Source organism: Gouania willdenowi, chromosome 20, assembly GCF_900634775.1.
Source record: "Gouania willdenowi chromosome 20, fGouWil2.1, whole genome shotgun sequence".
NCBI classification, from domain to species: Eukaryota; Metazoa; Chordata; class Actinopteri; order Blenniiformes; family Gobiesocidae; genus Gouania; species Gouania willdenowi.
Window position 1 is genome coordinate 17,500,769 of NC_041063.1, and position 72,089 is coordinate 17,572,857.

General features: G+C 38.2%; 5 protein-coding genes across 6 annotated transcripts in view; 1 reads left to right on the forward strand and 4 right to left on the reverse strand.

Moving 5' to 3' along the window:
- Nucleotides 1-6,765, reverse strand: part of spata13 (spermatogenesis associated 13) — a 22,411-nt gene extending 15,646 nt beyond the window's left edge. Inside the window, exon 1 of the mRNA XM_028434189.1 lies at nt 6,322-6,765. Within this exon, the coding sequence (XP_028289990.1) occupies nt 6,322-6,330 (9 nt within the window). The 5' untranslated portion in view covers nt 6,331-6,765. The remainder of the gene's footprint in view (nt 1-6,321) is intronic.
- Nucleotides 6,766-12,353: 5,588 nt separating this feature from the next.
- Nucleotides 12,354-14,255, reverse strand: c1qtnf9 (C1q and TNF related 9). Its single transcript, XM_028434507.1, has 3 exons — nt 13,940-14,255; nt 13,773-13,835; nt 12,354-13,671 (listed from the first exon to the last, which is right to left on the reverse strand). Exons 1-3 carry the CDS (start codon nt 14,124-14,126, stop codon nt 12,902-12,904), a joined length of 1,020 nt encoding a protein of 339 aa, XP_028290308.1. The 5' UTR covers nt 14,127-14,255; the 3' UTR covers nt 12,354-12,901.
- Nucleotides 14,256-15,568: 1,313 nt separating this feature from the next.
- On the reverse strand, nt 15,569-19,282 carry tagln3b (transgelin 3b). Its single transcript, XM_028434467.1, has 5 exons — nt 19,106-19,282; nt 17,009-17,240; nt 16,688-16,862; nt 16,505-16,607; nt 15,569-16,406 (listed from the first exon to the last, which is right to left on the reverse strand). Exons 1-5 carry the CDS (start codon nt 19,153-19,155, stop codon nt 16,265-16,267), a joined length of 702 nt encoding a protein of 233 aa, XP_028290268.1. The 5' UTR covers nt 19,156-19,282; the 3' UTR covers nt 15,569-16,264.
- Nucleotides 19,283-22,323: 3,041 nt separating this feature from the next.
- abhd10b (abhydrolase domain containing 10, depalmitoylase b) lies at nt 22,324-28,183 on the reverse strand. Of its 2 annotated transcripts, none has more exons than XM_028434555.1 (5): nt 28,046-28,183; nt 27,538-27,721; nt 24,725-24,836; nt 23,170-23,307; nt 22,324-23,062 (listed from the first exon to the last, which is right to left on the reverse strand). In XM_028434555.1, the coding sequence occupies exons 1-5, from the start codon at nt 28,137-28,139 to the stop codon at nt 22,721-22,723; spliced, it is 870 nt and encodes a 289-aa protein (XP_028290356.1). In that variant the 5' UTR covers nt 28,140-28,183; the 3' UTR covers nt 22,324-22,720. The 2 variants fall into 2 exon arrangements, with proteins under 2 accessions (XP_028290356.1, XP_028290355.1); XM_028434554.1 differs by having other exon boundaries at nt 27,538-27,724.
- A 1,606-nt stretch (nt 28,184-29,789) lies between these two features.
- Nucleotides 29,790-41,466, forward strand: ythdf3 (YTH N6-methyladenosine RNA binding protein F3). The gene is made up of 5 exons (XM_028434441.1): nt 29,790-30,202; nt 30,532-30,556; nt 32,696-32,775; nt 33,996-35,633; nt 40,450-41,466. Exons 1-5 carry the CDS (start codon nt 30,179-30,181, stop codon nt 40,471-40,473), a joined length of 1,791 nt encoding a protein of 596 aa, XP_028290242.1. The 5' UTR covers nt 29,790-30,178; the 3' UTR covers nt 40,474-41,466.
- The last annotated feature ends 30,623 nt before the right edge of the window (nt 41,467-72,089 follow it).

Sequence of the window (72,089 nt, forward strand, 5' to 3'; positions counted from 1 at the left end):
TTAATACAAAGCAATAAGAGACCCTCTGCCCAGACGTGACCTCTGCAGATGAATATCCTTCCCAAGGCAGAGATAAAACTAATTAGGACAAAGTGAACGCAGTAATAAAGTAAAAACATGACGAAGATCACTATAAAGGAAAGTTAATTTTCTACAGTCACCTACCCTGGAGCAACTTAACATCATCATCCCACTGTGAGCTGCTTTTTCTGTTTGTGAGACAAAGCTACAAGGAACCCGATCCTCTCTCCTGCAAGAACTAAAACAACAGCCCCACTCGTTGTTTCAAAAAGCAAGTTTAGCTGATTAGCTAAATCAGTGTGTGCAACTAGAGTTAGTGAAACCTTAGATAAACGTATGTTGACGACAGGAGAACACATTCATAGCATTCATGTATGCTTGTGTAAGCTTTCATCTGGTTTAGGCAATACTTGACAATCGCAATATACGAGTGCTGACGTAAGCATTCACGCAAAAATGCTTGGAGTTGTAAGAATTGTCGGCTGACCTTCTGACCTGCCTCTACGTGGAGACCTGAAGTGTCAGCAAGCAGCAGCTGAAGGAAATTGATTGGCTAAAGCAGTGATGTGTGGATAATATAAGCGCTATTAGGGCCTCCTTCAGTAAATGGTAAATGGACTTGATTTTATATAGCGCTTTATCACCACACTGAAGCAGTCTCAAAGCGCTTTACATATCAGCTCATTCACCCATTCACTCTCACATTCACACACCAGTGGGACAGGACTGCCATGCGCTAGTCGACCACTGGGAGCAACTTAAGGTTCAGTGTCTTGCCCAAGGACACTTCGACACATAGTCAGGTACTGGGATCGAACCCCCAACCTCTCGATCAGAAGACGACCCACTACCACCTGAGCCACGGTCGCCCTCAGTCAATAATCTAGGTAGTGGGGCCCTTTCAGTTCATTTTCAGAATTGCCCCTTCCCTAAACATGATAGGCTTGACTGCAGGGAAAATCATTAAACTGTTTCTCACTTTATTGTGGTCATCCTAAAACTTTAGGTTATTTACATAACCCCAGTTCTATGATGTAATATGAGTGAGATGTCTCACTATGGGATATACGCCCCCTGCGTCATATCCAGAAGACCTTTCTCATTCTGCCAATCTGATTGGCTGATGAAAGACATATTCATCCGCCGCTGCTAGTCCCACCTACTATAAGTAGGGCGAGCGGAGGATAAATCTGCATTCTGTAAGCACCTCTTCTCGCTCTGCCAGCAACAAGGGTTGTCTTTGTGAGATATCTCACTCATATTACATCATAGAACCGGGGTTATTTAAATATTTCATAATAGTAATTTTGATGTCTCACTATGGGATGTGGTAGCTGCAAACAGGCTTGCACAGCCCACCCACCGAGAGGAAACAGCGGGTGTCGACATCATGCTGCCTATGGTGACATAATCTGCTTTCTTTATTGTGTTTCACCTGCAGCACCCTCAGCCTTCGGCTTGGGTGCGACAGAGGGCACACTTTATTTATGGTGAACTATGTGTGTGTGTCCGTGTGTATACGCGCTTTTGGACACTTTTTAGAGGGGCAACAGCCAAACCTCCATTGAAAACGATTGTTCTTCCTGGTAGCCTTTGGACCGAGCCGTGGTAGCGGGGAGGCGGGGGGACCCTCAGGTGCATGCTTGAAAGCAGAACAAGCAGAGCTGGAGAACATCAGAACATCCAGCTGCGTCGCCAGAATAGCGCGTCAGGCGGTTCTCTTCTTTTTTTTGGCCTGGGTGCGCTTTGCGGGCCATGCCAGCGGAGCTGGAGCCAAGGCCGAAGGCTTCCTGGACCAGCCGAACAGCCGTGCTGAGACGACGGGACGAGGCAGGTTGAGCCGGAGAGCGCGGAACTCCCAGCTGCGATACGAGCGAAGAGAGGAGCAATCCAGTTGGTCTCTTTTCCTCCCTGACCTGGGTGTGGTGCACTCGGAGGACACAGAGCTACAACTGGGGTCGAAGGATTCCTGGACCAGCCGGACCGGCCTTGTTAAGAGGGACGGGCCGGAGCACAGATAGTTTATGCAACTTTAATCCCTGGAAAGCAACCTGCGCGAACGCTTTTCTCCTGGCGCCGCGCAGGTGGGGATGGAGCTGGGACTTTACGAGGGAGACAGAGGCAAAGAGCCTCGTCATCCTTCTTTTTAGCCCCCATTGCTCTCCTTGTAGCCTGGACCGCGCAGCGTTGACACGGAGGCACAAGTCGGTGACAACAGACATCTCAAACCACGTGGCCGGGTCTTGAGTCGGCCCAAAAACACTCAAAGCACAGCCTAATAGGCTGGGTACCCCCCTTGTCTTCATCCCGAGAGGCAACGGACGACGTCAGCTATGCAGCCCGGGCCGAAGTGATGAAGGTGTCGTCTTCCTCTTCCTCCTCAGATGTGAGGAGTTCAGGGCAGCATCATCATCTTCCCCACCGTGTCAGCCATCCACTGGATGGAGGCAGGAGCCCGCTGGGCGTGTTCCAGCCCGAGGCACCCTGAGCAGACATGGCTGTGCTCCAACCCCCTTGGTGTGTGGGGCCTTTCCCTCCATTCTCCTCTCTGTGCCGGTGTGCAGGCAGGAGGGAGAAGCAAGTTAGCACTGACAAGTTGGCTGCTAGTTGCTAAGCTAACGGAAGGGCAACAACACACCAACTGGTGTGTTGGTTCCGGCGCTCCACAGCCGTTGGGGGTGTTGAGTGTTAGTGGTGAGCCAAGATGAAGACGGGTGTCAGCCTTCGGCTTTCGATGGCAGTGGAAGGCGTCAAAGTAGTGTAATTCTGAGCGTGAAAGCCGGGAAAAACACTGATTGACCTGAAGTCTTCTGACGGAAAAGATACAGCAACAGCGCCCGGCGGTAGAATCCAAGTAGGGTTCACCTCTGGACAGTTGAGCTGCTGCGATGAAAGCTTCCAGAGCGGGAAGAGGTGTAAGAATGCCGATGTAGCCTCCGCCCGCTCTACTTATAGTGAGTGGGACTAGCAGCGGCAGATGAATACATCTTTCATCAGCCAATCAGATTAGCGGAATGAGAAAGGTCTTCTGGATATGACGCAGGGTGCATATATCCCAAAGTGAGACATCGAAACGAATATTACGAAATAGAACCACATAATTACAGTAACAGGATATACTGAATACTACAATATCTCTGTCGGGATCAAATTAGCACACAAAGCTATCATTTTTATTCATGCCCCAGTTTTTCACTTTTGATCTGCTAGTAGGAAGGAGAATTGGAGACACCATGCCTATTTCTATAGAGCGTGGGAAGCACAGGTTGGGGCCAAACCAGGGAGTGACACCACTAACAACTCAGCAGCCACTTATACTTACCCGAACTAGAAATTGAATCCACCACTGCTTGCAGAGACAAAACATTGTTAAGCTTCGCTGTCAATAGCCCTAATGTGTCATCTGACAGCAAAGGCCACGCCAACCGAAGGGCTGCTGCATCAAAATGCAAACATTACAAGCACAAATTCTCAGGAACACAGTTGTAAACTAAAGATAAGCTGTGTGTCATCAATTCTCCATTTCCTAGCAATGAATTACTATTGTGCCTCAGCTTGTAAGTATTCAAGAGTACAATTATATTGAAGCTCTTTAGCTTTACTGTTGAAATGATAGTTTTGGTTTAAAAATCTAAAGAGTCCGGCCCAAGGAGAATGTTAACAACAGTGAATGAGTATGAAACTAGATCTTGCCACATTTGCCTTTACATGCATATAAACTTTAATAACATTGTAGGGTCTATTATGAAGAAGGGTTTATTAAAATTTACAAATACTTGTCCGGATTGCCAGACAAACGTTATACCTAACTCCAGCAAACACATCAAAATTGATGCTGTACAACAACCTTTTTCTCTCACCCCTTCTTGCTGCAAAATAAAACCCTGTAAAAAAAAGTATAATAAAAGAATTCTTGCAGCCATGCAGGTGATCACTAAAAACAGACTGAAATCCAGGAACTCACTTCCTGAAATGGAAAATGGTATAATTTACATTATATTTTTAAATTTGTATTTAAATAAAATCATGTTGAAATGGATATGACAAGGAAAATACCCGAATGTGTCTATTTTGGGACAATATCACGCATTGATACGCTATTCTATCTCTATGCAAATCCCGTCCAGAATCTTGAGATACTCCGCAGAATTCCTGGAACCTAACTCCTGAAATGGAAATAGCTATAAATGCTTTACAACAATATTACACATTTTCACAATATTTTTCCCCATGGCTGAATGTCAAGAAAGTGAAGCAAACGGACATGCTAAATCTAGCACAAAATGTTATGCTACCTAATCTTGCGTAGTTTCAGCATGAAATTCCTTTGAACTTCTGAAGCATAGAAATATGAAATTGATTCCAATAAGTAACTCCATTAAACCCATTAAGCGTATTTGACATAATTTCGAGAAGTTTAACAGTTAGTACTGACATCAAATTATGGTAAGCCGATGAAACAGAAACAGAATGGAATTGAGTAAATCATTGGAAAAATCAGAAGCTATACATATATTTAGGATGTCTGTAGCTTCTGATTCCTCAGCATGTTTTCATACGGCTGTGACAAAAGTAATAATTTTGTTTTTAAACTGCTGTTTCATTTAATTACCACAGTGAAATGTCATTTTCCATATACTTATTACATATGTACCAAAATTGGCATGGCAAAATTTCAATGAAATTAATGATGTCACAATTTAGAGCAATCTATTATTTTACACAGTCTACATGGACTCATTTTCGACACTTGTGGCAATGGAGGTCACTGGAATCAAGTTGTCGTTCTACATGCATGGGCTTTGCTCACGAAGGTTTCGTTCTTCTCTTTGTGTGTGTCAGATGTCTAGTCAGATAATCAAATGCAGTCACAAACCAGTCAAAATAAAACAACAAACATATCTGAAATTTGTTGAATCAAAACCCTTGACTGGACTAGTTTTTCTGATGAAGGTAAACACTGCAGAATGCACTTTGTTACACTTTTTTTAAAAACAAAAAACAAAAACAAAAAAACAAAAGCTGTTGTATTATATATTATAAAGTGTCTGGAGGTACGTTAAACATAGCCATAGCCACCGGGACTATAGATACATTTCGGGAGCTTTTCTACATAAGCGCAATGTTCCTGTGTTACCACGATGTCAGGATAGTTGAGTGGTCTAAGGCGCCGCACTCACCGCTAATGTGGGTTTGAAGCTCACATTTGACTTTTTTTCTTTTCATTTTAACACAGCAAATTCAACCTTTAAAAATACATTTCTGACAAAAATAAAACATTTTAGGGTTAGAGATAGAGTTAGGGTTAGAGATAGAGTTACAGTTAGGGTTCGGGCTAAAATAAAATGGTTAGGAGGGTAGCTAAAAATAAATATGAGCTAAAATACAAATGACGGAACTTAAAGTCACGTGGTGCACCTATCACGTGACCTAAACTGACCAATGAGGGGCTCTGCGTAGCCACTCCTGCCCTAGCCACGGCCTATATATTATTATGTATTAAATGATTTTATTTTTGTTAATCAGCTGAAATAAAAGTATACAACTACTATACTACTTCAAAAATAAAACAGCTCATAAGAACAGTTAGAAGCTTGTTGTGTTACATCAATAATAAACCTGGTGGTTGTATTAGAGACCCTTAAAAATGGGAATTAAAACTGATAAATTCAAGCACCTTACAATTGCATGTTGCCAATGGCCTGACTGACAGTTTATGCACCTTTGCCTTTGTTTACATGATCTTTTGCCTTTAACATACATGCCTATGTGCACTGACGACCCTGAACATTCTCATGTATTTATTTGGAGGTTTCTCCCAGTCCTTCTGTTAGCATAGTTCAGTCAGTTAAAACCGGCATTAACTAAAGCAGAACACCCAAAACAAGAGGATTACACTCATGTTGGCAAGTTTACTTAAGAACAGGAAGATCAGACTCCTTATTTACATACGCATTAATTAACTTTATCTGGCTATAAAGCTCATCGTGGTCTCACACTCACTCACTCACACACACACACACACACACACACACACACACACACACACACACACACACACACACACACACACACACACACACACACACACACACACACACACACACACACCTCCCCCTGCACAACCCGGCATCTCCACCATCACTATAACAACGAGGACTGAAATGCATTACAATAACCCCCCATGGTCAAACTTGAGGCATGGGAAATCACCGCAACAGTAATCCGACCCACCATTTACATTAATCATTTAACCCAAAGTGTTTTATAAGTTGTATAAGAGCTCATAAGAATACGTACCCTGTTCATTGTGGCTGATGTTTCCTCACATCGACAGCTGTTTATTTATCTATCCATGGTGGCGACACAGGCGTATTCCCAGTGACTTCCATTCGTTCAGTGTCTCACATTGCTTTTTTTCTAAATAAATTAAAAAAATAAATATCTCGATCCTACAGTGCTTAACACTCACCCGCAGTATGCGGAGACAAATGGCTGGCTGACTCACTTCTTCGCACACACTCGGTTAGCAACTTCAGCTAGCTCACTCATTAACTTTCAAATTTCACAAGCTCTGCGGTGTCTAATTTCCTTTTCGGCAGCCGAGAAAACACAAAATTAGTCGAGCAAGCACAAAATAATCGCGGAGTGATGCCATATTCTCAAGGTGACTCAGTGTAGGCGGTTATTTTCGTCAGTAACTCCAGCTAGAAGACACTTCTTAGACCCGACGAGCATCATTAATGCACTTGTTGCAGTGTTCAAAGGGGGCGGGGTTTCTAGGAGCTCGTGTTGTGGTAACTGGGTGACCGCAGCGTGACCACAAGACGAACAGCCAATCACGTGTCAGTGTCTGAGCCTCATGACACAAAACCACGCCCCCACTACAAGTGCTGTTCATTGAAGAAGATAAGCTACAAAACATGTTGTTACACGCCAGAAAAATATGAAATCATTTAAGAATTTCGTGTAAAAAATATTTATATAATAATCCAAAAAATATATACTGCCAAAGGCTATGGAAGCTGTTATAACATTTAATCAGTGGGGCTTACTGGTATCAATTTTAGTTATCAATAATGGGAATGACATTTTGACCTGTCTAAATAACATTTTGATACGTAAAAATGATAATTTTAGGTAAAAAAAATGTGGACATGTTTCAAATACATTTTTCAATATACATCTTTAATTTAATCAGATATCAGTAATTATATTTTTTCATTTTTAAGAAAAAATATTTCATGTAAATATTGAATTAAATTTACACATGTAAAAAAAAACAAGACAATTGTGACTAGTGGAAATGTATTTTCCAATTTCATGTATCAACAATTGCATTCCGTATGTCTGTTTCTAGTGGAAAGTACTTTTATGAGATCTATTATTAAATCCTGACTATTGATAAAAGGAAATACCAGTGAGAATCTAATTTTCACTAGTTACAATCCTATGGTGACATATGAGTAATTTAATTTTGACTATTCAGAATACAATTTTAGATATCTACAATTGAATTTATGATATCTGTATGTAACAATAATTGTAGATTTATATAGACATATAGAAAAGCAAAGGGCATTCAGACCTTAACTTTCCAAATGATAAACTGCTTAAAAATCTGTCAAAATCTGATTATAACCAACATCAAACCTCAATGAAAACCTACTGAGAATAATTTAATGGGTTATTGATAAAGTTATCTTGGCTTAGTCCAAATATTTTTCACAACCTGCTTGGTGCATCATCCACGTCCACACTTCCTTTGTATGAGAGAGGACTAAACCAGACTGGGCCTTCCAGTTGTTGTCACCCTGTCTTCCTCCTGCCAAGTCACTGAAGGAAGCAGAGACAATAAATAGCATAGGTATGTGTGTTACAGGCCAAACCCTAAATACCAGGTGAACAAAGCCTCAGTGAATGTTACTAACCACTAATGTCAGACAACAAAATACTCAATGTAAAAAACCACTTACAGATGTAAACACACAATGAACTACCATGGTTGTTCTTAAGTGTTTTTTAGATAATAAAATTGTGGCTTTCCTTAAGGCAACGCAAACTTTTGCATCATATTGCATAGCAGACTACAGTAACTCATTTGATAATTGCATGACAGTGGTCAGACAAAAAAGCAAATGCTTCTTCTTTTTTTCCCTCCACTAGCGTTAGGCGATATTATCAGCCCATCGACATTAGCCATGAAATGTAATATCGGTCAACATCGGGAACAGATTTTCCAAAGATATTGAAAAATTGATGTGTGCAGTTGTTTGAGACGACATAATAAAAACCAATATGGCAATTTTTCCTTTTCTAAAGTTGAATAAGTATTTTTATTTTGCAGTGGGAATACATCCGGTGGGGCATTGCATTAAAAGTAGCCTTAACTTAACTAGGTGTATCGCAGTCTTTTTCAACTTTGGGGTTGTGACCCCATGTGGGGTCGCCTCAAATTAAAATGCAGTCGCCTGAAATGTCTAGTCATTAATACAAAAAATTACAGATTAAGATTACATATATATATGTTTTTAAATTATAATTCAACATTTTTATTTTTATTATTATCCATTCATCCATTTTCTGACCCACTTGCTCCTTTTTTCATGGTCACAGGGTATTATTATTCAATTATTATTTTTATTATGAAATAATAAACAAACAATATTATTCTATACTTTCACTTTCTCAAATATGACTAATCATGTGCACTAGGCCTGGTTACTCTGTATTTGTAAAAAAAAAAACAATTCTAGAGAAAAAATGTATCTCGGGTTGCCAGAAATTTGTGATATAAAAATGGGGTCAAGACCCGAAAAAATGTTGGGAACAACTGGTTTATCGGATATTGGCAAAAAGCTGATATGGAATATTTGATCCTTATTATCAACAAATTTGCCAGAACATATATGCTGGTCCCGAAATTAGTTTTCAAAAATTAACTACCATAACCACACTAAAAAACAACTACAAATTGCTAATTTGCTGCACTAAAATAGTATTCTCAAATGTCTACATATCATGTGGGTTTGGCTCAGGCAGCAAGCGCTCTCACAACTGTTGTTGCACTTGTGGAATTTTCACTTTCGGTGTTTACTCAATTCATACCTTTGATCCGCACTTTGGTCAACAATGGACATGAACATTTGGAGGTGATGGACATAAATTAGCTGTTTTTCATGGTTATGAAATTGAGTCAAAACATTGATCCATGAAAGTACAACCAGTAAACCAGCAATTAGGTCATGGGAATCAAACTTAGGTTATATGATATACATGACAAAATGAAAGCTGGCCTGTAAGTCCTGATCCAGCAGCCAACACACTTAAAGTTAAATTTAAGACATCACTGGCAAAAATGGGCACCTGAGATCATGACCTAAGGAAGGTTTGCTAAAGAAAACAAGCTCTACCTGGACTTGTTGGACACTGCCAACCAGTTTGTATTATAAGACGTAAGTGGAATTACCTGCTTGGACCTCATCCAGCAGATAATTACAGAATACCGTATGTGAAAGAAAGCGTGCTGTAAGTGATGCCTCATGTCAATGAATGAACTCCAACAAGTTTTACTTAATTATACAGTGATAAAGAAACCAAAACACATTCACTATAAAGAAAGAAGGTTTGAATTGATTAAAACAGAGTTGTAATTTTGAAAAACAATTGAAGGTTGAATGGATATAGTACAAATTATTGATACATTACACACCTTTTTCTTTTGGGCATTTTTTTAATGCAAATTTTAGAAGTGACAGGACAGAACAAGATTTCCTTCTTTGATTGATTATTAGTGTTAAAATACTGAATACTAACCTTGTGCCCTGTCTATCCACTTTGACAGTACATCCTGTAATGGTAGGCCATGCCCTCCACAGCCCCTCCACTCGGTACACAATCCTGGAGTTTATCGGAGAAGGTAGCTTTGGGAAAGTTGCCAAGTGTCGTGCTCACAACAGCAGCAAATTGGTCGCAGTAAAAAATCCTAAAGAAGGAGTATTTTCAAAATGTGGAGGACGAAGTAAGTGTTTGGTGCCTTCAACAGAACTTTAACAATACATTTTTGGGGTAAAGTGATATAAAGATGATCTATTTGTCCTTTTTTCCCCTCTAGCTGTCGGTGTTGAAGACCATCAGCTCTCTGAATGCTGATCACTTCAATCTGGTGACATTTTATGAGCAGTTTGAATACCTGGGCTATAAGTGCCTCGCCTTTGAGCTGTTGGACATGGATTTGCTCCACGTGGTCCGTTCAATAAACGTCAACTTTATCCGTCCTATTGCAAAGCAGGTATGAATCTTTGTATTACGTGCTGATCAATTAAGAAAGCCATGAGTTCAAACCTGAGCTTAAACAGCTCCATAAGAGGAACTCCATTCTCATCCTTTTCTCATTGTGTCCCTGCAGCTGATGCAGCTGTAAAAATAATGCACACTGACATCAAGCCAGACAACATCATGATGGTCAACATTGATGAAAGTCCATTTAGCATAAAGCTAATTGATTTTCGAATAGCTTCTCTCATCTCTGCCGCCATGCCCGGGCTCAGACTTCAATCATGAAGGTGTCACCCTGAATGACTTCTGGGTTTTTGTAACAAATCTGTGTTATTATAATGTTGGTACTTAATGCTAAGATATAGAGTTCTAAATTGTATTTCATTCTTTTTGCTTCACAGGGCCCCAGAGGTTTGTCCTGGCCTTCCTTCCTCGGGGGTCATTGACATGTGGGGAGTGGGCTGCACGCTGGCGTTCCTCTTCCTTAATGACAACCTTTTTTCTGTCCACTGCGAATACCTCATGGTAGGTCGTCTTTTTTATACATCATCCCTCCAATCATTTAAATATACAATAGGTAACTCTTATAAAAGTGACTTTGTGTCATATTTGCTAAACCTGTCACTAGGTAAAGACAGCATCGAGCAAAAAGAACCAATCAGAGCTAAAATTGTGTTTGATGGACTTTCTGACTGTGAACGATCACAGCTCCCACCCCCTTCCTCCTCAGCTAGCATTAGCATGTATTGAAAAGTTCCAATTTTTCAACTTTGAGCGACGAGGTCGCGCTTGACCTAGTTGCTCAAATCACGCAAGTCACATCACTTGAGGGGAGATAACTTGAGGTTGCGTTATTTACATTGATTTGAATTTAATCGAGTGCCTTCAGTCACTTCAATCGCGTTCGGTGTGAATGCACCTTTATCGGTTTTGTAGTGTGGTTTACTGGCCATATAGCAATATTCACGCCAGCCTCCTCTGGGGGAGGGACTTTGGAGACAGGGCAGGAGAGCAGCAGAGAGGTAGGGGGAGGGATCTGCAAGATGTACTTGTTCAAATTTAATGCTAAGTCCTCTCCCTTCCAAATTACTGACTACACCTTTAAATACCTACGTGCTCTTTTCTTTCAGGTATAGAAAGTCTTAAAGAACTGCCCCTAATGTATGTAATTATGTGTTCTTTTTGCAGATGAAGAGCATGATGGAGATGCAAGAGGTTCTTTTGTTATGAGGTGGATGAATAAGGCACAAGATGGAGGCTGCTGGTAAAACATAGTTTTTATTGTTGTTGAAACCTTGATTGTTGCCCTAAACTTATCTTAAACCCCTTTTATTGTCATTGTGTTTTGTCAGACACCAGAAGAGTACACCTCTAGGAACAGAACAAAAGCTGAGGGGTGGCTTGAATATCGTCCACGTTTGTCATCGTTAAATGACATGCTCTATGTTTGTGTTCTCTATGATATTTGAGTTCAAATACTTAGAGATTTCTTCTTTAAAATGTAACCTACTTTAGACATGGGTTTATAAGCTGAATTTACTCACGGTTTCTTTTTTGTTAACGTATATGTAATGAGCAAGAAAGGTAGGAATTATCATATTATTAAACGATTGTCACGTCCCTGGCGCGATGAAGTGATGAAGCGACCAAAAAGCACGACTAATCACAGGTGATTTAAGCGACGATTGTCACTGAATTGGCGTTGTGTGTGAACGCACCTTTAGAACATGCTCATATTCCACAAACGCTGGCTTATTTCACCCCGGGGTGAAAAAAAATCGCTCTCTTCCAGGTGGTTTCCATGGCAGCTTGTGTAATCTTTGCTCCATTGATGATGGTTTTTTATCACGCATGTGTACGTAAGTAACCCAAGGTTTACATACTCAGGGTTGATTGACCCACTTCATATCTGCTGTAATGAATCAGATACCCAGAGTTTCCCATCACTGCTTATGTTGACCCAGAGTTTATGGATAGACTCAGAGTTAGTTAACTCTCCTTTCTGGAATCTAGAAGAAACATGTTCACCACAAACAATCAAATAAGTACTTAGATCAATTTTTCACAATTAAGCTTTATTGAAGGCCAGCACATGGTGCAAAACCTTCTCAATCCCACTCCCCACAGCAACTGAACTGAAAGTGAAAATCCTCCTTATGTACTCCAGTCCAGCTGATTGCCAACAACTCACAGCAGTGCTCAACTCTACAGGTGCAGCAGATCTCCCCGATAGACTTATCGCATGCATTATATGTGCGCATATATTTAAACACATACAATGACATAATATACACAGTCACAACACCACATTTACACTTTCCAAGACATGCTCAATGGGAGGGAAAAAGTACAACCTTATTTAATCCCCTCCATTCTCACTTAGAACTCTCCAAACAATGAAAAATACAAAAAGACTTCCATTTTATCTAACACAATCACTTCTGACAATTAACAAAATCATAAAATTTAAGTAGTCTTGACTTGTTTGGTCTCTATACCCTGCTTTATGAACTAATCTTATTGCTTTTTTTTGTAATATGCATATAGGATGTAATACAACAATGACTATACTCAATGCATTTATTTTGAATAGAGTTATTAATCATGTTCCAAATATTATGAACCCAGAAAAGGTGGTGTCATCATCTTCATCAGCAAAAAGTCCATTAAACAGCTCTCCACCGACCACCTGCAGCCACACCTTGTCCCCCACCTCCAGGTGCAGCACAGCGCCCCCTGCTGCCTGGTCCTCGCTGCTCTGGTAGTTGTCCATAGTGTGGATGATTTTGGCCCCGTTTTTGATCAGGGCCACTTTCACATTTCTTGAGAAGACAGTAATGTGATAGGTGAAGTAGTATGCACCTGCTGCGGCACACGTAAACCTTCCTGTCTGGGGATCGTAGTGATTCATTTCGTTGTAGATTATCTTGTCAAACCGGATTGGTGCATTCGCTGCTGGCAGTTTAGTTTGTCCTGTCAGACCAACAGAGAATGCACTTTTAGCAATAATTGGTGTATCGCCCTTTTCACCCATATCACCCTTATCTCCTCTAGCCCCTCTATCACCACGATAACCAATATTTCCTTTGTGACCTGGAACACCGATCTCCCCCTTCGGGCCCTGTCTACCAGGGGGTCCAATCGGCCCCTGGATGCCTCTGTCCCCTCGGAACCCAATTTCTCCTTTTAGACCCTCTGGGCCACGAGACCCAACTGCTCCTTTGGATCCTTGAGGCCCAGGAAGCCCCAACTCTCCCTTATTTCCTTTCAAACCAATGGGCCCCATCACCCCTTGGGGCCCCAGTTTTCCAGGAGGCCCCCGTTCTCCATTATCTCCTCTTTTTCCTTTAAGTCCTGCTGGACCAGTTGCACCTGTGAATGACATTTCACAAATGTATTCCATTTAGTGTAAAAACATTACACGTATATATTTAAATGTGTAAAAACATTTCAAACACTTGATTTCCACATACCAGGTTCTCCATTTTCTCCTTTAAGGCCATTATTACCAGTTAAACCAACGGAACCAACTTCACCTTTTGATAAAAAAAATATTCAGATGTAGAATAAAAAATGACTAACCACCAAAAAAAATCTGAAACCTCAACTTAATACTGTAGGTTTTCTCACTTAAACTTACCTCGATCACCCTTTTCACCCCTGAGCCCATCTCTGCCATCTCTGCCAGGCATGCCATTATGTCCAGGGTCTCCTGGTATTCCAGGGTATCCACAAATACAGCCTTTACTTGGGATTTCTTGCTCTGAAACACATCTGACAACCAATAGAAGGAGCAGCAATGTGAGCCTGATTTGTACCTGCACCATTGTAATTAATTTCCCACACTGTAAAAATATTTAAAATCCCAATAGTTCATGCTGCTGTGTATTTATCCCTGCATGGTTTGCAGCGTGGCGTGGCAGCAGGGATCTGAAGATTGATAAGACTCAAACCTAAGACACACGTTGGATATGTACACTAGACTGGAGTGACCTCAGAACTCTCAAAGGCGTTTCATTGGTCAGAGTGTTTTTGGATTACTTATTGAGTTTTCCACTCAGTTAAACATAACCTGTGGCTCTCTGATGCATCTCCACACAGTCTGAGGGTAATGATAAACTTAGACCTAATGGACGTGAGCTCTGAGGACATGTACTTTCACACCAGCAGCCTGACAATCTGTTTATTTGTTCACTACAATGGTTTTGTGGTGAGTGTTATTTGGCCTCATAGCACTGTAGTGTACCAAGCTTTCAAAGATTACGGCACTAAAAATTGATGCTCGACTTACATTTCACGTCTTGACACTGTAATAGAAGGCCAATCCATACACATTTTTTATGCGAGCCATTTTAAATGCCAGTAGTTAGAAAGAATTGACCCCATAAAATAAAATCATTGGAGTTAAACAAAGAGACTTACAGTCTCTGTGGGAGGAGCAGACACTAAAGAAGGCTAAATGTATCTTGGGTCAGCCTCCCAATGCTCTGTCCTCAAGAGTTTTCCCTCATGCCTTCTGGACGTCGTTTTTTGTTACTTTTCGGAAAACGAATCATTTCACCAACTCTTTTGTCTTCTCTGTCACTGAACTGTTGAATTCTGAAGGGAATGTGTTTATAGACCGTTTGAAATACGATCTACTTCTATTGTTATGGGCTACTGTTTTCTTAAGCTTCTACTCTTGTCTGAATTGTTGGGAGTGACACACAGTGACTGTTTGTGATGTCTTTGTGTAAATGTCCTGAAGTTTACTACAAATGAATTGGCCTTTGGTATCAATAAAGGTTTCTGAATCTGCATCTGAATCCATAAACTGCATCCGTTACTAGAAATATGATCTCATTACTCAAAGGCCAACTGAAGAGAGGCCCAAAATGCCTCTGCTTATCTCAAAAACAACACCCCCTCAGATATGATCCAGCGTCTAGAGTGAACTACAGCCGGAGAGGATGTTTTTCACTGAGTATTTAAAACAGTGCATGCACAAGGTCTCACAAACCTCCAAATTGAAAACTACAAAAGGCACAGAAGATTTCCATGTCATACTTGAGCAAAGCAAAGCTTGATGAGTACACAATTTTAATCTGGAACCAATATCTTAATCATTATGCTTTATTAGATTATGTACAGGGACAGGGATAGGGAGGAGGTGGAACATAAAACCAAGATAAAGGAGGTCGCCCCCAACCCTCTTAGCACACTGAGTACTACATCCTGCATCCGACTTATTAGATGATTTCCTATTGCATAATAACACAAGAACCAAAACAGCGCTTCCAAAACTTTATTTTTTTTCATTCAGTCTTCTTCTCACAAGCTTCCAGATATAAATATGATTCAATAAAACACACAGAAGTGTACATTCACAACAAATAAAAATGAATTCACCTTCATTCATGTTGGCTACAGCACATTTACCAGCTTGCTGTATATTAAATAAAAAACTAAAAAAAATACAGTTTGGCGAATTAAGGGATTGGCCTGGAAAAGAGAACTCTGTCCTTATCCTGGTACAATATGAGGTGAGTACAAGTTTGAGGTCAAGGCAGCAGGAAACAGTCAAGGGTTTCAAAACAGTACAATACAGTAAATAACCAAGATTCTATAAAAGGCAACACGTCTGAAAACAATGCCAAGTTGAATCAATACATACACAGCATGCTTAAATAATTATGTCCTCCTATATGGTTTGACAGTGTGGCTTAAATGACAATTCAATAGAAAAGTAAGAAAACGGTTCACAAGTTAAGAAAGAAAGATAGAGCTCAAACCAAAAGAGCTACAGCATCTGACATCATATTTTTAAGACGGGTCGCTTAAATTCATGAAAGCAGCAGTTACAGGGAAATCGAGGTTAACAAGGCTGGGTGCTACAAAGCATGGAAGGTTTCGTGGCTACATCAGTCGTGGTGTTAGTAGAAAATAATTTCTGGAAGCAGGGAGCACACGTCAGCTGTAGAGCAGTCTACATGATCTGACGGTGCATTCCGTAGCCTGTCATACCAGCCTGAGAAGCACCGCGGTTGCTGCCCATTTGAAGGCCGATTAGGCTCTCTCCTTGGCGCAGCTGCTCTTCAGTGAACTCTCGTCGATACGCTTGGGCTTTCCTTTATGTATAAAGCAAAAAACAAAAAAAAGGAAAAAACACAAACAAAAAAATGTTATCTCAGGAATTTAGTTGGAAAGATATGTAGGTTTTATGTACCTGTGGAACCAGTCTCTGTCACCCCTGTATTGTCCATCATCTTTAGTGACAGCCACACTCCCCAGAGCCATTAAGGTCCTCTGCACTGCTGCCATGTCTTTCCCTAAAGCCCGATCACACACAGATTATAGTGCCATGTTCTACAGCTCACATAAGTCACAAGTGCTTTATGTATTTCTTTACCTTCCCAGAGGTCCACAGTTTGAAAAATGTCAGTAGATGTGACTCCATAAGCTTCTGCTGCCTGGAGGAACTGGGAGATCTTTTCCATTTGTTTAAAGGCCATCTGGGTGTCTGGAATTTTTCTGATTGGTTCCTTTCCTCTTGGATAAAGGCTGTTGATGAGCCTACAGAGAATCTGGAACCATAAAATTCTGGTTTTAAATATGACCTCATGATGTGAAATGGGACTATACATGCCTTATTATTAATATTGCATCGTGCAAACATGCAAACAATAAAAAGACATTGTAGGCAGAGCTATTAGTAGCTTTTTTTACTTACAGTGCCATCCATCAGCCATTTCTGGAAGTTTTGCCTTCCCGCCTGTGGTTTCTCTAGATTTCCTCCACACTGTGAAACTATCCAGTCCACCAATCGCTGCTCCAGACTGGCGTCATATTTCTGCTCAATCTTTTCCTGCACCTCTCGGCTCAGTCCATAACTGGGCCCTCTGTTCGCCATGGCGTGACTTCCCAAACAGTCCAACACGGTGTATGTTGTGGTATATGTTACCCTGAGGAACAAAGGAAATCGCGTTAATATAGCGATGTTTTTGAAAACCAGAATACTTATATTAATACAAGCGAACATGACTATTGAGTGTATGACAATATCGTAGATTATTCCAAAGGTTAATGGAGAGTCGAGAGATAAATGATGGGGCACAATGGGTTTAAAGGAAGGCCTGTTTGGTGTGATGCATATAATTATAATCTAGCTTTAAAAAGGGGTGTCCTGATCCAATATTGATATTGGATAACGGTCTGGTATACAAAAAACAACGAGTATAAGATTATATTGGCTTGCATCTAAAAAAAATGATAAATAACTGTTTTTATATGATTTACTGAAGTTGTCTTTTTAGGGTCTTCTAATTACTCTTTTTAATTTGTTCTATTCAATCGTAAAATACGCTTCTGTTCAAATTAAACTAGTTATTTTGCACTTTAAATATAATATATCATTTTTATTGAATTTATTGATGTTATTTTTCAGGGTCTTCTTAATTTTTTACATCGATTTTATTCAATTGTAGAATATTTTTATGTTTAAGGTTGAAATGCATGTAACTCATAATACGAAGGTCCATTTGCCTTTATACTTTTGCTGACGATTGTTCTCTGTTTAAGTAATATCAGTATTTTCTAAAGTTCCACACTAAAAGATATGTAATTCAAGTAAGCATGATATGTGCTGAAATCGTATAAAATCGATATCGGTTTCGAACAATTCTCAAGGCAGCAATATCTGTATCATATCGGAGATGAAAAAGTTGTATAGTGACATCCCAACTTTAAATGCTGCAGAATTCATGCTGGTTCCATCATAAGGTTTCGGAAAACCCAATACATCTCATTTTTAAAGGTGCAGACCTTATTTATGTATAAACAAAAGCTCTAACATAATGCACGCTTGCATCAGAACTGGACCTCAAAACAATAAAAGGGTGGACTTGTCTGATAAATCATATTTATTAAGGAGGCATATGCTTTTGCCAATGTTCTGTGGGGAAACCTTGTACTTTGACACAAAAGAAATGCATGGATATCTATATTTTGGTCAACAGGATGCTTCCTTGTGGACTTTTGATGTCTCTGTTTTCCCCTTAATCTCAAATAAATCCTTTATCTATATATCCAGTATAAATAAAAAAGTGAAGTGCCACAAAATTGAAAAAAAAATAAAAGTTTGAGACCAGCTAATAAAGAATTGGTGGCAGATATACAGCACACCTTCAGAGGCCTGGTGGTGGAGTCATGTCTTTCCGTTCTATGGGGTTGTTCATGTCTCATCTAAACATTTTAAAGTCATAATGTTACATTATGGCACTGATTGGTTTCCTTTGGGGTTTTTTAGACCATTGCAGTGACTATAAGCAGGGTGTGGACCTCTGGCTGCTGTCCCGGACCAGGGCGAGCCATCCTCTCATTGCTATGGTAACGATCTATACCTGTTTCCGGTGCTCTGATCTGATGCACTGTGATGCTGACACATGCATGACCTCCAGCAGGAATGTCAGCATGACACAAATGTCAGATGTAAGGTATTGCCTGAAACTATAAATCTGATAAATCATGCATCCAACGACAGCTTCCATCCTGTTCTATATTTAGCTTTAATTAAATTACGTCAGACCGTCTGACGCAGCGTGAGGATCGCATTAGTTCGAGTCTTGTTTTATTTCATTGAATCTGCCCTGTGGGCTTTTTTTTTTCTTTCTTCCATTTAAATGTCAAAATACATATAAAAACCACGCTTTTTAACTTAACACATTGCAACATGTTAAAATGATAAAGTGTGTAAATCCAGAGCTATGGGATGCTGCACGTGCACCGTCACCATGGCACGCTCAGAAATCACACGTTAATGTGCGCTTACCTCAGTGTCACTGCGTTATTCCCGCTGAAGATCCTCACCCACACAAGCATCCATGAAACGCAGCACCGAGGTAGACGGACCGAGCTGGAGCTCACTTGGTCCGGGAGGGGCCACTCACTGGTTTTATACGTCAACGCGGCCAGGAGGGGTCCCCAGAGACATATGGCTGTCCATCCAGCTGGTCACTGTAGTGCGCATTCAGCTCTCTGCATAGCAAAGTGACCCCCCCCCCCCCCCCCCACACACACACACACACACACCCCAACAAGCGACACATTTTTCAATACAAAAAGAAAGAAATGAAAAGAAAAAAGACTTTGTGTAATTGTAAATAAAGCAACATTTTTTTTATTAAAGAAAAAAAAAAATCTTTAAATTATTTTTGTTTTGCGGATATGATTAAATAAATACAGCACTGTAAAATGAAAAAAGAGGAGTAAGATCTCTAAGTTCTTTGAACTTCTACCTACTCCTTTTGAGTGGCTTTGTATTATTTTCTTTCTGTAATCTTTGTTTTATTGATATGCTTAAAAAAAGAAGTTATTTTACTATCTCTTGTAAAAAAAAAAAAAAGAAAAAAAAGAAAAGAAAAACGCTATTTCTTTATTCCTATCATACACTTTACAAATAACTGTAACCACACTGCCCCCCCCCCCCAAAAAAAAAAAAAAAAAAAAAAAAAACAACCAAAAAAAAACAAAAAAACAAAATTCCTCAATTGTCATTTGCACATTTGTTGTTTTTCTTTCTTTCTGCTATTGTTAATGTTATATTTCCAATTATGTATGTCTACATTTTTTTTTTTTTTTACGCTGTTATCCTACGTTAGTATTTATATTTATTTGTGTTCTTGCTCTATGCTTTTATACTGAATATACTGTGTTGATGCAAATGTGAATTCCCCCCTTGGGGATTAATAAAGGTGCATCTATTCTGTTGTGGCACACCATGGAATTTGATGAAAGCATAATGAAAAACTTTTCAAACAACTAAATAAGGTCAAATAATAAGAAATATGGAGATAGATTTATGTCTTTATTATTCAAATCTACCTCCATACACAACTAGAATCCTTACTGTCCGTGTACATCAGTATAACACAATTATTTTCGAACTTGTACGGTTTCAGTATAAGAGCACACAATATATGTAAGCATGTACAATAAAATAATAAAATAGAATGAAAGAAAATGGAAGTAATTGCTGCCTATTTACAAATATAAAATATTTAAAAAGAAATGATGCGCATTTAAGCTTTTATTCAATTATAACTTCACCGCACGTTAATTATTCTTCTAAGTCGCAGGTATTAAACTTCATACTTCTAACACAGGTTACACTGTGATTACATCTCTATCATCACATGGGCACAAATCCATGACCTTGGGGTTATTTGGATGTACACACAGTTTTGGACTAGGAAAAAAACTAACCTGATAAATGAGAATACAAAGCTAATGCTCTATACCTGTGAAGCATCATATCACAGAACCTGTCTTATATAGTTGTACAAAACTTTTCTGTTTAAGCTGATTTTCTTCATGACTTTACCATGTAATATTACCATGGGTATTTTATTCTGTATTTTTAGCTCTAACATACTGAAAAGACTTTTGAAATTGTTTGAGTTACTATTAAAGAATCTTTTTAAAAAAAAAATCTGATTATTCATTTATATGGACACCTATACAACCCAAAGTATAACTGAGAAGAACAGCTCATTTACAGTGACTTTCTTTGTGAATCTCCAGTGGATTAGGCATCTTTATGACAAACTTTCTTAGGAAAGATTTTGTGCCCCATGACCTGATACTGTGTTGGTCTCCTTACAAGGCAGACACTGAGGCTTATTGTTTAAGTCTCTCTAGTAGCTTCAGTAATAACATCTATTTCAACCCTTATTAAATTACACCCCTTCATAGTGGATAAGAGCTGCTGCTTAGTTTGCCTCACTGTGCGCGGCTCAATAAAAACATGGTATACCAATTTCATAAAGCATAGGCTACATCTCTGCCATGTGTCTTCTATAAATTGGAGTCTTAAATCAGACAAATGACTGAATATATAGTTCAGTTTGAATTAAAGGTCAACATTGCAATTAAGTGTCCCGAACAGAGAGAAGGGGTTGGCTTCACACCATTGAGCTTAGTGTAGCTTGTGGCAAATTACAGCATGTTAATAATCAACAATCCAGCAGCTCCCCCCAGGAGGCCCCGACATGGCTAAAGGCCAACAGGTATGGAGAGTCATGTAACAGAATGTCCTGCTAACAAAAGTAAACCACAGATGGCTGCAGGAACCTGTAAACTCTGACCATTCCTGCTCACAAATTGGCAGATTCAAATGTTTGTTATACTTATTAAATTCACACATGACTTTTTCTTAAAATTGGAGAAGGCTATGGTTGATTGGTTTCCATGCAGAATTCTCCAGTTTGACAAATAGCTGGATTATCTCTATGGAAAAACTGCCAGTCATCTGTAGAACAAGAACAGTGGATCTCAAATGGGGCTATAGGCTTTCTCTTGTGGGTATACGTAAAAATACTTCATGACTTAAATTCAGTTTTTAATCTAGATATTGCATTCATGCAGAGTTACTTTAAACTGTCTTAAATTAAAACCACAAATAAATGCATTTTCACTTTAGATTTAGTAAGTAAATAAATAACATAAGCTGTTTTCTTCAACCTTTCATAGCACAAAGAGCACTCTAGTAAAAGTAATCAAAAGGTCATCTAGCTGCTGGTATAGTTTAGGCTGCTTTTCTGGTGCGTCAAGCAGATATCCATTTTGACTCCTTGTTCATTTAAAAAAATAAATAAAAATGTTTATGCTTTGACAATAGGGATGTCCCGATACAACTTTTTCACTTCCGATATGATACCGATATTGAAACCTTAAGTATTGGCCGATACCGATACAATATCAGCACGTCATACTTACTTTTATTTTGTAGTGTGGACTGTTAGAAAAGGCTTGATGAAGTGATGTTACTCAAACAGAGAACAATATTTAACAATTCAAGTTCACTTCAGTTATTTTTTACTGTCAGAATGTGGTGTGAACAACTAAGGGCGGGGACAAAAACTTATCGGAGCGCTTATATCGAAGATTTTAAGATGCAGTTCAAAAAAATTCGATACTCGTTTTCTGGCACATTAAACTCAAACTGTTAATTGACTTGTGCATGCCGGATTCACACACTCAAGACCTGCACTGTGTGCAAAAGTTTTATTGGCCAAAAAGAACAAGAAGTGGATTTAAAAGGCACAGGAAAACTAGATGTCTACATTAAGAAGGGGGAAAAGAGAGAAAACTGGTAAGAACAACAGCAGCAATGACAAACCCAACAATAGCTGATTAACATAACACTTAATACAATATGAGGCGCACATGGAACAGCATCCTGAACATAAGTGAGAACATACGAGAGGAGAGTAAGTTTGCTCTGTCCTGTCATGCTGTGATGACGACGTACAGGGAAAACAAAACTAAGGTGAGAGGAAGAAATGTTGCATTTGGCAGGGAAACGTGCCATTTGGTAATATCCTTGAGGGTTTTCCTTTCAGTGAACAGTCATTCTCTTTGATCGTCTCCATCCCATTTCTCTTACTCACACCATAGTTGTCAGCTTGTCTATGAGATCATCTATGGTGTACACCATGAGTTTAATGTCGTCTTTATCGGACATGCGGTGCTGGCCGTGTCGGCGAAGAATCACGTCTACGTCAGGGCTCAGGACGCGTTCGGCGACCTGCATGGAAATGTGCCAGGGGACGTCGTCATCTTTGAGGCCGTGAATGAGCCTCACTGGGCAGGTGATGGGAATGGGGCTTTGGAGAACGCGGTGATTTTCCGCTTCACGCAGAAAGTTCATGCTAAACTTGTACAAACCCTCCTCTGAGTACTTGGTGGGCATCGTCCACTCCCCTTTTTCCTCACATTCCTTTTGTGTCTGCAAATGTAAACATAAATATATTTAATCATAAAACATGACCTTTCATAAAGATGTAAAAGAAAGTAAAAAAAGCAACTTGAAATTTTGCCAATATGTGGACCCACCTCTATTGAAAGAGAGTTGAATGATGTAACAACATGATCAGCAGCAGTGGAGATGCCCACCAGTGCTGCTGTCTTGTCTGGTCGTGCAATGGCTGCTAGCAACATTAACCAACCACCTAAACTGGAACCCACAAGGATCTGAAAGGATGCAAATAAAATCAAAAATAAGATAAGAAAATAAAAACAAAACAGTGAAGTTGAGTCAAGTGACAAACTGATTATCACAAAAGAATGAACAAACTAAATATGTAGGCATAATGGCATCAGTGCACAGAATTTCAGAGATCACGCTGCACAGAATTTCAGAGATCACACAGTGCCATCTTCTGGACAGAAGAGACAAAAACAACAAGTGGAGGAATATCATTCTGCTTTGAAAAAAAAAAAATATATGATGTATTTTCTAATTACATTCTATTGTTCTTCTTTCGCTGTCAGCGTCCGTTAAAAAACTGGCTCATTGTGTTCGTCTGAACAGTCAATACATTAATTCAGCACAACATTCAATAACCTACTGTCGTGTGAGACAGCAAGTCTCAGATCTTTAGACAGGTCAGAGCCCAGAGATAAAACAAAAAAAAAAAAAACCCAAAACAAAACATGGTGAAGCAGCTTTCCAAACTCAAGCTGCAAAGAAATCTCAGCAGAACTGAAGTCAGCAACAAATGTCAGAATTTTTTTTTAATTTTTAAAGACCATATCGGATTCTAAAATGTTCAACTTCAGGCTTAAGTTCTGGCTTAAAGAAACCCAAAACTTTACCTAAGTAAAAAGGCCCAATCAGGGACAGGAGTTGTAAACTAGCACAAGCTATATACACTTATGTGCATCACATCGTCTGCAAACTTGTTTGTTTTTTTTTTAATCTATGTTGTATTGCATTGTCCCTGTCAAATAAATACATAAATAAATACAAACATAAAATAAAACACTCCTCATCTCCACTGCTTATGACGTGAGGTTTTTTTTTTTTTACTGCCTTTACTGTTGTTTTTAATTGCTACGTAATGTCTCACTGATTATTTAATGTTGTATGTTATTGTATTACAATTAAGTGTTTAAGCCCACACAACAATTCTACATCAATCATCCTTTAGTCTTTGAGCAGCCATTCTGCAAAAAGTGCTTAGTTTGGTGGGTAAAATTTAATTTTAAAAGTTATATATTTTTAATATTGTCAGTGATCGTTTTACTTTATGGATATTTTGCGTAGCCGACCCGTAGTTTTAAATCTTACACTGTTTAATTCGACTCCACAATTTCTGTCCAAACGTTGCCTGTATACAAATAAAGTTGACTTTGACTTGTTAAATTTCGTTCTTGTACACCCATACAAGTTTCATATACTCATCATGGATTCCTTTATTTCTAATTGTCTTTTGGGGTATTAATAAAGGTTTTATATTATAATGCTTTTCAGGAACATAAGATTTGTAACCTGAGCCGCACAAAAACTGCCAGAAATTCCTCCCCCCACTGAGCAAAGTTTCCCAAGCTGCATTGACTCTATACTGACGGTAGCTAGCACAGGGTCATGGCCTACAGAAATATTTACCTGTGGCCCCTCCACTAATTCATCCAGCACAAAAAGGACATCTTTTTTCCAGGTACCGATAGTTCCTTCTGCTAACACGCCCTCTGAGGCCCCGTGTCCTGTGTAGTCAAACCTGCAACAGACCCAGTGAGTATCAGCGATTAAACCAGTGGCGAACCACATTAAGGTTTTATTGTGCAGTGAGAACACCAAACACCGTTCAGTGCAGTAAAGTGGAAGTAGATTTAGTCATTGTTGAAATAAACACTTCATGTTATACAAATGTTCTAAATGGATGAACAAAGCTCTCAGAAAATGTCCCATATTCAAAATTAAATCACTTTTTTTAAAGGTAAATCAGATGCATTACAAGAATATAGCACAGAAGACTTAAATAATAAGTCTGACTTCTTCAATTTACTTCACTTTCTTTAATTGTTCAAAATGTGTAATATATCTCAATCTAAGGGGGCGCGGTCTATGCGATAGACTGTATACTAATGGTAGAAATTAGGAGCCTTTTTGATGCCCGAGGCGAAATTGCTTAATAATGCAATGCAACACCTACTATAGTGCAAAAGTCTCAAAGGAAAGGGTGCAAAATCCAAAAGCAATGTAAAACTGTGCAATCAAAAGTTAAAATAAGATCTAAAAGTTTCAGTACAAGGAAATTTCTACTTTCCTGTTTTTGGTTTTACTAGTCAGTGAAAACAATCTTAAAACCAAAGAACACAATACGCAAACAACACAATAGAATTACATAAAATAGAACAAGAATTAAAATAAAATAAATATAAATATGGGCAGAAGATTAGCAGGTATAGTTAAAGTTAATATTAATATTCAATTAAGAGAAAACATGTACAGTGACTGTAAAGAGTGTGTTTAACGTTTATTATACCTTTTTAAATTAATATTTAAAAAAAAAATTTACTCCAGCAGATGGTGCCGCCTGTGTTGCCTGTCGGGAAGACCGGCCCTAAGGAGTTTTCCGACCGATCACGACAATGCTTGTTTAGGTAACACAAGCAGTTTTCTTCTACTGTATAAAATCAAAATGTTACCTGAGGAGAGCCAGAGGAGGAGCTCGACTTAGTCATTCTCTCACCACAGGAGTGAAAAAACAAGTTAGCCCAGACCTCCATTGCGCAAGCGTTTGATTAAATATTTCGTAACTAGTTACTTTTTGTTACTTGCTCAAGTTGAACCGCGGGGCTTTATATCAGCTTCACGATCCATTTCATAACCAATGAGTTAACTTGTGACTGACATATTTCCTTTATGACCATACGGGTGAAGTGATAGATGGATTAAAGGATGCACTGGAGTCATAAGGAAGAATCTCAGGTGTGCATAACCAAAAGGGCAAAAATGTAGTGAAGGCAGCAGCCCTTCAGTGACGGGCTCCATCTCACCAATGATAGATTACACTTCTGTTTGTACATTATTAGGTATTTTAATTCACTTAATCCACCAAGTTGAACAGAAATGGCATAAGTTCAACTTAGCATAGCAAATAATTAGGTTAATTGCTTTTTACCTAAGTAAAAAGGCCCAATCAGGGACAGGAGTTGTAAACTAGCACAAGCTATATACACTTATGTGCATCACATCATCTGCAAACTTGTTTTTTTTTTTTTTTAATCTATGTTGTATTGCATTGTCCCTGTCAAATAAATACAAACATAAAATAAAACACTCCTCATCTCCACTGCTTATGAGGTGTTTTTTTTTTTTTTTACTGCCTTTACTGTTGTTTTTAATTGCTATGTAATGTCTCACTGATTATTTAATGTTGTATGTTATTGTATTACATTTAAGTGTTTAAGCCCACACAACAATTCTACATCAATCATCCTTTAGTCTTAGAGCAGCCATTCTGCAAAAAGTGCTTAGTTTGGTGGGCAAAATTTAAGTTTAAAAGTTGTATTATATATTTTGTGCATTCTTGGAAAAAGTGAGCAATTCTTTTCACTATTTGACATTATAGAAAACACTACAGCCTGTTGTACTGTTTTTATTTAGAATATCAGCAATGTTATTTGAGTTTGTTTGCACTATTTCGCACCATTGGGAGCAGATTTGATTTTGACTTTTAAGATCTGGACAATAAATGTTCTCAAAATGAAATATGTTTTTTTGTTTTATTTTATTTAATCAATTTAGGCCTATAACCCATTCAGCAACAACTTTATTTTTATACTTTCCGTTTATCTCGTGATCTCGCTCAGGTGGTAGAGGGTCGTCTTCTGATCGAGAGGTTGGGGTTTGATCTCAGTACCTGACTATGTGCTGAAGTGTCCTTGGGCAAGACACTGAACCTTGCATGGCAGCTCTGTCCCATTGGTGCTTGAATGATCTGATATGTATGGGACTACTTCTGTGTAGGGATAAGATGCTATATAAATCAAGTCCATTAACCATTATACAGTAGTTTTTTATGAATGAGTGTCTATGATTAGCTGGTACTGCTGATGAACCTTGTGATGGACTGGCGACCTGAGCAAAAAAAATCCATCCAAAGGATGGATAGAAATATCTTGGAAATTAAAAAAAAAAAAAAAGTCTCTAATCTTAATCCTGTATTAAATATGTTGCAATAAATTGAAATGACTTCTTTCTAAAAATCAGAAAAACAGATATTTATCAGCCATTATTGGTGGAATTAGTAATAATTATCCCTATGTTTAATGAATATAAGTCATTTCGATGAAGGTTTGCTAAAAACAAAAAGGTAAAAAATGACCAAAGAAAGACAAAACTCGACATATGGGACATTTCCAGAGGCCTGTGTGTAATAAATATCATGTTCATGCTGTGTATGGATGACTAACCTGAGGTATGAGTGTCCTAAGGATTTACAAAACTCCTCCAGAGCCACAGCTTTCTGTCCATTCATGTTGGAGCCATATCCTGGTAGGAAGACCACTCCTGGACTCTTCCCTTTCACCCTCCTGTAGGCCAGTTTGGCCAGATCTGGTCGTGAGGCATACTGGACTGTGGATTTGTGTCTTTGGTCTGCTGATGTAATAGCAAACCGTCATTCGAAACGAGAATCTCACTACACAGAACTGACTTAGCTCTTTTTGGTCAACAACACGATTTATTCCAACAAAATTGCATAAATACACGCTCAGAAGAAGGAAAATAACGTCTAAGAATAACTATATAGAGTGAAATCCATCCCAATTGTCACTAGTAAAGCCTCAAGACCCCGTTTTCCGTACATGCCCCCGTTTACGACAGTTAGTGAGCCACACCCCCTCTAGCACCTTTAAACACGCATATGTGTTGTTCAGACGTGTAGAAATATTTACACAAAGAGCATAAATATCATCTTACCTTGTAGCCACTTAGAAGACAAAGCTGTGTGCCCCCCATTGTTTAAAAATTGAGAAAGTCCTCTACGACAGGACCTCAGCGCGACGGCTGCCATACTGTTGCGTGACTACAAGTCAAGTATCGCGAGATTAGTGCCAAATCTCGTGTAGGCTGTAGTACATTTAAAGTACACTGCACATGTACCAAACTCAAAGCCCGGGGGCCAAATCTGGCCCTTTATAGCATCCGATATGACCCTCAGGAGAAAGTAGAAATATTGTGTGAAATAAATACTTAGATATTTAGATTTCCCAGCACATCCAAATATACAAATTCGATTAAACTCCACAATATTTGCCAGAGTTTACAGAGTACCAATGTTTATATCACGTGATGTCAGTCTGTCATATTTTATCACATATTGTCGAAATAACAATTTTTTTTCTTCTAAATATTGCAATTTCCCTCAAATTATTCCACAACATTTCCACAGACTGATCTTTGAAGGTTCCATACTTACACTTATTCCTTACAAATCATTTATACTAGAAAAGCAAACTAGGGCACATTAATCACAAGGAGTTTATTTGTATAGTATTTGAGTATGGATCATTTCTTATGGTAAGGTTGATTATGAAGGAATTTGTTATTAGATTTAATAATGTTGTTCTCAATAATATTGAACTTCCTTACTATTGCTAAATTACTTTGAAATGTTATCCTGGCCAGCTGAATGATTGGTTTTTAATTTTGATTGATCGATATTATATTAAAGTCGAGAAAAAGAGTTTAACTTGTATCATGACAGAAATTATGTTACTAACCACTATTTGTTGGAATTATTGCTTGTAAATAAACATTTTGATTACCCTACATTATGCAAATAGAAAAAAAAATAATTAAGTACATTTGTCAACAATTTATTGAAATTTGCACAATGAAAAGTCTGTCTTATTATGATCTTATTATTATAATTATAATAATAATAAATTTTTTTAAAAAGCACTTTTCAGGACACCCAAGGGCACTTTACAATAAACAGAATAATAAAAACAGTGCAATAAAAATATAAAATACAATATTGTATAAGCTTGTGTGTCTTAATATATTCACTTGAGTTTAAAGGATTTTAGCCAGATGTTATTCTATGCCCAGCGTTTAAGTCAATTTTCAAAATATCCTATCATATCGTCATCGTCAGCTCATACCGTATATCGTCTAGTGAACTTTGTTTATCCACCCTAAATTGTTTACTTTGCAAGTTTAAGATAAAATAAATAAATAAGATGGAGAAGTTTTAATGTAATGTTATAAATAGAAGCTAAAAAAAACACACAAAAAAGAAAAACAAAAACTAGGAAAAGTTAAATAATAATTAAAAAAACATAGTTACAAGATGCAAAGTCATAATTATGAGATGCTAAGTCATGATGATGAGATACTATCTCATAATTATGAGAGATGCTAAGTCATAATTATGAGATACTAAGTCATAATATGACTTAATTATGAAAAAAGTATATGACTTTTTTATTTTACTTTTCCTAGTTGTTGTTTTTTTTTTCCTTTTTCTTACTGGCAGGAATGGGCTTCCATATAACTTAAAATGATCCTATTAAGAAAATATTATTTATTAATTGGTGGTGATGGATCATCAGCGGCTAAGCTAATAGAAGCTCCCCCGTAGGAAGAGGCTGTCAGAGCACCAAGCATCCCATTTCTGTGGTAAATGATGCATCTTTGTGAAGGTGTTTACTAGTGATCATGGGAAGTGTCAGATTGTAACATGACTCAGAGCGTCACAGGCGGAAGGTCACTGAGCGGCAGCACGGAACGGAAGCGGGAGTAAAAAAGCTCATCCGCCATTGTGGAAAATGGTGTTGGGATATTCCCGTAAGACACGAGTCACTTTCAGGTTGACTGGGACACAGCACCAGTGACACGAGCCCCGGCACTGGTCCGAAACCGCAGACCTAAACGTCGTTGTTTGAGGCACCGAGCAGAGCCCGGTTCGTCGTGCGGTCTGAGCCCCGGAGTGAGTGATTGGACGAGCGGAGAGAGACGAGTCACGGGAAAGTACAGAGAGAGGAGAGAGAGGAAGGAAGCAAGCCGCGGACAGTCTGTGAAACAGCGATCAGGCTCGGATCCTGGAGGATGTCTGCTACTACTGTCGATCAGGTTGGTCCTCCGACTAAAAAACCCTGAGCTCCAGCCCTAACCTAACCTAACCTAGCCGAGCCGAGCCGAGCCTGTGCCGGGGCGACCGCTCCAAACTTCTGTGACACACTTTAATCCAGACTGACAGGATCAAACAGGCGAGCCGGGAGTGGGATGTGTGGTAGCGGTTAGCCGTGACACAGGCCACATCGGCTCTGGTTGCAGCCGGTTAGCACTGCGGCAGCTTTGGAGAATAAACACCTTAAGGAGCCTGAACACGTTAACACACCCGTGTTAGAATGTGTTTCCCCCCAATAACAGTCTCATCTTTTTCTCCCTGTTCATTTCAGAGACCCAAGGGGCAAGGAAATAAAGGTGAGCATTTCATCATCCCTGTGGGGAATCATTCCCATTAGCATGATTCTAAACCAGTTCACATGCCATCATGATATACCTAATAACACCACTGGAAAACAGCAGCTTATCTGTTAGCTACACTAAAAAATAAAAATCACCATGGCAAGTCATAATTATGAGTTAGTAAAGTCATAATTATGATTTACAAACTGAGCATTTGCTGCAGTCTACCAACACTGACTGTTACCATTCTTGATGACACTTTGAATAACTGTTCATTCAAATGTGTATTCACTTCTTAGAATTCAACACATGGTACATACTAGTGTAGAAAATAGTGGAAGTACATAAATACATCATTTATCGCAAAATTATTTCGTCACATTTTTGTGACTTTTTTTCATAATTATGAATTTACTAACTCATAATTATGACTTTCCATTGTGATTTTTTTTTTTAGTTTTTATTTTTTTTAGTGGCAGAAACAGGCTTCCGTAGTTAGCTTATACACGCATAGCCATGCACTAAATTTTAATTCAGGATTTATAATATTTCAACAAGTTTAAGTCTTATTTTTAAAAGACTTGGTAGCGTTTGAGCCCGACTAATTAGAGCTGGGCGATATATCGAGAATCAAGATATAGCTATTTTGGGGATATAGAAAATTTGAAGTTAAAGATTACCTATATTAGTCCCACAAAGGGGTAATTTGCAGAGTTTCAGCAGCAGATAAATAGAAATATATAGATGGGCCTGTACACAGTACAGATAGAACGAGGGAAGTCATGTGGCTCAAAAGGACATTGCACAACAAAAACAATAAAAAAAAAAAACAGAATATATACATATACACACTAATATTTCTGACCGTTGTCTGTGGACTGGCTACAAAAAACGTTCTGATTATAGACAATATCGCCTTTATCGATATATATACATTTTTTAAATGGCTTATTTTGTTTTAAAATACATGTTTTTTGAGTCGCTGCTTTCAATACTTCTTAGAACAGCATTAAAAGCACAGTTTGATGAAATGCTGAGTGCCTCCTAGCGCAGACCTTCCACTAAACAAGACACACTACAGAACTCACTCACACGTGCTGTCTCTTAGAGGAGAAAAAGACTAAACTTGCTGGCATTTAGCATCAGCACATTTAACCCAGGATTGTCTTTCTGTTAGACTTCATTAAAAATAAATATTTATTTCATATATTGCTATTTTGGGGAAAAACAAATCGATATGAGTTTTGGTCCATATCGCCCAGCTCTACTACTAATATGGGATTTTTAGGGCTGATACTGATATTGAGGGCTTTTAAAAGCCAATAACCAATATATGATATAAGAACATTGATATACACAGGGTATATACTTTACATGAACACATTATATTAAGCATTTGAGCAAAGGCATGTATATACACATATTGTATATAAACATACAACAAAATACAGTACGCACAAATATAAACAAAAACAAGCATTCATAGCACTCCCTACTTACATAACATCCACATATCCACCTTCCCATAAGATTCTAATCTTTGTACTGATCTAATAAGATTTGCTTATAACAAAAATTCAATTTCTGAATTTTAAGTTTAATATTAAGACAGTTTACCTTTAACTAATAATACTGTCAATACAAATACTGTAATGCCACTGATAAATAAGAAAAGGCAAATTTTTGTGCCAACTGTATTTCCAGAATACAATGTAAAGTCGTAAATTAAACGATAAAATTGCTCATATCACAAATACTTAACATGGATTACGCAAAAAATGCATAATTTAACTGTAAACAGTGGCTCTTGGGTTGATGTTGAATTTACATTCATCATTAAGCAAAACATTATCTAATTAATGTCAAGAAATTGGTAACGGAAGGCTTTGTAACTCAGTAGATTCTCTGTGATCACTTAGAAGTCATGTACATGCAATAAGTGATAAATATTGTTGAAAGTGTACTTGTTTCCTTAAAAAAAAAAAGTCTCAATCTTGGCTCCTGCACTAAAATGAGTTTGACACCCCTGAAATAAGGTAGGTAAAGTAATACACATGTTGGTGCATCTGGGCTGTACATTGTATGTGTAAGTGAAAAATGATAATGGTGCATGGAAATGGCAGTTTAACCCACATATTTTATTCTTATTTCCAGTGCAAAACGGCTCAATGCATCAAAAGGATGGCGTGAACGAAGACGACTTTGAGCCTTACATAGGCGGCCAGACAAATCAGGTAACATCTCACTGTATTGAAAACAAACTGTTCACGTGAAGCCACACAAGTATGAAAAACAATGTGATAATTTCTGTCTGTGTTAGGTGTCTGCACAGAAAACAATAATGATAATATTTAAGTACCGGTAATATTTTATAACTGTTATTTTAGAGATAATACCCTACTTAAAAACAGGTTATTTTCCAAAGATGTACAGCGTCAAAACTTGGCTTGCTGTGTATATATTAGTGTACTGTTCTAAAATAGTGTTTTGCTTAGATAAGAAATATATATATATATATATATATATTATATCTTTTTACCCTCTATTGAGACTCTAAACCTCCTCTTTTCCAGAGGACATATAGATGTTGACATACCACTAATCTAATATATCACACACATTTCAATATGTAGTATTTTAACACTAGCGCAGTTTGTTGTTATCTTTATCATCTTGATACCCCAATATAAAGAAAAGAATTATAATGAAATGAAGAAAAATAGGGGAGACAGTTAGACACATAAATGCTGCTATGACACTGTATTAATATTTAGCTTTGTATTTATTTAAAAAATATTTATTTTTTTTACCACCTAATGCTTTAACAACACCCATCTTTTGATATCTACTGGCATCTCAATCAGGATAAAGATAATTGTTTTATGGGATTTATAATATAAGGTGTAATAAAGTATGCTAACATTCCTATGTGCAGAAAATGCATAGGTAAAAAAATTATGTGACAAAATTGTGAATAAAATCCTAGCTTTTTTGAACAGCTTCCTCAAACAGAAGCTGAGATTGTTTTCTCCACTAAACATGACTACTTGGAGTGCAAAACTGTGTTCTTGCTTTCACAAAAGTCATTGCGATATGCACAATGTGTACCTGAATATTGCACTTAGACGTGGTCAGAGATGAGTTTGAATCCCAGGGTGGGAATATGGGTTGACAACTTTAACTTTATAAAGGTGCACAACTGATTATAGTTGTGAATGTGACGGTATTGTATCTGCTAAATCCCATTATACAGACCAGATGCTGTCTAGATGTATCAATGCTGCTTGTATGTCGACCTCATTGACAAGTTTATGTATTATGAGATTTTTCTTACATAAACCATTCGTAAGCTGAGGGCTTTGAGCACATAATGTGTCACATGTCTGCAAACTGTACTGTTTTACTCTCCTTATAATACAAAACATCACTGTTCTCCCACCCCCCCACCCCACAGGGTAACAGCTATCCACCAATGTCTGACCCCTACATGCCCAGCTACTATGCTCCGTCTATTGGCTTCCCCTACTCTCTGGGAGAAGCTGCTTGGTCCACAGCTGGAGACCCGCCCATGCCCTACCTAACAACCTATGGACAAATGAGCAATGGAGAGCCACACTTTATTCCTGATGGAGTGTTTAGCCAGCCTGGTGCACTGGGAAACACCCCTCCTTTCCTCGGCCAGCATGGATTCAATTTCTTTCCTGGTAACGCAGACTTTTCCACCTGGGGTTCCAGCGTCTCTCAGGGTCAGAGTTCACAGAGCTCAGTCTACACTAACAGCTACGGTTACGCCCCGAGCTCACTGGGTCGGGCTATTGCAGACGGACAAGCGGGCTTTGGAAGTGACACCCAGCTCAGCAAGGTCCCAATGTTGAACAGCATCGAGCAGGGTATGGCAGGGTTAAAACTGGGTACAGACATGGTGGCAGCCGTCGCCAAAACTGTGGGTTCGCCATTGGCTGGCACAGCAGGCATGAGCAGTGTGGCAGCCAATAACCTCTCTCCATCTCTCGGCTCAGGGGCACCTAAACCTGCCTCCTGGGCCGCCATTGCCAAGAAGCCCGCCAAGCTACAGCCCAAGGTCAAACCTAAAGCCAACATGGGGCTTGGGGTAGGCATCACTATTCCACCTCCTCCTATTAAGCACAATTTGAACATTGGTACTTGGGACGATAAGGGCTCGCTAAACAAGTCCCAAATGGCTCAGACTATGATGCCCCCCCAGCCTATGGTGCAACAGCCTCTTCTAGCTCAGCCCCAGCCCTTACTGCAGAGCCATCTCCCCCATCAGCACCAACACCAGCCCTACCAACTCCAGTCCCTCCAGTCCCCCCAACACCCCCAGCCTTTGCACCCTGGTCCACCACACCTGCACCTTCCTTCACACCATGGTCCTCCACATCCCATTCATCAGCATCCACCCCCACACCCTGGCCCACCCCCAAATCGCTGGGTGGCGCCCAGAAATCGAGGCGATGGCTTTGGTCCTGGTGGTGGAGTCCCACTCAGTGCCTCCCCCTGTTCTGGAGTTCACCCAGTCTTGGAAAAACTTCGAGCCCTCAACAACTACAACCCCAAAGACTTTGACTGGAACTTAAAAAATGGACGCGTTTTCATAATCAAGAGCTATTCAGAAGACGACATTCACCGCTCAATCAAGTACTCTATCTGGTGCAGTACAGAGCATGGCAACAAGCGTCTCGACGGCGCGTACCGCTCTATGGGCAACAAGGGTCCCCTCTACCTGTTGTTCAGTGTCAATGGCAGTGGGCACTTCTGTGGTGTGGCTGAGATGCGCTCATTGGTGGACTACAATGCCTACGCAGGCGTTTGGTCTCAGGACAAGTGGAAGGGCAAGTTTGAGGTGAAGTGGGTCTTCATCAAGGACGTGCCCAACAACCAGCTGCGTCACATCAGGCTGGAGAATAATGACAACAAGCCAGTGACCAACTCTAGGGACACTCAGGAAGTGCCTCTGGAGAAGGCCAAACAGGTGCTTAAAGTTATTGCAACTTACAAGCATACCACTTCAATCTTTGATGACTTTGCACATTATGAAAAACGTCAGGAAGAGGAGGAGGCTCTGAGGAAGGTGAGACAAATGCACCTAAACACGGTGTGTTTAATGAGACAGTCACTAAGCTTCTACTGAGTTCAGCGAAAGGCTATTATCAGCTAGTAATCACATCCTGACATCATTATAACAAGCTGATATGAATCCAAATTCTTTGAAGTAAAAACATCTTGCAGCTGAATGAATTGTGCACTGTAAGGAAAAGTTCCCACGGGCCTCTTTGAAGAAGTATGTGTTACCACTAAGGCTGCACAATTAATCAAATTTTAAACGTGATTAAGATTTTAGCCGCCACGATTAAATGAACCTGATCGTCTGATTTTTACATTTAAATGTGGGCTCTGTTGGATTTTTTTTTTTTTAAATAATTTTTCTTTTACAACGTATGTACAAAACAATGATGAAGACAACAGTGTTGCACTCTAAACTGTTCACATATTATTTGTTAAAAAGTAGTTAAATAAAAATACAGATGTTTTGCCTAACAGGACGAATAATTGAGATTAATAATCTTGATTAAAATATTGATAAAAATAATCGGAATTATAATTTTGGCCATAACCGTGCAGTCCTAGTTACAACTACTTAGGACTGCATGATTATGGCCAAAATGATACATTTTGATCAAAAAACAGAGTTTAAAATGTACCAAAGGTGAATACTAATTGAATACACCATTAGAGTGCAGATTATAAATGTAAAATTGCAGACAATCAGGTAATTCAATCGTAGCAACCAAAATCCTGATCGTGATTAAAATTTGATTAATTGTGCGGCCCTACCGCTACCCGTACGTAGATTCTGGAAAGCGTGTTTTTACGTCAGCCATCTTGTGTTGGAGTTGGAGCTTGAACTTCTCCTAAAATAGTCAGCATTCCAAACATTCTCTCTCTCTCAGACAAAGGCAGACTAGGCTCTGATCTCCCTTTGAACACCAAGCCTGCTACTCTGAATGGGCTCCTCATGCTTTATTAGACTTTAACAACATAAGCCCTGAGCCTTGGAAAGTGGCTGCCACAACACAGTTGGCACAGTTTGCCAACTGTGCTGTGGGGCTGTTTAATGTGTTGATTTTTAAAAAAAAAAATTCAGGTATAAATTCCGAATAAAAGATGTTTATTGATTCCACTTTCCTTGCCTTGAGAGGCAGGTGGAGTTTATAAACAGTCAGTGGTGTCACTCGCTGTGAGTAGTGATTCCAAACAACAGGATATCAGTGGTGGCATTCCTCTGCCTCCATTCTTAGTCTCAGGCATGCTAATGTAATTGTATCAGCAAGCACCCCACCATCCACTCCCTCCATCTCCCACTCTCTCCCTGAGCTGGTGCCCCATCGATGCAGTATTGACTCTTCTGTGCTGGCCTAATTAATATGCACCGGGTTTCCTTCTCATAAATATTTCAAGTCAATGTTTTCAGGCTTCTGAAAACAACTTGTCAGTGGAAAGCCATTCCCAGCCTGTGCCGTGCAGCCGTTGCGCTGTGCTGCTTTTGTAGCTCTGACCTCTTACATGACAGGATCGCCCTAAGTGAGGACTCGCCCCTCTTTGACTTGACAAGGTTAATTGTTGTCTGTTGTTTTGCCTGTCGCTCTCAAACTTTGAGACATGTCAGGCCAGCACAGGCCCATGCACCATAACGCCCCTGGAAGTGTAAAAAAAAAAAAAATGAATTTTTAACATTTTGATGCCAATAAATGTAGGTATCTTTTTATGAATTTAATATAAATTGTGTACATTACATAAAAGTTCAGTTGTTAGAAGTTTATGGTCATATTAGCATATTTTGTTAAAGGTCCAGTAATATGCTGTTTTTCACTCATCTCCAGTTATTCTAAGAACCACAACAACATAGTATTTGAGGTTTATTTTCCCAAACTCGCCTGTTTTCTGGAGTTTTACCCCTCTGAAAAGTCACTTTCAACAGCAGCAGTAAATCATTAACAGTCTTCCGTTTCCTCCTCACCTCTTACGACCACATAAATAGTCCATTTAAGACAATAGTACATTGTTTTGTCTGACTGCTGCGTCGCATTGGGTCACAAACACGTCAGATCATCATATAAAGGCGGTATAACAGCTACTAAAAGTGAAATTGATTGTGAGCGCTCTTTGGTTTATCTTTATACTGGATTATCTATATACTGAACTAGGGGTGTTCCGATCCGATATTGATATTGGTCCGATATCAGCCAGAAAACGAATATTGGATTTTATTGGACTGCATGTAAAATCTCCGATACAAGCGCTCCCATAAGTTTATTTTTGTCCCCGTCCTCAGTTGTTCTCACCATATACTGACAGTAAAAAGTAACTGGAGTGAACTGGAATTGTTGACTAGTCTTCTCTGTTTGATTAACATCACTTGATCAAGCCTTTTCTAACATTCCACACGACAAAATAAGTAATAAAAGTATGTGATTCGTGCTGATATCATATCGTATCAATATTGGTATCGGCCAATATTCAAGACTGCAATATCGGTATCGGAAGTGAAAAAGTTGTATCGAGACATCCATATACTGAACGTAAAGATATTAACTTCAATATCAACCTGCCTTTGCTGTGTTTGTTTTACCTGTGTGGTAGTTTGAGAGGGAGCAGCTCACATTCTTATGTAGGGTAGGAGGAGGAGTTTCCACATTGTGACATCATAACGTGAGAAAAATCCAACTCGCCCGTTTGGAGCTGACTTTTTACAAAATGTGGAATAGCAATGGAGGGAGGAAACAGAACATTTTCAACATTGGCCCCCTGAATGAGGCTAAAGGGATGTATATCACTGTAGCAAAACCATTATAAAGTGAACTTTTCATAATACTGCCCCTTGAAGGCCTGTGACTGTTACATTCCTGTCCTGCCTGGGTCTTGTTGACATGTGTCAAAGAATGAGGGCGGAAAAGCACGGAAAGCCTTGGCTCTCACATCCTACATTAAGATATTGCATTTGCACATAATGGAGTGTTTGGATTATCTTTCTCTCCCCCCCTGCCGTGCTGCGTCTTCAACTTGTGACATCTCTTAGTTACATGGTTCCAGTCCATGACACTTGTGATTATTTTTTGAGCTGTTTGCGGATGCTCGGCTTAAACTCACTGGGACTGCTTGTTTTAGCCATGACAGACTAATCGCTGGAAGCTAAATTGTATTGACGTTGTCGTCATGCTCGTATGAATAGAGGAATACTGTGGGTCACAAGTGATAAAATGGATGCCTTTGTGACTAAATACATCCCTCTAACTACATTTTGGTGCCAAAATAGAGATTTTCACCAACAAAGAACAAATGATATACAAAGTTATATTTACATATTGTTTAAAAGGACAAAATAAGTCATATATGGAGGATATATGTTTAATTATTAAATTTACAAGCTCTTAAAAATGCATGTCAAAGATAAATTAGACCTTTACAGGGAACATAATTGTATTTATGATCATTTGTATTTATTTATACAGTGTACAGCAGGAACATTTGCCACTTGAGATTTACTATTAAGGAACACCGTACGGCTATAAAGATGAATATACCCAGACGATTGTTGAGTGTCTCTAAAACTTACCTTCACACACAAGGATTCAGATATTAATTTAGATTTATTGTATTATAATTTAGCCTCCCCAAAAAAAATTTCTATACATATATTTTCGCCAAATTTGTGAGATTCCACATTTGAATAACATTAGAATAAACCACTTCTACCTAAATGTTAAGTGTTGTCCAGGAAAAGGAATAGAGAATGTTATTCCATTGCAAAACATTTTATATATTTTAAGCTCTTTTTTTAGTTTAGATGTTGCCAAAACTGACGGTAAAGGTGTTTCACCACCTTTGATGCTTCTGCATGAAATATGATAATGTACGTTAAGAAAAACAAGTTTCACATAATTCTAAATGATACTTAACACATCTTAAAGCAATGGTTCTCAAACTGGGGTACGTCCCCGTGACATAATGACAGGATGCACAAAAATGCCGCCCCTTATTATTTATTATTATTACTGTTCTAAAATGTGTGCACATTTCATGTAATTTTTATGGGTTTTAAAGAATAGTCACTTTTTTACCTTTTACAAAAAATGTTTGCATTTTTTTTTTTTTTAACCTATTTTGTTGAAAGTTTGTTGGGATGAAGAAAAGAACAACTGACTTACATTTAGCAAAAGACAAGTTTTTCTGAATGAGTTCAAATCATCTGACCGAGTTGTGAAATTACAAGTGAATCTATACTTCATGTGTTGCCTTTAAAAAAAATTAAAAAAAAAAAAAAAAAAAGGTTAATTTTTGTAGTTTTTATGCACACTGTATGATGTGATAGAAAACATTAATCAATGAAGTGTAGGCTTTCAATGGGGCGGAACATTTTTGTTTGAGTTCCACTGGAATTTAAGATTGGGAGTTTTTGGAATATTCAAAAATGTAAACTTTTAATGGGAATTATTTATTGGAATTAACTGGAATATGGGAGTAATTAATTTTTACACAAATATTAGCATCCATTCAAATTATATAAATTAAAAAAAAATCAAGCTGGGTTGCAAATTTAAATGAGTTAAAGAACGTTAAAGTTAAAGAATGGCTTGGATGTTAAATATGTTTGTTTCATTTGAAATATCAGCATCAATTACTTAAAAGTTACTCCCAATTTCCGGTTAATTCCACTAAATGATTCCCATGAAAAGTTTAATCTTTTAATATTCCCAAAAATTCCAAAGCTGAAGTTCCCATGGAAATTTAAATTTCCGTCCCTTTGCAACCCTAATGAAGCACTAATGTGATTGCTTTTGTTCTGCCACCATCCACTGATTCTCTGTGTTGTGTTTTTCTCTTGCTAGGAGCGCAGTAGAAATAAACAGTAACCTTCAAGCAAGAACCTTCTGCTAGAACTGCAACACTAATGATTTAGGACCTTTACAAGTTTTTTTTTTTTTTAGCCTAACAACGGAAAGGAAAAGTTCACCAGATCTTTCCGCTGAAGAAGACAATGTATTTGAAAACTTGAACGTGACAATAGATGGACTCATCTGTGGACCAGAGCATCAAACTCTGCGTTCACAACAAACCCACTTTGGAGAAACTTTCTCTTAAAGCACTTTCAGTCCTATAAGCCCTCTGCCAATAACTCTCTTCTAACTATTCTTTGATTTATTTTTGTTTTTTTGTTTGTGAGCAACTAACTGACTAACCAGGGTAGTCAAAGGTCTCACTGAGCTTATTTCTAATTTTTTGTTTTTTAATGCCTCACTTGTCTGTGAGCTTCATCAGGCCATGAGGAGAATTACAGATTAAATGTGTGAATAAATCTAACTATGAATCTATATTCAGTTGTCTGGTTGTGCTCAGACAGGCTGTGGACGGGCTGTGATTGATAGATGGGATACAGATAATTGGGGGGAAAAAGATACAATCATGCCAATCATAGGATGTATCCTTCCATTCATTTCTTTCCTTTCTATCTAATCCAATGTACCAAAACGTTACAATGTTACAGCCAACAGACTCGCGCTGGCTCATGCACATCTATTTTTTTTCTTTTTTTCTGTCTTTATTTGTTTTGGTCTCTTTCTCATGTGGTTCTGTCATTCTGAAGTGCATTTGTCTGAGGAGAAACCTGCTGCCGTGGCCTCCACGTTGATGTACTTGACCGTACCTCAGGCTCAATCACACTGACTGTCCTCAACAACTCTTCGCACATTTTGGAGAATCTCCACCTCCCCCCCTCTCCCCCACCCCTTCGCTGACATAACATTCTCGGGATTCAACCAAAAAAAGGCAAGACGTCAACTGTAAGGACAGTTTTCTCCTCTAGCTAACTCACTAAGTTAATAAAAACGAATCATCTTTAGCGCAAATGATGCTTTTGTGTTTTTACTTCATGTTTGTTTTACCTTTTATATAGTTGCATATTTAAATGTTACCTTATAGCAGGGTTGGGGTCAATTATAATTCATCATTACAATTATGGTGTAATTGAGATTGTAATTTTAAAAATCTGTTGCTGTCGTAATGATAATTAAATTGTAATTGAGTTCAGATAATTGACTTTGTAATTTTAATGGCTATGAAAATTTTATAAAAATCGGCAATTATAATTTAACACAAAACTGGGGAACCATGTTACAGTTCTATGTACAGTTCTACACATATGTAATTAATTATTAAAATGTTTCATATCAAGCGTTCCAATTCGAGGCCTACTGACACAAAAAAAGGCTCACATGCCCAAACCAAAAATATGAAAACCTATATTTTCATTGTTTAAAAAGCCTAACAAGGAAACCAATACATAGGAAAGTGAATTTTAGTTTATTTTTCAAGCTCAGTAGCTGTGGTTCATTTTAATTGAACTTTGGTAATTGAAAACATAATTTGGATTGACTGAGGATAAAATATTGTAATTGGAAAAAAATGCTGGTAACTGTCATTATTATTGATTTGTAATTGAACATGGATAATTGAAAAACGTAATTGTAACTGAAAAATGTAATTGACCCCCACCCTGCTTTGCACCATAGTATTAAATCCACTTGAGAAGCAAAAAAAGCTCAAATCACTGCTGATTGCTTTAAAACAGCCATGATCTGCATTAGTGGGATATGTGTAAGATTTCAGTGAGAATAATCTGAACCAGAATTAGATGGTGGTTCTCCGGTGGAAATGAACCCAATTATGATCTATTTAGTCTGGCTAAGAAGGTGATTAAAGATGCCGTCTTGGGAGCATTTTTGTATTCTACAGATGGCCAATGATCCACACTTATCAAATATTAAAGATGTGAGCAGTTGTCTGCCTGCACACAAAATCTGCCAGATGTGAAGTTTCAGAGACTGAGAGCTTTTCATTGTCCCTGAGGGACAAATGTGCAGTGCAGAAAAACCAAACCTAACTCACAAAGACAGAGAGTAAAACACATGGGCATGCATTGGTGGATAAAGGTTGATTATAGAGACGTATATTGTAAGTAGGGATGTCCTGATACAACTTTTTCATTTCCGATATGATACCGATATTGCAACCGTGCGTATCCGTTATCAGCATGAATCATACATACTTTTTTTTTTGGAAAATTTTTTACTTATTTATTTTTTGGATTTTTTTTCCTCTCTTTTCTATAACATATATACTGTATATATATAAAATAATTTTTTTTGTAGTGTGGAATGTTAGAAATGTTACCTACTGTTGTTGACAAAAGTCAACAATAGTAGGTAAAATAAAAAACTGACCCATTTATTATTAACCAATTGGTTACATAATTTTTAAACTTCAACATAATATCTACAGTATTCTACAATTGAATAAAATACATCATAAAATGAATTGGGAAAAAAAAAAAGAAAAATCAGAAAACCCGAAAATTTGATTCCGATATTCGTTTTCAGGCTAATATCGATATCCGATATCGGATCGAGACACCCCTAAATGCAACAATACTGGGAATCTAAACATTTTTAAATGCACAATCTGGATGGAACTTGGTGTGGTAACAGAAACCAACCTGACACAAATAAGTCAAATTTCAAAAAGAGAATTTAAATGATCTAATTTTGCCAATGATGAGGGATAGGGATTTATTTACTTATTTTTTTTAACTGATCGAGTATCAGTGTATTAATCTGGATCCCTACCAAAATGATGGTATCTTCCATGGCGTAAGGTCTCTTTGGCAAAAAGTACTATTGATGTAACAAATTAATAAATAATTTCAGGCGAAAATATTACCTCATGGCCATGTAGTTGTAATACTGAGAAGATCATGCAGTGATGAATAAAGGTTGTATATAAAAACATGCAATACACAAATAAATCAATATGTGCAGAATAAGTGCTTGAATATTAAATAAAGATCAAATCTGAACCTGTTATCACTGTTTTTAAGCTAAAAAAGGCTTCATGCAGGAACGACTGCACCATTGCTCAGAAGCAAGAAGGTATAACTGGTGGAAGTAGATGGTGCACAATAGACATCAAGGGCAATGTTCATTGTTAACCTTCATCTCACACAGCCTTGTTACACACTCTTCTACCACTAGAGGACGCCATCGTGTTATGTTATTCTAAACAATCTCCTCTTGAGACACACTCCACAAAGTCTTTGCAGTGATCTGCAAAGACTTTCTTTCTTCCCAAGCCCTCCAACCTTCACAGACACAATTATACCCAGACGAGAAGCACTTGTTGTGCTTCCACGGCTCTTTCTGGAGCAATTATTGCCAGCTCACCAAGCTGAGGAGAGGAGAGAAAGAAAGAATGTAAAGCTGGAAGTGGGGAAAAATCCCTCTTTCATTTGTGTCAAAAAGGGAAGAAAGAGCTGTAATTAGAACATTGGATTGCAACTTCTCTCCTCAGTGGGATAATTTCTGTATTTCATTAGGTTTTCACAGGCATGAAAGACTCCCATCGCTTCTGCTCCAATTTGGTTGTGAAAAAAGACTGAAGTGGAAAGTCACCTTCCAATTACTAGATGTCTGTGATGGTACTGACAAATGCACAGCTCTGATTCTTCATTAAACATCTCTGATGCAGTGTTGATTTTCCCAAATCCTTTGAAGTGATTAAAAATGCTCCGAGCACATGACCTACTTCCTCTATGAATGCTGAAGAGGCTTTAAAATGATCAGAATCACACCCAAAAATGTGCACACTGCAGGACTTCACTTAATCCCAACGACCTGTCACGATGTTAGAACCATTTAAAAAAAATCAAAGCAACTGAGGTAATGACTTTAATGTCACCATACGGCTAAGTCGCCCCAATCCACAGCAGTCCAGCAGCTCCCAAAAAAGTGTCAGCAAACGTCCCCCAGACAATCAAGCTGTCCGTCTCTCTGCAGAGGGATTCTGCTGAGTGAAGATGAGAGAGAAGGAGCATCCCCTTTGCTTAGTGAGCTGAGATGCCTTTGAAGTCCCAGTCACACTGAAGACTCATCAACACATGGCTCAAGGCTGCTGGGCCAGTCTCAGAGTTGGCACTTCCCCCATGTTTTGAAGGTTTCTGCACTGAGGGCCATTGCATGTCATGTCCAAAAATAAACATCACGTCTGCTAATAAAGAAGGTAACTCATACACAGATGATGGTAAATAGTTTTCACATACAGTATTGTATTTGCTTCTGCCAGTTGAAAGGCGGGAGCACCAACAATATCTGATCAATAAAAACAGCTATATTACTGTTAGCATCAACTAAAATCTCCCCAGTTTGCACCAACGGTGAGGATTTTATCCTCAAATATGAGCTAAAAGAAGAAGCTACTCATTTGCATTAGTGTGTTGTGTAATGCTGTTTACAATCACTAGTACAGTGCCCGTCGGAAGTACAGTATATATTCATATTGACATTAACAGGAGTTCCACAGTGTGGATGGGAAAATTAATGTGATATACTGTATATATCTATATATTTTCCCATTATCAATATTTCCTGAAAAATTCATCAAAATCCGTTCATAACGTATCAAGTTATCGTGTACAGACAGACAGCGATTTAAAAAATTATCAAAGTAAGTATCACAACATTCAGAACACCAAGACCAATCCTATGGTGTCCTTTTTTTGTGATTTGTACCATTTAACCTTTTTGAGGAATTCCAACTTTTTAGGCAAAATTTCTCCAATTCTTTTCTACTGAGCCAGTGTTATAATGACTCTCAGGGGTTATCATGACTCAGTATACAGCATTCTCACCTGCATCATCGCTGGAAATTCAGTTTTTCTAGTTGCAATAATGACTTAGCAATAGAGGAGTTTGAGTTTTTTTTAACTTTTCTATGTGAGTAATGAAGTGTTCTTCGTGTAAAAGGTGACAAGGCTGAGTACGCACTTATATATTGTTTATTAATATATTTAATTGTAAAAGCTTGAACAAAGAGGGCCTTTTGGTGAAGAGCTGCTAAGTGTGTAGCTTTGAATTGACTGTATAAATATTTCTTAAGGTGTACGGCTTGATGATTTGGAACTAAGCTGCGTAGTAATTTAAAGAATCACTAATGCAAATGTTTTCAAATAAAGCCCTGTGGGTCATTTTTGGCCTCGTAGAAATTAATGGCAAAACAGAAATTGTGAAATAATACCCTATATAATAGGGGTGGGAAGATGGACGGAGTTCACGATAACGAAAAGGAAAAAAGACTCAAAAAATTATCTCTGTGCATAGTAACATATATTACTTACTCTGGGTACAACCTTTTCAACTGAAAGGAATATAAAAAATAAAATAAATAAGAACATAATTAAGAACATTTTTTGCGATTTAAAGTGCAAAAAGTGTCACTCTGCAAATAGAATGCAAAACAGACTGACAATTCATGCCAGTCTGAAATTAAAACCAAATCATCTTGCATCATCATGACATTCTTAAAATAAATAAATACATTCCTATCTGTGCATGAACTTGAATAACAAGTTTTTTTAAAGCTTTAAAATTAAATGAAGTGTCTAAACACCCCAGATTTGAGATATATGCTCTTTTTCAACAATGTTAGCATGTCTACATTTTACACTCGTGCCGTTGACGATACATCTTGTGAATCACAATATATTATCGCATGAAACATTGTCCCGTTTTGGTTTTTACCTTTTTAAAAAATGCTTGGATAATTCTAATGACTATCGGATATATCATATTTTAGTAAAATTCTCCCGCGGGCCGAACTGGATGCTGTGGTGGGCCGAATTTGGTCTGCTGGCCTCTAGTTTGCCACCTGTGCTGTAGAGGATAAGCAGGTGCATAAGACTATAAGGACAATGACAAAACTTTGCAGAGGAACAAAATAGAAGATTGTATTTTAATGTAATCTGCAGTTTTCACGGTAGTTACTTATGTAACATCCAAGCTCAAAAAATCTTTTTGATTTATTTGGGGTCTTGTCCTGAAGAGAAAGTATGATCGTAACTGACAACTTGAATGATTTCGTCTGACTTTGGTGGTCTCATACTACTCATCCCTTTGTTTTGTGTCTTTGCTCAATGTCACACAGTTTGCTAATAAACCCAGACTGTGGTTAAATGGTTTCCTGTGGGCTTTGAGGACAAGGAGTGCCTGCTATAAAACAAATCTATAGACTGCACAGTTTCCTAAAATACTGATGGATGAACTGACCACCATCTTGCTCTAGCTAAAGATTTTTGTACTATATGTGATATGTACGTGTTATAGTTGAAATGTTTATTCCTAAAAAAGACTATAATGTCAGAAAATCAGTGATATAGAAACACTAAATAGAAATAGTTCAGGTCAAGGTGGGTTTACATCCAATCAAGATATTGGTGGTTACATTTTTTTAATTTACAAAGTAATGACACCTCATTTTTGCAGGTGTAACACTTTGTTTTAAATGTGCTTTTTTTGTGTGATGGAAAAATACATCTATCCTGATGATTCCATTTCAGTGATAACAAATTAGCACATCTTTGACACTCATAGCTTTTCTCACCACATACTGTATTCATCCTACCTAGGGAACGTAAAAACCAGGAAGATTTGTCAGAGACAGCTACTGCATCCAAAAGAACTAAAACAAAGATAGAAATAAAGAACTTTTTTCTGTCATTTTAAAATCCCTGGTGAACAATCGCAGCAGTTATATGCACTTTGGTTGCAGATGGATGACACCAGTTACCATAAGTACCTCTTCTTATTGTAAGCAAACCAGGTTGTCGCTTTATCGTAATTTCATTTTGTGTCCATATTTGGTAAAGCATATATATATATATATATATATATATATATATATATATATATATATATATATATATATATATATATATATATATATATATATATTTGCTTTTAAACCTTGCAGTTGACTTACTGGTAATAATCCTGAAATTTACCAATTGATCAATACTCTTTTTAACCTTTCACTACAAAAAAATCTTAATTGTTACTGTTTATCGGCCTCCAAAATCATGGTTTTATTGATGAATTCTCTGATCTGCTGTCGGGTGTTTCCACAGAATATGATTATTTTATTACTGAAAGTGTCTATTTGTATGGTTGCCGTACAGACAACCCCCGGTGCTATTGGTACGGTTACTGAAGTACAAGTACGTAGCGTTTGAGTTAGGGTTAGGGTTAGGGTTAGGTTATAACCCAATATTGCAACAATTTTTAGGGTTAGGGTTAGGTTTAGGGTAAGGTTTAGTCTTAGTCACGTGACCTAAACTGGCCAAATGGGGGCGCAGCGTACAGTTAGAATGTCAGTATATTGTTACTGCAACCATACGGATAGCCACTGCCTTTATTATTTCAGGTGATTTTAATGTACTTGTTGATAATCAAAATGACCAGTATGCCAACAATTTTCTGAGCTTGCTTAATGTTTTTGGCCTTTCACAGTATGTATCTGGTTCCACTCATAAAAAGGGACACACCTTGGATCTCGTTCTATCCAAAGGGCTTATTATTCCTAAACCCTCTGTTAGAGATGTTGCCTTGTCTGATCAATGCTGTATTTTCCTTGATGTGTCTGCCTCTCCTGGACGACAAAACAGTGTTAAAATGATCAAAAAACGTTTTATTGATGACAACACAGTTGAAGAATTTGAGAAAACTAGAAATAAATCACCTGGGCTCCTGGTATCATAAACTGATGATCCTGTGATGGATTTTAACAATATATTACAAAATATTATTGAAAGCACTGCATCTGCTAATTAAAAACCAAAAAAACCCATGGAGAAAAACAGTACGTGTTAGACAGCTTAAGAGACAGTGTCGGCAAGCTGAACGTAAGTGGAGAAAAACAAAACTTCAGACTCAACATTATCATTTACAGGGATACACTTTATACATTCAACAAAGACATTAAATTAGCTAGACAGTCTTATTTCTCTAAACTCATTCATGAAAACAGAAACAATAATAGTCATTTTTTCCCACTGTTGACAGACTTATCAACTCTCACAGCCAAATCCCAGCAAGATTATTTTCACTGATGCCTGTGAACAGTTTTTCCATTTTTATTAATAAAATAACCACCATTAGATCAAAATATTAGTCCCTCAACAACATTGAATACACCTCATTCCCAGTTACCCAGAAACAACATCCTTAATGTCACCAATGCTGGAAGATATTATTTAAAAAAATGTTTTTAACGGTTTAGCTTCTGACATGTTACAAATTGTTAATTGGTCCTTTCAGTTTGGTATCTTCCCCTCATCTCTAAAAACAGCTGTTGTCAAACCTCTTATAAAAACATATAATCTGCCATCTATAGACCCATCTCCAATTTACCATTTGTCAGTAAAATACTTGAAAAATCAGTTTACTCTCAGCTCAACAGTTACTTGACCACCAATAATATTCTAGACATTTATCAGTCAGGTTTCAGATTCCTCCATAGAACAGAGACGGCCCTACTCAAAGTTTTAAATGATAACCAAGTAAACACAGACTCCAACAAAGTATCAGTTCTTGTTCTTCTTGACCTCTCTGCAGCATTTGGTACAGTGGATCACAGCATTTCATGAAACAGATTAAAATAATGAGTGGTGCTGTCTGGAACAGCCCTACACTAGATTAAAACATACCTTCAAGACAGACAGTTCTTTGTATGGAGCGCATCAAGGTTCCATTCTTGGACCACTGTTATTTAATCCTTACATGCTCCCACTTCCACTGGTCATTCAGAAACACAATATCAACTACCATAACTATGCAGATAACTTGACATATCACTATCCTCAGATGACCTTGGATGTCAGACAATTTTCTTCAGCTTAACAGAGACAAAACAGAAAGTATCATTTTTGTCAAAAAAACTTCTGCTCTTCTCAATTCAATCGCTTTAAACACAAACAATCATGCAAAAATCCTTGGAGTAATACTGGACAACAATTTACATTTCAAAAGCCACATCAATCAAATCACCAAATCTGCATTTTATCATCTGAAGAACATATACAAAATTAGAGACATTCTGTCAAGATCCAAAGCACAAAAAAATGTTCAAGCATTCATTTCAAGTAGACTAGATGACTGTAATAGATTATTTACTGGCCTTTCAAAATTCTCTGTTCAACGATTACAGCTTATCCAGAATGCTGCTGCTAGAGTCCTGACTAGAAGTAAAATGTTTGAACACATCACTCCTGTCCTCAGATCTCTCCACTGGCTTCCAGTACAAAGTAGAATTGGTTTTAAGATTTTAATACTTGTTTACAAGGCACTGATTGGCCTTGCTCCTAAATACATGAGAGTCATGCTAATAAGATACCAGATAGAACTCTCAGGTCTACAGGTAGTGGCCTTTTAACTGTTCCACGTATACGTTCCAAGGCAGGGGAGGCTGCTTTCTGTTTTTACGCCCCTGCCTGCAGATCTGAGAGAAGCTCCTGCATTAAACACTTTTAAAAGCAAATTGAAAACTTTACTTTTTGGAACATTTTACAGTTAGATGTTGATGCCTGCTTTCAGCGTGTGTTTGTGTGCATGTGATGTGTGACCTACTTTGTGCGAATATTTTTTTTAAGCTTTTATTCTGAATTTGTATATTGTATTTTTAATTTGCAAGTCATCATTGAGATGACTTGTTTTTGACTGTGAAATACATTGTGTTGCCTTGTGCATGAAATCTGCTATATATTTGATTTGATAACTAACAGTTTCCTTCGAAAACTGAAACAAAAAAAGATTTTTCAGCCAAAATGACCATGAGTGCACCCAATTATAGCCAAAAGATTTCTACATTCATCATTGTATGAAGTAAATGTTATAATATTATATATCTGTGCAAGTGTGTGCCTTCCCTGGTTCTTTGTATCCAACTGATTTATGGAGCTGTTTAGGGTTTAGAATGAATAATGCAGCGCATGTTAGTCAGCAATCTCTAAAAGCACTCTTTACATCTTTGCTGGACAAATGAAATGTTTATGTATTGCATGTATGGAGCTTTTAAAGCAACGGGGGACAAATCAAGGCTGCTTGTCTTTAATAGCTTCCCAGCAACAATCAAATGTATAAAATCAACATTGATGCAGAAAAAACACACAAACATAGACCATGTGGAAAATTCTGAGCATTAAAACGTGCGGTTTATATGGCGTCAAACCCATAAAATTGCAGAAACCAGTGTGCTTTATTAGGGTAGATTTTTACTAGACAGCAAGAACATGAGACTTGTGTTAGGATATTGGACTGTAGGACACGTGAACAGGCTATGGATGTTTCCTGTGGAGGAGTGAAGCTCAGGCACTGAAGGAATGAAAGAAAGTGATGCATAAGAAGGTTCAGGGGGCTACCACACTGCTGTGCTGTGGAGATGATGACCAGGGACTGTGCTTCTCCAACTGTGCACAGACTGCTTATTGAATTCAAAGAGTGGAATATGTCCTGTCCTGTACCTTCAAACCACAGTTTGCCATCACAGGGGGTAGAAAGGTTTAAAAATGTAATGCATTTGAAATGAAATGAAAAGGTACGAGTTGGAATTATACATAACATGGCGGCCTTAGAAACCTGGAGTCCAGGGAACCCCCAACCAGCTGAGTCTGCTGTATATACTTTATGTGTGTGTGGGTGTGTGTGTGTGTGTGTGTGTGTGTGTGAATGCGTAATGTGATGCTGGCTGTATTTGCTCCTCTTCTTCTCCCCGCTTGCTTGGGCCTGATGGAGATTAAGGGCCATTAAAGGCTCTCTGCTTCATGTGCAGTTTCTATTGATCAGACAGGCTCGATGCACTGTAGCCAATGATCTGATTACAAGTGTTGTACACCAGTCCTTGTCCCCTCCCCCTCTCTGCTGTTCACTCTTCTCTCGCCCACTCATCCTGACGATATGTTGCCTTTGCTGATGTTAGCACTGGGACCCAGAAGATAGTGCTGGTGTTCACTGTGCACACCTCACTTATTCCTCTCTCACCTTTGTGCTCTTTTATTCTCAAAATGCAGCAGCGAAGTGAAGAGACTTTATATTTGATTGGATGAATTAGCATGCTGGCTATTTCTTTGTTTTCACAAGGTTTCACTGAATATTTCTCATTTGCAGGTGAAATGTACCTGGTGGCTAAAAAAGGAGAATTCTCTGCTTCCCGTTTGATCTAACTTTTTATTTTCTGTGTTTGTAATATTTGTGCGTTTTTTAAAATCGCAAAGTAAGACATGGGCAAATGGCGGTCTGGGGGCTAGTTTAGTAAACGCACAAAATTAATCCAAAACCAACCCATTCTCACAGCAAAATGTGTAATTTTTCACTAGAAATGTCGTCAAAGCAATTCTAAAGCCACAATCTATCTTGAAATGAGGCAATTTGACACTAAAATATACAAGATGTCCGCCATGTTTTTCATTGCAAGCAGGAAGCGACTCAGCAGTCACGTTCTAAGAGCGTCTTACGTAAAATGCTTACAGTGTTGCTTGTGGACAAACGTTAATATTACACATTTTGCTGTGAGACTCAACCCAGTCTCACTCCCAACTCGTCACATATCAACGATCAGGAATGACTATGTGAAGCTAAGTAAGCTTTTTTTCACCGCAACTTTTCAAAATAAGACTTCTAACCCTAAACCTAACCCTAACCATAAGTTATGGGTAAATTTCTCACTAGAAATGTCATAAAAACAAGCCTTAGCGTCACTACGTGAACGTCAATATGTGACGAGTTGGGAGTGAGAATATGTTGTGAGACTGGGTTGCAATAACACACAAAACAGCAAAAAATACACAAAATTACTCAAAAAACATACACATTTACAAAAAAAATGCAAAAAAGGGTAACACTAATAAAAAACATTTAAAAATTGCTCAAAGGTATATCAAAAATACACAAATTTACAACAAAAACACATAAGATGACTACAAATGTACACAAAAAATAACAAGTGGCCAAACAAGGGCAACTGGTGGTTATTTGTGTGCCCCCCAAAGTAAACATACAAAATTAATCCAAAAACACACAAAACAGCAAAATACACAAAATTACTCAAAAAAACATACAAAATTCTAAAAAAATTACAAATAAGGAAAACACAAATATACAAAATTGCACAAAAAGACCTAAAAAAATACACACATTTACAACAAAAACACAAATAATGACTACAAATGTACACAAAATGAACCAAAAAATAAACAAAATTTTAAAAAAAGACTCCAAACACAAAAATGACAACAGAAATATACCCAAAATGACTCCAACAATACCCAAAACACAAAATGAAAGAAAAATCCACAAAGTTACTCAAAAATCCACAAAATTGTTCAAAAATACATAAGGCGACTATAATTATACACAAATATAACAGAATAATTAAAGCTGCAAGCAGCGATGAACAGGCCCTCGCAACCACACGCATGTCGGGAAGTGGCGCACGTTGAGGTGTGTTGCATGTCGGAGTGCGGCAGAAATGTTGAGACGTATCTGACCATCTTGACTCCAAAACACAAAATGACAACAAAAAAATCCAAAATGACAACAAAAATACACAAAATGACTAAAAGATAACTAAACAACAATGAAAATACACAACTTCACTACAAAAACACACAACATTACCACATGATTGCACATAATGACTCTAATAACACAAAGCAACAACAGAAATATGCAAAATGCAACAAAAAGACTAAATCTTTATTGTTTCCTCTCTTAATCTTCAGATTGCTCATTGTTATGAATGCTGAAATGATATTGTGGCACTCAGATCAATAATTGTGGCCCCCACTGTGATAAAAGATGCTCTAAGTGTAGCATTTTCATCCCTGTTTCCTACAAAAGGTGCAGTCAGCCATTTAGTTACTTAATACTTTAACTATTTCCAAATAAGCTTTTGTATTTCACCTCACTCATGTTTTATATCATTGTGTTTCTCTCTGTTCAAACATATTCAAGCTAGAGGCAGTAATAGGTAATCGTCCATTATAGGGCAAACACTTATACAATGAAAGTAAATGACACCATATTATTTCCTGGTGAATTTCTGGTATCCAATGAACCAGTTAGACACTACATGTATGGACTTTGGTTGTAATGCGGGTAATCCATCCTATTTAGAAGACACACATTCCTACAAAAAGACTAAAAGAGACAAACTATGACAGAAATGGTTCCTCGAAGTACCAGGATGTATGATAGGAGCCTATTTTTGTCCTGATTTCATCCATCACTGTCACTAGTAAGAAATGTGGAGAATCCAAAACTACTGTGGAACGATGCCAAGACACATATGTATTTTTGCTAAGTCGGAAATAATTTATTCACTAATATTTTTTTTCAGTATCTCATTACGCATTAGGATGCTTGGCTTTGATATATAGCACAATCCTCAGGGCCAAATCAGGGTGGGAGCTGAAATATGGATTAAAGTAAAATTCATTCTATCCAGGACGAGCAGAGCCTTGAGAATATGACCACAAGGATGGGTGGGAGGCTTGTAAACAGCTTTACTCTTTGGATGAAAGGCACACTGTGATGTGTGTCCAAGAAAAGAACATGAGAGTGCAACATGATAATGTGAGTGTCAAACCCCTGAGAGGGGACACAGTCTGGCAATAACACAATTAAAAGCTAATTCTTTAGACGCCCATAAGCATGCACAGATATCCTCAAAATCTGTAGAGATTGTCATAAAGAAACCACACATGTGCACATATCTGGACTTTGATATGCTGCACCAGCCAGGCAGAGACACTGACCTTCAGTGCGACTGCAGTTACATCATGGGGCAGCTCTGGCTCACATGCATATTAAAGCAGGTCCTGCAGGGATCACCCACACCTTTGATTGCTTGGGACTATTGCATTATCAGTGTATATTGCCACAGAGTGGCTGTAATGGTTTTCTGCTTCAGAAGAGATGTAGATCATGAGCAAAAGCAGATCAAAGGTGTGCACACTTATAATTTCTGCAGGGGAGTGAGACACAGTCTAAAGAATAAGAGTTAGCCAGCAGGGGCACGCCTTCATTTCCAAATATAAAAAAAAAATAATATAAACCAATGAGGCTTTTCAAATCTAGGAGTCAACATTCATTTTTCTGAATGATGGAACTATAACATAGTATGGCATTTACATTGAGGATAGAAGACACAATCGTGGGGCCATCCAGGCCAGCACCTCCAGATTCACCAACATGTTCTACCCCAGTGCAATAAGATTACTGAACACATTGAGGGTTTTCGCTGACATCACTTTCTGGGCAGTGACCCGGATGCGCGGCCATGCTGGAGGTAGCGGATGTTGACACTACATGTTGGAGGCTCACAGAGGTGTAGTCAGCGATGGATAAATCCCAAAAGAGAAGCTCCTAAAAATGCGTTATAGATGCAAAGGCATACAGGGAAGGACTTGATCTGCAGGAACAGCCACGATGTAGAACTAGTGACTATAAAATACAGACATTGTTCTTCCCTGATTTGTTAGAACTTTTGGCAGTCTATAAAACTCCACGTGTTTTTCGCGGTCTGACCGATTAGTACAGTCAAACACACGGCAATAGTTCACCATTTCCTCTCAAAATTCAGGATTTTCTCATTTGTAAAACTGCTGCTTATCTCCAAAATGGCAACTTCCAGGTTGATGACGCAGTTGATGGCGCGCCGTGAAAACCCTCTGTAAGAGGTGTTCAGTCAATTCAGACAATTTGTAACTGTGCAATATATTTATCCTTGTTGTTCTTAGTGGCTCCCCTTGTAAATACACTTATCTCTCTTCCCTGCACCTTGCATCACAAGAGTTGTCTCTTAATTTTGTTGTACCTTGTGCATAATGACAATAAAACTATTCTATACAATTCTAGATTATTTTATTTACCTGTTATTTCCCTCTTGCTTATCGACCAGTGCTTGTACATCAGTGGGGTATATGGGACCAGCAGAGGGCGTCATTGCAATGGAATCAGATTAAGAAATTAATGGTGGTACAATTTGTACCTTTTTTCCCCCCCAACCCAGCAGAGGCTATAATGATTTTATTGAAATGTGCAATTGTAAAAACATGCATTTTAGGAAATATGCATATAGATTTTTAATCTATAAATATTTTTAAAGTGTTACATCCAATTAATTATTGCTGCCATGTGCTCAAACGTGCAATATTTAGAGGTACATTTTCATATCATGATGGCAGCTATAGTAGAAATATTCATCTACTGTATTTTGTTGCACATGAAGCATCACACGCACAAAGAAGGAATTTCCTTAAATTGTCATTATTTAGGACTGGATAGTTATGTTGCAATAAGCTACAATCTGTTTAGAGATTAGAAAAAGAAGAAAAAATACAGTGAAATAGCATTAGCTGTGTGTTATTTGGTGCTGATTGTTGCAGCAGATTTCCTTCTCATTAAATCTCTATAATGAGTAAATTAGTGAGTCTCCATCTGTGGCATTGCAAACTTAGAGTCACATGCTGACTATATTCACAGAATCATGCTGGGTGTGTTGGTGGAGGATAAACATGCACAGATGATTTCACACATGCTACAGCAGCTACAGCACAATGCACAAAAGAGAACATATAGGTTGCACATAGTACACTAAATCACACACTCGCTGCTGGGAAGAAAAAAAAAACATTGGCACGATGAACGCTTAATTCACAGTAAAAAAAAAAAAAAGAAGTAGAAAATCATGGAAAGGTCTTTCTAGCAGCACTATTGATCCGACTACACCACCCCCTCCCACCCACCACACCACATTCCTCCTCATCCTCCCTCATACATCTGCCCAACCTCCATGGTTACATTTCTTCCTGTGTCATGGAGTGCATTGTAACATATATCTCACATTCACAGAGCATTTATCATTGATTTACCACGCCTCATGCTGCAAGCTAAGGAACAGCACGATGGGATGTAAAACTGGTGTCAAGTCATTTTGTTTGATTAAATATATTCCTTTTAGATATTAACAGTACGGTGACTTAGATTGAAATCAGGCACAATAAATAACATCTATTTATCAGATGGTTCACTATATGACGCTATAAGTCTAAGTTTTCAAAATTCTGCCTGATTGCATTTTTTCTTTTTCCTATTGACATTTTGAAAATCTGCACCAAACATTTTGCCGATATAAGGTCGGTAAAGGGTGGCACCCTTTTTCAATGTGCAGCAATTGGCTCCATTTTTTTTGGGTACAGATGCTTACAACATCAATTGGAACAAGACAAAAAGTAATATGGCAAAAACATTTGGTGATCATTTTTATTTTGTGAACCACTCTAATGTGCACACCATATGTAGTTTAATTCTGAGAGAAATATCAAAGCATTGAACACAAATAAAAGCACATTTTGAGTGAAGAAAAAAAAAAAAAAAAAAAAAAAGGAAGCAAGTAATCATAAAAAAAAAAAAAGCTTGAATCATGGTTTACATCATAATCACTGCCTGTGTTGTGTAAAACAAGAACAACACATATGGTAAATCAATATGTTACGTAAATTACGTAATGCTTGTTTCACCTTCATGAAGGAGAAATAATTGTGTGTATTTGTGTGTGTGTGTGTGTGTGTGTGTTTTAGAGTAGACGAACGAAGGAAGAAGGAATGCACACACACACGCACACACGCACCCATATCATGTGTAACCATCTGCTCTAAATGATAGGTAATTAACTCAGGCCCGTCTTTGTTTTACCGGCTGACATACAGCAGCTCTTCAGCAGAATCTATGTGAATCAAGGGCTTCAGAAGAACGGAAGGACAGGAGGACATGTGAGAGGAAGGATGAAGAAGAGGAGGAGGAGGAGGAGGAGGAGGATGGCATGAGATTGGTGAATGATGCAGCATAAACCCAAAGAGGCAACAGAGAAAACCATTAGGATGATGGGAGAGAAAACCCAGAGCTGGTGGAAAAGGGACATGCTGGGTCATAGAGGCTGCCTGTAGATACACCCACCCACATGCACATCATACATATATATCTTTTGAAGTCATCTCTGTGTGTGTGTGTGTGTGTGTGCGCGCTTGTGTGTTGCTGAGCCTGCTGTGTGTGCAGCTCACCTACAGTTTTCACATCAAGGTCAGTCTCCGTTGAACCCGATTCTTTGCACTGTGTAGGTTGGAATAAAAATGGACCCCACATTCTTTGTCAAAGAAAATTGATCAGCGCTGCACTCTATTGTGGATGTTTATCTTATACATACTGTACCATCTGGCACGGTGTGTGAAAATGCAAAGGCTAAGCACATTTTTATATCCATAATTTATTGGAAAAATCCAACTGAAATGGAAAACAAATAGAAGCCATATTTTATTAAAAAAAACCACAAAAAAAAAAACAAGCACATTTCCAGTTAAAAAGGCATGAATAAATGAATAAAAGCAGCGTGAGCTAAACTGTATAACACACATGTCAAACTCAATCCGGCCCTTTAGAGCATCCAATTCGGTCCACAGCAGAAAGCAAATAAGTCAAAGAAACCATGAATCATTGTGTAAATTACCAATTTATTCAGTTGTAAATATCTCCAAAATAACACAAACTCAACAACAATATAGCAGAGCTCACATTTACCCCATGCTTATGATATACAGTATATATATGACTGACGTTTTTAATCTCAATTTGTTAAAAGAACTCTCAATATTTAAAAAATCCGGCAATTTTCCTCAAATTATTCCACAAAATTTCCAAAAATAACACAAAAGTTGGCCACAAAATCAAATAAATTGGCAAGTGAAGATCCTTCAAGGACTGGAATCGGCCACTTATTGCTTTGATAATACCAGTGCCGTACATATTTCACAATTTATTTATACGTTGAAGTGCAAACTAGAACACAATGATGATTACTAATTTGAGTTAAAGTGCTCTGTATTTGACCCTTGAACCAGTTTAACACACCCTGCTATATAAGGTCTTGTAAATGTAAATAAATAAACACACACACACACACACACACACACTTGCACACATTGTTAAATTCTATTAAGGAGGCGAATTCCTTTGTAAATCTTTATCCACCTTTCCCAGCCATTTCTGTCCCCCCCAGTACCCCCCAAGCTTCCAGATTGGTCTTCATCCTAGCAGTCAGAGACTATAATTAGCCAGGTATCTCCTGCACTAATGATGAGTGGAAGAGAACCTCCACGTTCACCTGCTAGGCCTGGAGAAGTCACAGCAGCAGCAGCCACGGAGAAGAAACCCTGGTTCCTAATCAGAGGGGATAATTAGGCCGTGTTCTTTAGGCATTGGGTGACACAGAGCAAGGGAAGCGGGCATTTATCTGAATGTTCTATGCCTTTTTTCCACTTGTAAATGGTCTGGGGCTTGTGTTACAGGAGGAGCATGACAAAGACAGAAATATATCCTAGAGCCCCAGAGTTAAATATGAGGGAAGTAGAAGAAAAAGAGAGATTCAGTATATGATGTCTTCATTGGTTTGTATTTGATGCAGAGCTGCATGGGAACGCTGAACATTTAACAGTATGTGTGTGTCTACCTGTTAAGGATGGTGATAATGATGTGGCTAGTGGCTTTTTCTAATTGAGCAAAATTCAGATATATGTAAATAACAGCCCAAAGCACATATCATTTGTTGTATTTTGTCAATTGTTCATGCTAAACATCTCTATATTTTATCATAACTAATTTCACACTCATTTCAGGTCAACGATTAGAATGAGATTGAAATTCTCATTTTTACAGATTAAAGCACTTGTGTCAAACTCAAGGCCCGTGGGCCAAATTCGGCCCGCCAGAGTATCTAGTGAGGACCGCAGGAACATTTTGTTAAATTTTTTTTTAAAAATACAGCAAAAACATGATTCAACTGTACGTTGATGATGTCTCACTACGTCTAAATTTCTAAATTCAATCAAACATCACCAAAGTATAATGGGGCTTGCAGTAGCTACTACATTATTTGCAGTAACATTGAATCACAGTTTGTTTGTTTTTTTCAAACACCTGGAAATTTGTTTCAAATTATCTCACAGAATTACGGCAAATTACATTGCAATTTAAAATAATAATAATAATAATAATTATTCGAGCAGTTTTGACCAATTGTGTATGTGACCCACAATATTTCTTACATGTGAATATGCAAAAACAGGGCACCACAATTTGGAAGTTGTTGTTCTTTCCTTCACAACAACATAGATTTTGTCATGTGACCCACTTCACATCAAACTAAGATGAGTTTGACACACCTGGAAGATAATCAGGTGTCATTATTTACAGTAGTTGAAATAGTAGTTGTTTACAAATGAACAGAATAGTCAAATAAGAAGACAATAGAAGCTTGTCAATAATGATTAAAAAGTGAAAACTGGCAACACAAAAATGTAAATGGTTCAGTGCTTCACATTCACCCACAACTCATGTACTACTATAACATCTGGTTGGCTGGATTGCACAATAATGGATTCAACTATTTGTCTTATGACCTCTCCATCTATGTGCATTACAGTAAATAAAAATTTATAATATTTCCACCACTTTCTCGTAGCTATCCATCCCTGCTCGGATGCAGCTTCCCTCCCCCTGAAAACCACCAAAGTCATTCATTGCACCCGTCAGCGGGATACAAACACACCAACACAACATTTCAGCAAACAAATAAACAAGAGGAGTCGTAGTAATTGGAGTGATTAGGAGATAAACGCTAGAAAAACACTGTGTGTAAAAAGTGGGTGTGGTGGAGGAGGAGGGGGGTTGGGGGGTGTATGTGACCTTTAGCTGATGCCTGATTCCAGACACATCACGTTGTGAGCACTCAGATCCACAGGACAGGTCAGTGTGATATAGAATACACACACGCACACATTCGCAGCACAAACAAACCACCTGAAAGCTCTGATTATAAACATATCTTAGCAACAGTTTGAATCTTATTATTTCATTACACCCATGCAGGTCTCAGGCCAAATATTATATGACGGTTCACACCAGAGGGCGGTTCACAACTTTTCACGTGGCTGCTATCAACTTCACCATAAAATGATTACTTTTTCTTTTATAAATCCCTTCTCTCTTTTCTACGCTGCCTCTTGGCTTCAATATTTTCACAAAACTCCCACAATCCTCCATTTGCATATAATTTATTCTACAGGCAGCATGTTGGGAATTGTCCACGTGTCTCGAAACATTTATTATGTCTGTCTATATCTGCTTCTTAGTGTGATTTGACCTCAGCTACTGCACTTTAAACGGTTCAAAATTTGTCTAAAATTACTTTCATTCATGACATTGTAGCCAGGTCACTGCTCCCATTAATAAAGGTTGAATAAGAAAAATTCAATCAACTTGAGTGTGTGTTCATTTTTGTCATTAAACTTGATATGGATTCATAGCTTTTATTGTGAAATATGTACTATTTGTATACCTATGTTCACAGGTTTAATCTGAAAAAACCTGGTTTTCATTTAAAATAATAATAATAATAATAATAATAATAAAAAAATTATACAGTATATAAAATTGAATAGAAAAAATTAATATGACACATTTTAATGTAAATTTCTAGTCAAAAATAACACCTGCTTTATATGGTTTCAACACACTGTCTCAATTAATTATGTGTGAATTAAAATATTGCTGTTGTGCTGACTGTTAAGATATTTTCATTCATTCTAACTCTGGTAAATATTTACAACACAATGATGCATTGAATAATCCTGTATATAAAGATGTGTCCTGTTTATTATATACAGAAACATCCTGAAATGCATTAAACCTGGTTTTCTAGGTAGTAAATATATATAAGAGTGTTGTCACAGATAAGAGTGATGATATTAAACTAACCACCTCACTTCACTTTGAAGCAGCCCGACAGAGTTAGATTGACTTGACATTTTTCTGATCTGATATACTAGTTCAACAATGTCCAAATTCAATTTCAGCGAGACTGTGTTGGTCCAGGATAAATGGCACACAGTCAGGGACAGAAAGAAGCAAAAATGTTCATACTTGTTCTGTTTTTCCTAGCAATGCCATGGCTGCTAAAACCGGCTTAGTCACACATACAGCTGAAGGTGTTGGAGGAAAATCAATGGCTGGAATGCAGCGTAAGGTCCTCGGGGTGAAGTAAGCACAGTTTGTTGTATATTCTGCCCCACGAGCGGTAGAAACAGCCTCGAGAGAGGAAACCACGTGCAATGAATACACGAAGAAGCAACAGCAGCAGCGCGTGAATGCAGACACATGCAGGCGGATAACATAGGCCACCAAGACCAAGTGTTAAAAGCATTTGCTTTATTTCGTAGTAGTTACATTTCTAATGGATGGAAGCAGTTGTGCAGTTGCGTCTACTGCAATTGGTTGAAAAGTCGCTGTTGCCATGCAGCTCCCAGGCTATGAAATGTACATCACAGCTCAGATCTGAAGGAATTTCAACTAAAACTGTCTTTTTAATTATTCAGGACATACACGACAGCTTGACTTTGATTATCCTCAAGTCAATATACTTCACCTCTCTTCCTATAAGATCAAAACAATCAATTTAGCCAATCAGAGGAGCCGGGCACCTAGAAATACAGAGTGTATTGTTTGGCATTGTTTACTCTGACACTGTTTGTTGTGCATAATAGGCGTGTTTATGCTCACGATGGACATGGCTGCTTATCGAGTGAGACACTCTGGTCTGTTTTTGCTGTCTAATATGATTGACAGGTGATGCCACTTGTTTATTCTTTAGTGTTGTGGGTATGACAACAGTTTGCAAGAGGTTTCATGAGGGATCTTGTTAACGCCTTTTTGTTTTGACTTTGAGCCCAGGGGCCCTTATTTTAGAGAGCACAAGATGTGTAGAAAGAAACGAGAGCGTAAGAGCAGCTTAAAGGTTAAAGGACAGGATTTTTCTGCTTTGCACACGTGGTCTAACTGGGAATCTTTCCTGTGCTGTGTAAGTGGGACTAAAATAAAGTATGGTCACACAGTGCAGTGCTAGTTTATGTGGCAATAAAGCAATCATTAGTTTTCCAAGACGGGGGTTTATGGCAATCTCTGCAAGGTGAATGTCTGTTTCCTATCCTGGAGTGTCACAGACATCTCCACAGTGTCAAAATAAATGTCTTTTTAGTCGTCTCACAGGTCATATTTAGCCGCATACTTTTTTTTTTTTCTTACTGTAGTTCAAATCAGATTTATGAAATAAATATCTAAATCAATAGGATTTGAATATGCAGTGGGTGGAAACAGCTCATCAGCTGTCATATTATATTAGTATTTGTTTTTGTTTAATCCGTTTTCATCATAGTCTTTTGACTAAAATAGTTTTAGTTCAAATTTAGTCATCGGGACGATTAGTTTTAGTCAACTAAGATTTTAGATGTTACAGATATAGACTGAAATATAACAAATGAGAGTTTATGAATTTTTTTTTTAAAGATTCACTTACCATTTATCAACCTGATATGGGATGGTATTAATGTTTGTAAATACACAGACAGATTTAATATTTTCAACGCGTAAGAACACATTAGCAGTCGTACGTCCGCAAACACAATCAGCTTACTTCCTATTAGATCATTTATCAGCTTGTACGTCGTGATTTGATAACTTCCAACTATGTTCACAGTCCAGGTCAATTCCGATTTTTTTTTTTTGCCCACATGTGACATTCATCTGATATTTTCATGTCTATGTCAACGGTACAATTCCGATTTTTACCAACTCGACCCACACCTCTTTTGTATGTGGATATTAATCTGATATGTATCCCATTCGATTAAAGTCTGGGTGCTCAGGACCAATGCGTCATCAAAAAGTGAAAAACATTAAAAAACATTTACAAAGCAGAAAACAGTCAGTGAAGCGGCTCATGTCAATGTCTCACCACTCCTTACCCAAACACTCCTCGTAATAGACGTCGCAGCAAGTACCCCACAAACTGCAATTGTCAAAATTCTTGCTCCCTTCCTTCTTAATCTCCAACGTGAAATTATTCGGCTAAGAAAATGTTGGGTCCGGTTGCACAAAATCCTGTAACTGCGTCAGGACTGAGTCCTATACATGAGGGGCCATATTTACTTGCCTAGTGACGCGTTTTGTGGGTCACTTCACGGACACATTCTGCTCACATTAAAAGTCATATTTGTGTTTTTTTGTTCATGTAAATGACCACGCAAAAATATCCAATTTGGGGATCATGCTTTGCAGTTTAAACGTAACTTTAGTTTTGATTGGATTTCATCCAATGGGAACATTATAGTAGCTTTTGTTTACAAAATAGCAGTACACTTTGATATAGCTTTCCAATTAGTCACAGTTTTGATATTCTGTCACTTAAAAAAATTGTACTGACAAAAAACTATGACAACATTTTTTAGCCAACAACTGCATAGCTTAGCATACATGTGGTTCAGTTATGAGGACTCCATTTTGTTGGATCCAACTTGTGACTGCTTCTCTAATGGAATGGGCGCTGGTTTGGTTGCCGTTTGATGCATGTAATGTTCCTATTTCACAGGAATGAATTAATGAAGGGCTTAGATCTGACTGCACCCGGTGCAGGGGTTATTTAAATGCTTAAATCTGGCCACTCTTTGAATAATTCAAGATCTGCCTAAAGCATCTGCTTTGACAAAAGGCCCCTCTCTGTAGTCAAAATAGGACCCTAAACATTTGTTTCAGACCTTCGCCTCAATTGCTGGGCATAGCTGTCCTGAGCATTAACACATGATGGTTCATTCCACACAGTAAAAGCTCTTCATTCTCCAAGACCGCAAGCGTGAGTGTATTGTAGGGCTTTTTGCTTTCACTTAAACGCTGAAATATAAATCATCACCTTACAACCTTTTTTACATTGTGCCAGGGAAACACCAACACGCGCCTGTAACCTTGCAATTATACAACGCACACACATACCGTGGACACACAGCCGCAAACACCAGGCCTCAGGCTCATGTGATGATTGCGGGAGGCGCTGCTCTATTATTTGCGAGATGGGGCAGTTCATGGGTGATTGTTGTTTGTCTGTGCTGAAAAGATGTTTGGCAGCTTCTTGATGCTGTCCAACCAGCGCCAGCACACCTTTCAGAACACACAAGTCCCACGCTCATTCTGCACTGATTATTGCATGGGCTCGACAGAAAAACACCTCCATAACAGAGATATACTTTAAGTGCACAACTGACAGATGCTATACACTTAAAGGTACAGTGCGCCCCTTTACGATGCATCTGTTGGCGTTATAGTCAACCATACAAACAAATACCCACACAGAGACCTGGGGCTGGTGCTGCTGCGTCTCCACACACACGCACAGGCCCTCTGCAGTGGGATGGATGTTTTAGCGGGGGCCAGATGATGGCACTCTTCTCTCTGTACCAGGATGCTGGGTAGCCACACTGCGTGCTCAGATTGTATGATGCAGCCGGCCTCATTTTAATGATTTAAATCACTTGAGGTCTGCCGCCACACATTTTAGAAGCTTGACTGAATTTATCCTCGTTGATAGAGATCAGCGCCCTCAGCCCTGAACGATGCTGGACTACAGTAGAGGGAGAGACCTCTACGACTAACATGATTGGATACAGCCCTTCACTCTGATTTTACTTTTGATCCTGCTGCTCAGGCTGGGGCCCTGGGGACAGATGAGTGGAATGGAGCAATCCAGATAGAGCCAAATGCCAATTCATATCTCACTGGTCAGCCTTTTGCAGGCAGAACTGTTATAATAGACTCGTGTTCTCTTATATCATCATCAGACATTTTTTGATGCACTACTACTCACCCTGCCCCCATGCTGTTGTGAAGCACTTTCAACAACCAAACAAGCATTAAAACAGATTATTAAAGTGTGTGTGCTTGCACCGCTAACCAGTGAGGAAATGGGCATGGTTTAATTTGAAAACACCTTGTTTTTAAAGCTGCTACCACTGATAATTTTGTATTAAACTATATTATAGTGTATGCTAATAGATCAATGATTCAAATATGATTTACTCCAAAAAGAAAGGACAAAGGTCGGAATTGAATGTTTTCATCTACACTGTAAACACATTTTCGCAATTTGCATCGTGGTATGTGGAGTCCCATAAACAAATGCAAAGAATTTATTGTTGTTTTTTTTTTTACATTCAAGGATAACATTGATTTTGTGACAGCATTTCTAGTTCTAGATTGTTCCTGGTATTCTCAGCGATATCCAAATGAAGTAAAAAGTCCACATCCCACAATGCAATGCACAGAAAATAAGATAAAAAGCAAACTTTCAGGAAAAATGTCAACCTTTTTGGCAAATCCTGTTCAATTCATTCATCTGTGAGGCATAAACTATGATTTTATCAAATAAAAAAAATAATTGGGGGTAGCAGCTTTAAGTAAGAGTTGAAGTTAACTACAAATAGTCACAGATAACTCGAATGTAACATTACACGGAGCTGCCAAGCACTTTGAGTCACAGCGTGAAAACATATCTCTTTTCTGCTTCTTGAAGTTCAGTGAGAGGGAAACCTGGACATGTGTGTTAAGTGCTCCTGTTTAACAGCAGGGCACAGCAAGGTGGAAGAGGAGGATGATATGATACAAGCATACGGTGAATAGAGGAGGTTTATGAGCCTGCAGGCTGTGATCTCCATATGTAGGATCAAACTACCCACATACACAAACACAACCCCACACATTGAACTACGGGTCATCTTAAAAATATCCTGTTTTTGATTTGGCTCCATAGCAAAACACACACACATGCGCACGTATGCACATGCACACACACACACACACTGTGTGACCATTAACGCTGCAAAACCAATGATTCTGGCCAAAGGCCCTCTGCACGTGACTGGGCATGCTCAGTCTTGTCCCTCTGTTGACCTGCAGCCTGATGCAATATTGATTAGCAGGATGGGACTGTGTGTGTATTTCATAATGTGGGGGGGGGTTTGAGGGGGGAGCACAGCTAGGCTTTAGCCGTGTGGCAGCAGAGGGCATTGTGGTGTGCCAAGGTCAAATGAAGGACATGGACAAGTGCTGCAGAATTAGAGCTGGGATCCTGAGTCTGTCGCGCTGCACAGGGAGAGCAGAAAATAGCACCGCAGAGGGAGGCAAGACAGGAAGAGAGCACATAAATAACTGGGGCTGCGATTTCACTGCTCTCCTCATACGCCGTTAGCTTTGTTTCACAGGTGGAACACTGTGACCAGTCATTTGTGTTGCCTGAAAGGGTTTTGTGATGGCACAACCAATGTAGGATTCAGAGAATGGTCCGATTGAGCTGAAAGGGTCTCTTCTGCATCCATCCATCGCATGCGAGAGTCAAAAAAATTTGATTGTCTGATCCAAGGGCCACATTATCAGCATTTTGTGTGTTTTTATTGTCATTTTGTATAATTTACACCAATTGATTGTGTTTCTGTTATAGTTTTGTGCAGTTTTGGTCTCATTTTGCGTTATTTTGTGGTCGGTTTGTGCAATTTTCTTCAATTTTGTGCATTTTTGTTATTGTCTTGTGTATTTTAGTGGTTTTGTGTGTTGTATTTTTCTATGATTTTGTTGTCATTTTGTATGGGTAAAACAATTTGATTGTCTGATTCGAGGGCTACACTATCAACATTCATGTCAGCATTTAGAATAATAACCAATCTGAGCAATAATACAAGAAAGAAGAGAGTTTTTTTATATTTTTGGTGTCATTTTGTGTGTTTTTGTTGTCATTTAGTATAATTTACATAAGCAAGGAATCTCTTTCTGTGTGTGTGTCTGTGTGTTCCTCAAATATCTCTGCGAATCAGGATCACACTGACCTGAGAGTTTCAACATGGCTGCTGCTTGGTTCAAGGGTGTGCAATGTAGGATTTGTTTGGACGCCCCGCCCCCACGCCCCACCTCCTGAGTTGACTGACTCGGTGATGATGTCATCAGTCAATTAGAACATTAAAACATTGAAACGTTGGTTCTACCTCTACAGGGATGATGTCATCAGTCCTACCTCCACAGTGATGACGTCCCACCTTCAAATACAACTTCATTTGGCCATCCATGAAAAAGCTACTTACCCTCCCACTTTTCTACAGCAATGTATACTTCCTACGTGCACTGCATTATTTTTGTATAATGCACACCAATTGATTTCGTTTCTGTTTTAGATTTGTGCAGTTTTGGTCTCATTTTGTGTTATTTTGTTGTCGGTTTGTTCAATTTTCCTTAATTTTGTGCGTTTTTGTTGTTGTCTTGTGTATTTTAGTGGTTTTGTGTGTTGTATTTTTTCATTTTGTAGATTTTTCTCTGATTTTGTTGTCATTTTGTGTGGCTAAAACAATGTGATTGTCTGATTCGAGGGCTACACTATCAACAGTCATGTCAGCATTTAGAATAATAACCAATCTGAGCAATAATACAAGAAAGAAGAAAGTTTTGTATATTTTTGGTGTCATTTTGTTTGTTTTTGTTGTCATTTAGTATAATTTACTTGAATTGTTATAATTTGTGTTTCAGTTTTGTATATAGTTTTGGTCTCATTTTGTGTTATGTTGTGGTCAATTTGTTCAATTTTCTCTCATCCTTTCTCAGTTTTGCGTGTTGTAATTTTTCATTTTGTAGATTTTTCTCAGATTTTTTTTGTGTGTCATTTTGTATGTTTTTGGAGTCATTTTGCATATTTTTGTTGTTTAGTGTGTTTTTTTTTTTTTTTACATTTTGTATTCTTTTCAGGTCATTTCGTGCGTTTATTGTGTGGGCCGCACAAATCAAAGCGAGGGCCACGTGTGACGCCTGGGCCGACAGTTGCCCACGCCCGTCCTCTGTGTTTGCCTTGCAACAGAAAAGAGAGAGAGTTGGATTTGGATCCCATTTGCTGCAGGGAAAACATTTAAGGTAAAAACTAAACAAGACAGTAAAACATTTAACGTCTTTCAATGGCCAAAAAGAGATGATTTGCTACATGTGACACTGCTCAGAGAAATTTTGCATTTTATTTTAATTTAAACTCTTGTACAGTGTGCATTATTTTCATTCACAGTATAAAAAAACCAATTCTATTATCTCCGACGTTCTCATTAGTATGTTCTCAAAATGTTTATCATAGTTTTGATGGTCTTTTGAAACAATGTGGGAATGTTTCAACTTTACGTCTTTACGTCATTATTCACTGGAAACATGACCCAGATTGTGTAATTAAATAATCAATAGTTCTGTAATGGTGAAGGATGTATCCAGTTCAAGCTCCACCTACCATGACGGATTGAGACCTCTTGTCCATGATGAGTAAACGTGAGTTTTTAAAGGAACACTGTGGCAGAGAAGACTTAAAAACACTCACAACTATCCATCCCTCTATATTCTAAATGTTTTAGGGTCAGTGTGTTACGAATACCAAACACCATCCATTTCAAACTACTTAATCATTTTGATAGCTTGCAGGAGCCCGTGATCGTATTTCTCCAAGATATTGCAGGTAAAGCCAAGCTGCCGGCATTGTGTAAACAAAATCAACACCTCAGGATATGCAACAAAGGGCTAATAAAACAAGAAGATATTTTATAATCATTGTATAGATGCCAGCTTCATCTAAATTCATGCATATTTTCATATATAGATATACTTTATTTACATTTACTACTGAGTTTGACCACTTGCATTACATCGGCTAATGATAACATAGTCCACCGGGGCTGGAATAATTAGGGCCCACTTCCCTGCAGGTGTGTGGGTGTAACTCTGTTTATTGACCCAGGCTGCGGCTGACACAAAGCAAAACCTCCAGGAAGCTGCTAAAAGCCAACGGCGGAGTCGTTTGGAAAATGCCAGTGCACATTTCTTATCTCACGCTACAACAATTAAAACGGTCTGGGGGGTAAAACACACTGAATCAAACCTGGACCTGCGGGTTTCTATAGCAACATGTCCAATTATGGTAATTAGACCGAAGTGAACAATCAAGTACATCTGAAAAAGGTAAATATGCAAAAAGGCTCAGGCATGTCCTTTCGGGAATATGTGGGATTAACAGTGATCTCTATAATAAAAGAAAAAGGAAAACTTTTTGCACCTTCAAGCACCCTCCAGCCCTAATGTTGCTCTAATAGGAAGAAGAATGCAGGAATAAAGGTGATTATAACAACCACTTCTCACTCTTTGCATGTGTCGACAATACTGCATTGTTTGTTTTTGTGTTCATTAGAGATGTAGCTTTCCGTTCATAGAGAGATAAACTCCTACTAATAAATACTGACACTTAGCAATGCTTAGTAATTGTATTTACTTGTTTCTTCTAACGACAAAAGAAAACAGAGATGCACACACGAGCGGTGATGCATTAAACGTACATCTAATTATGGAGGATGTTGTTTCCCTGTTTACACTTTAAAGGCTTTAATACTGTCCATGTTCATTCTCTCTGAGTGCTGAGGATGAGAACATTGTGGCTTGATCACATTTAGATCAAATATACTTCTGTCAGTGACCAGTACATACAATTTGAAAAGACAGTTTTTACACTGACATCATTGACTAGGGATAGAGTTTGCATGTTCTCTCTATGCTTGAGTGAGTTATTTTTTAGTTTTAAGTACTTTAGTTTTAGCCCACATATGAAAGCTATAGCTAATAAGTGATGAATAAAATGAACCAAATATTAAACATAGATAGCTTCATCATACCCTCAGTGTTTTGTATAAATATTAATACCCCGCCATTGTTGTTTGTGTTACTTTAGACAAACAAATCAATGTACACACTTATTGGAAGTAGTATTAAAGTTCCCATATCATGCTATTTTTCACCTCCATTTGTTCTAAGAACCTCAAAAACATAGTATTTGAGGTTTATTTTCCCAAACTCGCCTGTTTTCCAGAGTTTTAGCCCCTGAAAAGTCACTTTCTGCGCAACTCTACACATACAGGATGAATTGCGTCCTATTTATGCATATTCATGAGTAGGCGTGTCTATAGACGGGATACTGACTTCCTCCTCCCTGCACGTTGACGTAGGGCCAGAGGACAGCCCGGCCTCCTCCCACCCACTCCGTAGCCGAGCTCATGCTATAAACACGAGGGGGCGGGGCGTTCACCGGTACATACATAGACTGTAGAAAATACACTGTGTGAAGGACGCTGAAATGCTCACCTTTGTGGGCATGTCTGTTTACATGTCAATCATGGCAGAGAGCTTCCTGGAGGCGTGGCTTCTCCAGCTCAGTGCCGCGTCAAATTCGTCATCAAAGTGGGAACGCGTCATCAAATTGTAGCGAGGTGTTTGGGCTCACCCTGCAGTAAGAAAGGAGCAAATCACCCTCTAACTAACGACTGAGGGAATCAATGAAAAATGCACTTTGGACATGTGTATGAAGCCCTAATAGCACTTTGTGATGTTTAAAGCACAGAAAAGTTGATTTAGCGTAACATGGGGCATTTAAGCAGGATAGCTCGTGATAATACAAGTTGACCTATGCAACTCTGTAAACAAAATCCCACAAGGTCGTATTTCATCGTCTTTTCAGACCCATTGAACTGCAGAATACTAGTTTCCTCTGCCAAGGAGGCTATATTTTTTGCCAGCATTTATTTATTTGTCTGTGAACAGCCTAACTCAAAAACTAATGAACAAATTTTGATGAAAATTTCAGGAAATATCCAAAATGTGTTAGAATACAGGGGATGATATGGATCAATATCCCAAATCTAACATTTAGGTGATGACGCAATAAGGAGGACTATATGGCATGGTGAAGGTCTGCGCTCTCAGAGTGCTTTCTAGTTTATTTATTTGTATCCAAATAAGCAGCGCTTTCATTTAGGGGTCTAGAGGGGACTAGAGATCAATAGACACTTTGGGTAATAAAGGCTGACATTATGCTGTCATTATTATGACATGACACCTGTCATTAGCATAATAAGGTGTCATGAAGGTTGTTGTTTGTTAAACTAACCCTTTGTTACCATAACCCTTACCCTACCTCACTCCACTAGATCCCTCCACTGAACCCAAAAAATGCCAACATAGCTCCAAAGGTGTCAGAATTTAGCGAACGACAATTAATGACAGCCTTCATGACACCTCGTCCATGCTAATGACTAATGCCTTATGTATAAAACTTAGAGTAAAGTCGTACCAAACTTTCTCTCTACAGTTAAAAATCAACTAGACAAACGATGCATAAGATGAATCCCTCGGAATCAGTATAACCCTCAGTATTACCACAGTATTATTGACACAAAACTGTATTAATGATGACTAACAGCAGCACTGTTCCAATAGGTTAAAATTTGAAAAGTTTTAATTCATTTAGCAAAAATAATCAATGTTCATTTAACTTATGAAAATGCCAGAAGATAGCAGGAGTGTCCTTTATATTCTGTACGCTGTGGTATCCTGGTCGGTAAAATCGGAATAAATTTGAAGGACAAGTTATCGAACAAAAAAGTCTATATTCTATAGTAATAATAATGTACACAGAAAACAAGTGTGGATGCTCTACATTCTCATTAATTAACCACAGTCACAAACGTGAGTACTGTACACAGTAAGTCACTTCAAATCAATGCAACACCAAAACATCCTGGTAATAGGAATGCTTCCTCCTAAAGATTTAGCAGCTACTGAGAAAGCCCCAAAATTTTGAAAAAATAGAAGTCTGACACCATCCACCG

Bases quoted from the DNA above. Each gene is read 5' to 3' on its own strand.
- tagln3b (XM_028434467.1), bottom strand. From the start codon at position 19,155: ATGCTTGTGTGGGTGAGGATCTTCAGCGGGAATAACGCAGTGACACTG. The intron at 16,608-16,687 runs GTAAAGAAATAC...ATCGGGCTTTAG, and splicing joins AACTGTGGACCTCTGGGAAG to GGAAAGACATGGCAGCAGTG. The intron at 16,407-16,504 runs GTACATAAAACC...TTATACATAAAG, and splicing joins GACAGAGACTGGTTCCACAG to GAAAGCCCAAGCGTATCGAC.
- ythdf3 (XM_028434441.1), top strand. From the start codon at position 30,179: ATGTCTGCTACTACTGTCGATCAG. The intron at 30,203-30,531 runs GTTGGTCCTCCG...TGTTCATTTCAG, and splicing joins CTGCTACTACTGTCGATCAG to AGACCCAAGGGGCAAGGAAA. The intron at 30,557-32,695 runs GTGAGCATTTCA...TCTTATTTCCAG, and splicing joins CAAGGGGCAAGGAAATAAAG to TGCAAAACGGCTCAATGCAT.
- abhd10b (XM_028434554.1), bottom strand. From the start codon at position 28,139: ATGGCAGCCGTCGCGCTGAGGTCCTGTCGTAGAGGACTTTCTCAATTT. The intron at 24,837-27,537 runs GTTAGTCATCCA...GGTCTGTTGCAG, and splicing joins TTAGGACACTCATACCTCAG to GTTTGACTACACAGGACACG. The intron at 23,063-23,169 runs GTGGGTCCACAT...TTACATTTGCAG, and splicing joins TCAACTCTCTTTCAATAGAG to ACACAAAAGGAATGTGAGGA.
- c1qtnf9 (XM_028434507.1), bottom strand. From the start codon at position 14,126: ATGGTGCAGGTACAAATCAGGCTCACATTGCTGCTCCTTCTATTGGTT. The intron at 13,836-13,939 runs GTAAGTTTAAGT...TTTTATCAAAAG, and splicing joins GGGTGAAAAGGGTGATCGAG to GTGAAGTTGGTTCCGTTGGT. The intron at 13,672-13,772 runs GTATGTGGAAAT...TGTCATTCACAG, and splicing joins AGGAGAAAATGGAGAACCTG to GTGCAACTGGTCCAGCAGGA.